This window comes from Mustelus asterias, unplaced genomic scaffold (genome assembly GCF_964213995.1).
Source record: "Mustelus asterias unplaced genomic scaffold, sMusAst1.hap1.1 HAP1_SCAFFOLD_1374, whole genome shotgun sequence".
Classification (NCBI taxonomy): domain Eukaryota; kingdom Metazoa; phylum Chordata; class Chondrichthyes; order Carcharhiniformes; family Triakidae; genus Mustelus; species Mustelus asterias.
Window position 1 is genome coordinate 29,694 of NW_027591319.1, and position 65,836 is coordinate 95,529.

The 65,836-nt window shown below is 49.8% G+C and overlaps 1 protein-coding gene across 1 annotated transcript; it reads right to left on the bottom strand.

The window, feature by feature from the left end:
• Positions 1-33,953: 33,953 nt before the first annotated feature.
• LOC144488209 (U6 snRNA-associated Sm-like protein LSm1) lies at positions 33,954-46,032 on the bottom strand. Its single transcript, XM_078206235.1, has 5 exons — positions 45,987-46,032; positions 41,967-42,035; positions 41,113-41,228; positions 35,948-36,146; positions 33,954-34,073 (listed from the first exon to the last, which is right to left on the bottom strand). Exons 1-4 carry the CDS (start codon positions 46,030-46,032, stop codon positions 35,976-35,978), a joined length of 402 nt encoding a protein of 133 aa, XP_078062361.1. The 3' UTR covers positions 33,954-34,073; positions 35,948-35,975.
• Positions 46,033-65,836: the final 19,804 nt, after the last annotated feature.

Sequence of the window (65,836 nt, forward strand, 5' to 3'; positions counted from 1 at the left end):
CCTTCTGCACTGTAGGGATTCTACGATTCTGATTAAAAGGGGTTGGGATGGATGACCGCCCACTGCCTGGATCTTTTAATGGCCAGATGGGTAAGCGCCAGCCCACAAGGCAGTCCTCCTTGCTCCCCCTCCCCACCAGGTACCGAGCTGTGCGTGTGCGCTCAGTTCAAAGCAACATTGAAACCAAGACTCGATCGCACTTCCCTTCTCCTGTGCGGGTATCCCTTATTGGCAGATTACAGCAGGACCATCTGAGTGGCCATGCCACATGCGTTGGACCAATGGAGGACATCCAGGTTAAAAGCAGCCCTGTTCCCACCAATAGCCCCAGCCACAAAGGTGGCCAAGTGCCTGGAGACACTGGGTAATGAAGGAACTCACACCTCATCCTCAACTGCTTAATGAACGGGCTTGAAAGTGAATTCCGATGTGCCGATGAAATTGCTGCCTCTGTTTGCATGGAACGATAATGGATTCCATCAGAGGAGGAACTGGTTGAGCGAGTTTTCCCGTAGATGATCTGTCAGCAGTGGGAATTGTGCAATGCATTCATTGTATATTCACCGTCACAGCAGGAACTCCACGAAGGAACCACTGAGATTCCTGTCACCCTATAGGCTCTGGAGTCAAAATGCGGGCAATTGGAACTAGCTGGGAGGGCACCAGGGTTGGCATAGACTGGTTGGGCCGAAGGGCCTGTGTCCACGCCTCTACTTTCTCAGGAGACTAAGGAAATTTGGCATGTCAGCTACGACTCTCACCAACTTTTACAGATGCACCATAGAAAGCATTCTTTCTGGTTGTATCACATCTTGGAATGGCTCCTGCTCTGCCCAAGACCACAAGGAACTACAAAAGGTTGTGAATGTAGCCCAATCCATCTCGCAAACCAGCCTCCCATCCATTTGTCTACACTTCCCACTGCCTCGGCAAAGCAGCCAGCATAATTACAGACCCCACGCACCCCAGACATTCTCTCTTCCACCTTCTTCCCTCAGGAAAAAGATACAAAACTCTGAGGTCACGTACCAACCGACTCAAGAACAGCTTCTTCCCTGCTGCCATCAGACTTTTGAATGGACCTACCTCGCATTAAGTTGATCTTTCTCTCCACCCTAGCTATGACTGTAACACTACATTCTGCACTCTCTCCTTTCCTTCTCTATGAACGGTATGCTTTGTCTGTATAGCCCGCAAGAAACAATACTTTTCACTGTATACTAATACATGTGACAATAATAAATCAAGTCAAAATCCATTTCAGTGCTTGGTATGTGCCAGAAGAGGAATAAAATAGAAATATATATCAAGCAAAAGGCTAAACCCTCAGACAGAGGCCTTCACAATGGGGAAGATTAGCTTCCGATAGATATGACTGAGTGGAACACTACCACCAAGAAAGAAATCTGGAATTAAGAATCTACTGATGACCATGAAACCATTGCTGATTGTCAGAAAAACCCATCTGGTTCCCTTTCGGGAAGGAAATCTGCCGTCCTTACCCGGTCTGGCCTACATGTGACTCCAGAGCCACAGCAATGTGGTTGACTCTCAACTGCCCTCCAAGGGAAACCAGGGATGGGCAATAAATGGTGGCCCAGCCAGCGATGCCCATGTCCCTCGAATGAATTTTTAAAATGTGAATAACTCTGGAATAGAATCCAGGAAACAATAATGGTGAATGGTCAGATTGGCGGGAAGATCCGTCAGTCTGGTCGGTGCCCTTTGGCGGGAGAATATCTGTCATCCTTACCCGGCCTGGATAATGTGAGACTCCTACTCTCCGACGTGGTCCACATAGCATCATACAGTGCAGAGAAGGCCCTTCAGCCCATCGATTCTGCACCGCCAATAACTGCCACTGAAGGCGCACTAATCCCGTTTTCCAGCACTGGGCCCATAGTGTTGAATATTCTGGTGTTTCAAGAGCTCATTGAGGGTGGCACAGTGGTTAGCACTGCTGCCTCACAGCTCCAGGGACCCGGGTTCGATTCCCGGCCTTGGGGTCACTGTCAGTGTGGAGTTTGCACATTCTCCGCGTGTCTGCATGGGTTTCCTCCGGGGGCTCTGGTTTCCTCCCACAGTCTGAAAGACGTGCTGGTTAGGTGCTAAATTCTCCCTCAGTGTAACCCGAACAGGCACCGGAGTGTGGCGACTGGGGGATTTTCACAGTAACTTCATTGCAGTGTTAATGTAAGCCTACTTGTGACTAATAAATAAACTTTAACTTTATTTATTGCCCATCCCGAGTTGCCCTTGGAGGGCAGTTGAGCGAAAACCACATTGCTGTGGTTTTGGAGACACATGTAGGCCAGACCGGGTAAGGACGGCAGATTTCCTTCCCTAAAGGGAACCAGGTGGGTTTTTCCGACAATGGGTCATCAGTAGATTCTTAATTCCAGATATTTTTTATTGAATTCAAATTCCCACCATCTGCCGTGGCGGGATTCGAACCCGGGTCCCCAGAACGTGGGCTGAGTTTAAGAGTTTAGTGATAATACCACTCGGCCTCCCCCGAAGATGGCGATCGATGGGGGAAGAGGCGGGGGGATCATTGCGAGGTGGCAGATCAGGTGGACAGGACGGAGAGAGTCTAAGGGCGGTCGCTGCGGGAATTGGAGGTAGCCAGCGAGTCTCGTGAGCTTTCTGAATCAAGCCGGTCTAACAGTCATCAAGCAAGTCCTTCACAGCAGACGGGGAGATCAAAAGCATTTGAAGGCCAGCTGTGGTGTGAGCAGGAAGCAAATGTCCCGAGGAGTTGGGAAATTATTGGCGCTAAATTGGGCCAGAAGTGTCTTTCTTCCAAGAAAGGGCCTTCATTGCCCTCCGAGTCACAGCGAGTGGAAAGGAATGACACGATGCTCAAACGATCCAGCATTGGAACTTGTAAAAAGACGCAGTTCAAAGAAAAAAAATTCAAGCTTTGGAACAGCAGCCAGAAGCAGACAGCCGAGTGCCAAAACAACTTGGGAATCTGCAACTGTGTCCAAATCAAATAACGGCCCACATATTCAACAACAAATAAAAGCAGGAGACGCAGCAACACGTTAACGACAAAGGTCAAGGGTCGCCTCCTCCCATGTGGCAGCCTCACTTACCCGAAGATGAATCACTTGGCCATTCCCAGCTCGCAAAAATCATCCCAACCCGGACACCATTTCTCACCGAGGTTCCCGGCAAACAGCTGAGCTCCCGCTTGCCCCGCAGCCTCACGTCTTCCTGTACGTGTTTATAGGATTCCTGCAGTGCAGAAAAGGCCATTGTGCCCATCGAGTCTGCCCTGACTCTCTGAAAGAGCATCTGACCCACGCCCCACTCCCCAACTAATTTACGCATCCTTGGACACCAAGGGACAATTTAGCATGGCCAATCCACCTAACCCACACATCCCGTGGGAGGAGACCCACACAGACACGGGGAGAATGTGCAAACCTCACATAGACAGTGACCCGGGGCCGGAATTGAACCCAGGTCCTTGGCGCTGTGAGGCAGTTAACCAATGTGCCGCCCCCACATATTGTATGAAAATGGGAGCAAAGGTGGGGGTGAATGGGCCCTCCCAAAACCATCAAGGGGTATTGTGATGTCGATTTGATTTATTATTGTCACATGTATTGGGATGCAAAGAAAAGTATTGTTTCTTGCGGACTATACCAACAAAGCATACCATTCAGAGAGTACATAGGGGAGACGGAAACGAGAGAGAGTGTTACAGTCATAGCTAGGGTGCAGAGAAAGATCAACTTAATGCGAGGTAGGTCCATTCAAAAGTCTGACAGCAGCAGGGAAGAAGCTGTTCTTGAGTCGGTTGGTACGTGACCTCAGACTTTTGTATCTTTTTCCCCGACGGAAGGTGGTGGAAGAGAGAATGTCTGGGGTGCGAGGGGCCCTTGATTATGCTGCTGCTTTTCTACTGATGACCATGAAACCATTGTCGAAAAACCCCATCTGGTTCACTAATATCCTTTAGGGAAGGAAATCTGCCGTCCTTACCCGGTCTGGCCTACATGTGACTCCAGAGCCACAGCAATGTGGTTGACTCTCAACTGCCCTCGGGCAACTAGGGATGGGCAATAAATGCTGGGCCAGCCAGCGACGCCCGTGTCCCAGGAATGAATTAAAACAATACTCTGGAAATGTCATCATGCCTTTCCCATGCACTCTCCTCATCAAAGCTTTTCATATCATCATCTCCACAAAGATAAACAGCGGAGGTTTTGAGACTTCCAGGGAACTAAGATTTATAAGTCAGGGTATTTCAGTAAATTAAATTAACCCCTCACTGTCCGTGTCCTGGCAAATCCAAAAGCTCTGAGAGTTAGCTTTCTGTCTGAGCGATACCCAGAGGGGTCTTACAGAGGCTGGGAGTGATAGCGACACCTTCTGTCTCTCTCTGCCCTTTTTACTCGGAGGTTATGTCAGCTGAACGGAGGGAGAGGTTAAGAATGTGTTAAGTGTCACCAAGAATTTCAGATCTCATTTTCCCGCAGCACTTCATGACTCAACTATGTACCCCCGAGAGAATTTCTTTCTCTCTCGCTCTCTCTCTCTCCTCCTCCCTCCCCCCTGGGGCCATTCTTCATGGGAACGAGAGCATCACACTGATGGGCCAAATGATCAGAGACACCAGGGCCAATGCTCCAGAGGCCACGGGTTCAAATCTCACCACTTCAATTTAACTTCAAGCAGTTACTAAATCAGGAGTCGGAAAAATAGAAACTCGAGTCGCAATGATTGGCAAAAAAAAAACCCCCAACGAGTTCACTCGCATCCCTTTTAGGGAAGAAAATCTGCCGCCCTTACCCCGGTCTGGCCTCCATGTGACTCCAGGATCCACTCAGCAATGTGCTGTAACCGCCCTGGGAAGAGGGTGAGCGTGCCTCTTCACCCCCAAGACAAAAAGAGGTACCACCTTCCCCAGGTCCATTCAAAAGTCTGACAGCAGCAGGGAAGAAGCTGTTCTCGAGTCGGTTGGTACGTGACCTCAGACTTTTGTATCTTTTTCCCGATGGAAGAAGGTGGAAGAGAGAATGTCCGGGGTGTGTGGGGTCCTTGATTATAGATATAGAATCCCTACAGTGCAGGAGGTGGTCATTCGGCCCATCGAGTCTGCACCGACCACAATCCTACCAAGACCCTAATCCCGTAACCCCATGTATTTACCCTGCTAATCCCCTGACACTGGAGGGGCATTTTAGCACGGCCAATCCGCCTAAACCGCATGTCTTTAGACTGTGGGAGGAAACTGGAGCACCCGGAGGAAACCCACGCAGACATGGGGAGAATGTGCAAACTCCACACAGAGAGTGACCCGAGGTCGGTTTTGAACCCGGGTCCCTGGCGCTGTGAGGCAGCAGTGCCAACCACTGTCGCCCCATTATGCTGGCTGCTTTTCTACTGATGACCGTTAAACCTTCGTCGATTGTGGGAAAAACCCATCTGGTTCACGAATGTCCTTTAGGGAAGGAAATCTGCCGTCCTTACCCGGTCTGGCCTACATGTGACTCCAGAGCCACAGCAATGTGGTTGACACTCAACTGCCCTCGGGCAACTAGGGATGGGCAATAAATGCTGGCCCAGCCAGCGACGCCCGTGTCCCTCGAATGAATAAAATAATTGCCAGTGATGCCCAGGTCCTGTGACGTGGGGGGCGGCTCGGTGGCACAGTGGTTAGCACTGCTGCCTCACGGCGCCAGGGACCCGGGTTCGATTCCCGGCTTGGGGTCACTGTCTGTGTGGAGTCTGCACGTTCTCCCCGTGTCTGCGTGGGTTTCCTCCCACAGTCTGACAGACGTGCTGGTTAGGGTGCATTGACCCGAACAGGAGTGTGGGTGACTGGGGGAATTTTATAGTAACTTCATTGCAGTGTTAATGTAAGCCTTACTTGTGACAAATAAACTTTTGCACGTGGGCATGTGTAGCAGGAGTTGGGAGGGAGGGGGTGGAAATTGCGAGGGGGAGGGTGGGGGGGGCGGGGGGTGTGAAGTCTACCTCCGGGTGTTCACACTCAAACACGTACTGGCAAGAACGAACAGGCAGTAGCCAAGCTTGACTCTGCTTCCTGGAGGGTTAGGGAGAAGGCAGCTGAATCTCCTCACTTTGGATAAACCAGTTTCCAAGCCTGAAGGCAGTGTCGCGCTGCACAGGACAAACTGAAACTCTGGAATTCCAATCACAACCCGGTGGAGAGTTCTATCTGATGGGAGCTCCGGCGAATGCAGAACCGCAGAAGCGAGGCATTTTGCCCCATTTTTACACCCCACTCGAATTCATCCCACTTGACCCGTATCATCCTCAAAATGCTTCCGAAGCTGCAGCCACAGTTGGCGGATTGGTGAACAATTTCGAGACGGAGTACAGCAAAGAGATAGAGAATCTGGTGAACTGGTGCAGCAACAATAATCTCTCCCTCAATGTCAACAAAATGAAGGAGATCGTCATCGACTTCAGGAAGCGTAAAGGAGAACATGCCCCTGTCTACATCAACGGGGACGAAGTAGAAATGGTCGAGAGCTTCAAGTTTTTAGGTGTCCAGATCACCAACAACCTGTCCTGGTCCCCCCCATGCCGACACTATAGTTAAGAAAGCCCACCAACGCCTCTACTTTCTCAGAAGACTAAGGAAATTTGGCATGTCAGCTACGACTCTCACCAACCTTTACAGATGCACCATAGAAAGCATCCTTTCTGGTTGTATCACAGCTTGGTCTGGCTCCTGCTCTGCCCAAGACCGCAAGGAACTACAAAGTGTTGTGAATGTAGCCCAGTCCATCACGCAAACCATTCATTGACTCTGTCTACACTTCCCGCTGCCTCAGCAAAGCAGCCAACATTATCAAGGACCCCACACACTCCGGACATTCTCTCTTCCACCTTCTTCACTCAGGGAAAAAGATACAAAAGTCTGAGGTCACGTACCAACCGACTCAAGAACAGCTTCTTCCCTGCTGCTGTCAGACTTTTGAATGGACCCTACCATGTATTAAGTTGGTCTTTCTCTGCACCCTAGCTATGAGGGTAACACTACAATCTGCACTCTCTCTTTTCCTTAACCCCTGTGTATTCTCCGAACGGTATGCTTTGTCTGTATAGCGCGCAAGAAACAATACTTTTCACTGCATCCCAAAACATGTGACAATAATAAATCAATGATGGATTGCTTCTCCCCTGAATCTTGTATTTAATTGTGATTGTGGATCACCTCGTACTTTAGGGGGAGGTGGTAGCCCAGTGGTATTGTCACTGGACTCGCAATCCAGAGCCCCAGGGTGATGTTCTGGGGACCCGGGTTCGAATCCCGCCACGGCAGACCCTGGAATTGGAATTCAAAAAACAAATATGCGGAATTAAGAATCTACTGATGACCATGAAACCATTGCCGGAAAAACCCATCTGGTTCACTTCAGGGAAGGAAATCTGCCGTCCTTACCCGGTCTGGCCTACATGTGACTCCAGAGCCACAGCAATGTGGTTGACTCTCAACTGCCTTCCAGGGATGGGCAATAAAGGCTGGTCCAGCCAGCGACACCAACAAATAAAATAAACCTTTCCTCAGCCAGTCAGCCTCCCTCCGAGGCCTAACAGCTAGGCCCGGATCCAAGCACAACAGGTGAATAGGCCCAATAGCAGCAGCTAAAGCTCAAATATCACACAAGGGACAGACGTCACAGGATTCTATTGTGTCTCAAACTCAGGCTTCCCTGAAAGAGCTCGCACACGTTCCCAGCTGAGCGATTGCCAGCAGCTAATCAAAACAAACAGGCCGCATTCTTGGTGGGAAAGACGATCCGAGATCAAATGGAACAGCCAGCCTGTGGAAAAAATTCCTTCTCGATCCCGTTTCCACAGACTCTGGGTGGAACAAGGCTCCATCGACACCTCGAGGCTGACGCTCAAACGGTGAGAAACTGCCTCAGGTGCCGTGACGAGCTTAATGTTTGAAGAGTGTGGACACCCTCACCAAGCACAGCCTTCAGAGAGACAAGGCCCTCGCCCGGCCTGGGCCTGGGCCCTATCCACCCAGCCGGGCCCGGCCCCCATCCTCCCAGCCGGGTCTGACCTGGAGGCATCCCCCTCCCCACCCACCAAGCCGGGCCCGACCTGGAGGCAGCCCCTACCCCCCCCAACCAAGCCAGGCCTGACCCACAGCCCCCCCAACAAGCCAAGCTCGACCTGAGGGTCCCCCCCCACCGTCAAGCTCGACCCAGGGACCCCCCACCAAGCCGGGCCTGACCTGGGGCGCCTCCCCCACCAAGCCAGGCCGACTGGGCCCCGCAAGTTTTAAATCCCAATCTAGTCAGGGGAAGATCTCAGACAGATTAGCAGTCAAGACACATTTGCTGCAGGATAGGCCTACGGACAGGAAAATCAGCCAGGATTCTTGCTCCTTGTTCCTCACTCAGAAGGAAATTTGGCATGTCCGTTACGACTCTCACCAACTTTTACAGACACACCATAGAAAACATTCTTTCTGGCTGTATCACAGCTTGGTATGGCTCCTGCTCTGCCCAAGACCGCAAGGAACTATAAAAGGTAGTGAATGTAGCCCAATCCATCACGCAAACCAGCCTCCCATCCATTGACTCTGTCTACACTTCCCGCTGCCTCGGCAAAGCAGCCAGCATAATTAATGACCCCACACACCCCAGACATTCTCTCTTCCACCTTCTCCCGTCGGGAAAAAGATACAAAGTCTGAGCTCACGTACCAACCGACTCAAGAACAGCTTCTTCCCTGCTGCTGTCAGACTTTTGAATGGACCGACCTCGCATTAAGCTGATCTTTCTCTACACCCTAGTTATGACTGTAACACTACATTCTGCACTCTCTCCTTTCCTTCTCTATGAATGGTATGCTTTGTCTGTGGAACGTGCAAGAAACAATACTTTTCACTGTATGTTAATACATTTGACAATAATAAATCAAATCAAAATCACTGCTCATTTCCGCTTTGTGCTGTTCCAACACTCAGCCGAATGCAGTCACCGTCTCCCAGCATCTCTGGGACCTCAGTCCCGGATAATCAGCCAGTTCTCAGGAGGAAGGTATAGCCGAGAGAGGACGGCAAGTGTTGGCGATGGAAATCCACTGGGAGCACGCCCTGGCGGCAGCCAGCTATGCCGGAGACATTGACGTACAGGATGGGGGCATTACTGAATCCCGAAAGTGCAGAAGGAGGCCAGTCAGCCCATTGAGTCTGCACTGACTACAATCTCACCCTGGTGCTATTCCCATAACCCTATGCAATTACCCTAGCTAATCCCCCTGACACTAAGGGCGATTTAGCATGGCCAATCCACCTAACCCGCACATCTTTCAGACTGTGGGAGGAAACCCACGCAGACACGGGGAGAATGTGCAGACTCCACACAGACAGTGACCCAAGCCGGGAATCGAACCCGGGTCCCTGGCGCTGTGAGGCAGCAGCGCTAACCACTGTGCCACCGTGCCTGCATGATTGACGATTGGCATCGAGGTCCATTGGAAACTATCCAAGCTCTTCACCTCTAGAACTTGGGGAAGAGTTGGGAAGCAACGAGGCTGGCTGGGTAACAACAAGCAAATGGGAATGCAGGCCCCTCTTGGTACGCCGTGGGATCGGAACCCGAGTACAGGCCAGTGATGCCCATTCATCACGACCGTCTGAAGATGTGCAGGTTTGGTGGATTGGCCAGGCTAAATTGCCCCTTAGTGTCCAAAGATGTGTAGGTTGGAGAGATTGGCGGGGTTGTGGGGATAAGATCTGGGACAGGATTGCGGTCGGGGCAGACTCGATGGGCTGAATGGCCTCCTTCTGCACTGTGGGGATTCTATGACCTGTCCGGGCATCGGTACAAGTGCTCACTCCTCGGATAGAGAAACAGGGCCTCGCAGCCTCAGTGAGTCGGTCTCGATATGCTTCCATATTGAGCGGGTTAATGAGGGGGATGGTGGGTTAGTCCAGGCTGGGGGTGAAGGAGGTACACGCCAGGTTCTCTTTTTTTTGGCAAGGTGGGCACTGCAGACACTTGGACACAGGTGGGCAATGGGGGGAGGTGGCAGCCTCTGGTCTTGGCAAGGTGGGCCCTGGGTCAAAAAGGATTCAAACAGGAAGCAGAGGGAAGCGGAACCAAGGGCTGGGAAGGGAGCGGCCTGTCCGCAATGTGATGTCAAGACAGTCACAACATAGTTGGGAGGAGGGGGGGTGGGGGGGGTTAGTGTGGAATGACATTGTGGGGTCTTTTAGCGTACATTTTGATTGATCACTGTCACGCATATAGGGATAGAGTGAAAAGTATTGTTTCTTGCGCGCTATACAGACAAAGCATACCATTCATAGAGAAGGAAAGGAGAGGGTGCAGAATGTAGTGTTACAGCCACAGTTAGGGTGTAGAGAAAGATCTTAGTGCAAGGTAGGTCCCCCATTCAAAAGTCTGACAACAGCAGGGGAAAAGCTGTTCTTGAGTCGGTTGGTACACGACCTCAGACTTTTGTATCGTTTTCCCGACGGAAGGTGGTGGAAGAGAGAATGTCCGGGGTGCGTGGGGTCCTTAATCATCAGCCATGATCAAAATGAATGGCTGAGCAGGTTCGAAGGGCTGAATGGCCTCCTCCTGCTTCTAGTTTGTGTGTTTCTAAAGGGGCGGGGTTGGTAACATCCCACCAAGAACAGAAAAACATCCCCTCAGTTCAGATGCTCGTTACCCCTCGTAACAACTGTCAGTAGGTTGAGAATCATGACGCTTCCTGAATGGGTGCGGCAGCTGAGATTCCCAGCGACTCTCCCAGTGACTGACACTCGGCCAACCCCGCAACCGCAAGCACTGGCTGAGCGGGAAACACACTCAAACGGGAACATTGGTATCCCAGTCAATAGAGTGGTACCCGTGTGTGCTTCTGTACGCACTGCAGGGCAGCACGGTGGCACAGTGGTTAGCACTGCCGCCTCACAGCACCAGGGACTCGATTCCCGGCTTGGGTCACTGTCTGTGCAGAGTCTGCACATTCTCCCCGTGTCTGCGTGGGTTTCCTGCGGGTGCCCCGGTTTCCTCCCACAGTCCGAAAGACGTGCTGGTTAGGTGCTAAATTCTCCCTCAGTGTCACCCGAACAGGCGCCGGAGTGTGGCGACTAGGGGATTTTCACAGTAACATCATTGCAGCGTTAACGTAAGCCTACTTGTCACACTAGTAAATAGAATCATACAATCCGACAGTGCAGAAGGAGGCCATTCGGCCCATCGAGTCTGCACCGATCACAATCCCACCCAGGCCCTATCCCCATAACCCCATGCATTTACCCGAGCTAATCCCCCTGACACTAAGGGGCAATTTAGCACAGCCAATCAACCTAACCTGCACATCTTTGGACTGTGGGAGGAAACCGGAGCACCCGGAGGAAACCCACGCAGACACGGGGAGAATGTGCAGACTCCAGACAGACAGTGACCCAAGCCGGGAATCGAACCTGGGTCCCTGGTGCTGTGAGGCAGCAGTGCTAACCGCTGCGCCACCCACTAAAATAAACTTTTAACTGTTGAAATGCATTCAACCGGATCCCCACAAGGTCACGGCACAGGATTGGAAGCAACAGTCTGAAGTTTTTTTTAAAATTCATTTACTATTGTCAGAAGTAGGCTTACATTAACACTGCAATGAAGTTACTGTGAAAATCCCCCAGTCGCCACACTCCGGCGCCTGTTCGGGTACACGGATGGAGAATTTAGTACCTAACCAGCACGTCTTTCGGACTGTGGGAGGAAACCGGAGCACCCGGAGGAAACCCACGCAGACACGGGGAGAATGTGCAAACTCCACACAGGCAGTGACCCAAGCCGGGAATCGAACCTGGGTCCCTGGCGCTGTGAGGCAGCAGTGCCAACCACTGCGAAATGTATGAGATTCTGAGGGGGCCAGATGTGGTACATGCAAGCAAATAAACAGGAGGCATACGAGGTGGAGGGGTGTAGAGAGTTATCGGGGTTGGAGAGATAAGAGGGGCAATGGGTGGGTCCCTGCTGTGAGGCAGCAGTGCAAAGCCACTGTGCCACCCCTGTCTGAAGGCACCCAGGAATCTATTGCAAAATGGGGCACACACAGTAGGGTATGAGGGGAATGTTCGAGAATGGCAATTGGTGTTCCCGCAGAGAGCCAAACTGGTCTCTTCACCATCAGTGATGGGTGAAGGGATTGTGTTTGTCGATACAAGGAACAGGGGTGAGGGGCACAATAGACTGGATTGCTGGGTAAGTGGGAATGACAGAGGGGGATAGACAAATGCAGAGAGAAAGACTACAGCAGATCCACGTGGCAAGTCATGCACTCATGCAACAGGGACATGTTAGGGCGGCACAGTGGTTAGCGCTGCTGCCTCACAGGGACCCGGGTTCGATTCCCGGCTTGGGTCACTGTCTGTGTGGATTCTGCACGTTCTCCCCGTGTCTGCGTGGGTTTCCTCCGAGTACTGGCTCCGTTCTCTTTCCAGCAAAGGTGGTTCAGAGGAGATTGGACAGAGATTCAGAAAGAATGTTCCTGATGGTTGGGGAGTCCAGAGCTCGGGGGCCATAGCTTGAGGATAAGGGGTAAACCCTTTAGAACCTACTCCTGCTTCTAGTTTCGAACAAGGAAAATTACAGCACAGGAACAGGCCCTTCGGCCCTCCAAGCCTGCACCAACCATGCTGTTACTACGCTGTGCAAATGCCAAGAGATTTGGACAAAGGGAAGCCAGGAGGTTTGGGAGTGAGGGGTTACTGATGGACAGTAATCTCTAAAAGAACCGGGGGTTAGATGGAAGAGAGAAGAACGTACGGAGATCTGTTTCCTGGTCAATAATAACTTCAGAGAGCTAGGAGGAAAGCACTGGGCAGTATAGCCCCCTGACTGTACTGGTGGAGACAGCGTGGACAATGGGGCACATTTCAACACTCACCCCTGAGAACACTGCCATTTTATTCAGGTGCCACACGCAAGTTCATCCGCACCTGCGTTTGCAGAGACTTACTTCCCTTTTACACCAAGACTGTAAAAGGGGAAATGGGGGAAAGACTGGCCATATAGATATTTTTAATCACATACTTTGCCCTTTCCTGACGCGTGTTAACAGCCCATGAAGCAGTGACGAACACAAGAAACAGAAGTAGGACTAGGCCACCAGGCCTTTCAAGCCTGCCCCAGAAGACACAGGAGCAGAATTAGGCCACTCGGCCCATCGAGTCTGCTCCGCCATTCAATCACGGCTGATATTTTTCCCATCCCCATTCTCCTGCCTTTTTCCCATAGCCCCTGATCCCCTTATTAATCAAAAACCGATCTATCTCGATCTTAAAGACACTCAATGACCCGGCCTCCACAGCCTTCTGCGGCAAAGAGTTCCACAGATTCACCAAACCCTCTGGCTGAAGAAATTCCTCCTCATCTCTGTTTTAAAGGATCGTCCCTTTGGTCTGAGGTTGTGCCCTCTGGTTCTCGTCATCCAACACAATCATGGCTGACCTTTCCCGGCCTCAGCTTCTTTTCTGTGATATTTTCCCTCTATTCCCCGATCTGTCAAGTATTTTATCCACCTCCACTTTAAATACTTCCAATGATCCAGCCTCTGAGGGGCAGAGAATTCCAGAGGTTCACCATCCTCTGCGAGGGGAAATTTCTACACAGCTCAGTTTTAAATGATCGGCCCTTTATCATGTAGATACGTCCCCTTGTTCGAGATTCTCCCACTGGTGGAAACATCTCACCATCTACCCTGTCAAGCCCCCTCAGGATCTTATATTTTTAAATAAGGTCACCCCTCACTCTTCTAAACTCCAAGGAGTACAGACCCAGGCTGATAGGACAACCCTCTCATCCCAGGAATTAGCCTGATGATTCTCCTTTGGACTACCTCCAATGTGAATATATCCTTTATTAGGTAAAGGGACCAAAACTGTACGCAGTATTCAAGGAGAGGCCTCACCAACACCCTACACAATTGTAACAAAACTGCCCCATTTTTAAACTCCAACCCCTCCACAATAAAGGACAAAATGCCATTTGCCTTCGTAACTACTTGTTCGCCCAGTTACCTAATCTATCCTGTTACAGGGTCACAATGTCCTCATCACAACACGCCCTTCCACCTATCTTGGTATCATCGGTAAATCTGGAAACCTGTTCCTTCCTCCAGGTCATTAATATAAACAGTGAACAATTGTGCGCCCGGACCTGATCCCTGCGGTATTCCACTAGTTACATCTTTCCACTCTGAAAAGAACCCATTTATTCCAACTCTGTTTTCTATGCGACAGCCAGTTTTCAATCCATGCTAACACACTTCTTTCAATTCCATGGGCTTTTACTTTGAGCATCAGCCTCTAATGCGCCACCTTGTCAAATGCCTTTTAGAAATCTAAATACACCACATCACCAGGTTCCCCTCTATCTCCTCTCCCTGTTACATCCTCAAAGAATTCAAGCAAATTTGTTAAACAGGATTTACCTTTCATATAACCATGTTGACTATTTATTAGTGCCACAAGTCGACTAACATTAACACTGCAGTGAAGTTTTTGAAAAATCGCCACACCCGACGCCTGTTCGGGTACGCAGAGAGAATTTAGCACTTAATTAGCACATCTTTCAGATTGCGGGAGGAAACTGGAACACCCAATGGAAACCCACGCAGACATGAGGGGAATGTGCAGACTCCGCACAGACAGTGACCCAAGCCGGGAATCGAACCCGGGTCCCTGGCGCTGTGAGGCAGCAGTGCTAACCACTGTGCCACCCGAGGTGCTGACTAGGTTTGATTACATTCAGCTTTCCTGAATGATGATTAGCTATTTCCTCTTTGATTGTTGTCTCCTGCGCCTCGTCAATAATAGATGTTAAACTAACTGGCCTATTGTTCTCTGCCTTTCTCCCTTTTTGAGCACGGGAGTCAGACTGGATGCTTTCCAATCTTCTGGTACCCTCCCAGAATCGAGTGAGTTACAACAATGAGTTCACTTTCTCTGTGGCCACTTCCACTAAAACCCTCGCGTGCAGTTCATCGGGTCCTGGTGACTTGTCCACCTTGAGCTCGGAGTTTCTCTCATACAATAATCCCAATCACAAGAGATAGAGTATAAGTTCTGCCAAAGTTATTCGACATCAGTCCATCTGATATCTTAGGGATATTTGTAATGTCTGCCACAGTGAAGACTGATGCAAAAAAATCTACCTCCTCACCTCAGTTCTAAAAGGTTTACCCCTTATCCTCAACCTATGACCCCTAGTTCTGGACTCCCCCCACCATCGGGAACATTCCCCTCACTCTGCACAGATACTGCTTCACCAGCTATGCATTTGGCACAATGTTTTGAGGGTTGGCGGGGGGGAGACAGAGACGCTTTATATACTTGTCCCACAATAGAGTTTGGTTGCAGAGCAGTCAGGGTCGATCTTATTGGAGGGACGACCCAGGCTCGAGATTCTGAATGGACACCACCACCTCCTCAGAGGGAGCCTCATCTGAAAGGCAGCAGCTCTGACAGCGCAGCACTCCCTCGGCGTGGGTTCATTTTGATTACAAAACCTGTTCCTGGAAGGCTGAACGCAAAACTGGAGTGCCAATCGAGGTTGGACCACATCAATGGCCGAGACTCAAAACTCCAAGTCGCCAAAGTATATTCCAACTCGACAGAACAGGGAATGAAAAGATTCCAGAACAAATACACCACAGGCAGGCAGAAAGGGAACAAAACCGCCTCCAGCCACACTGGCTAGGGTAGCACAGTGGTTAGCACTGCTGCCTCACAGGGGCCCAGGTTCGATTCCCGGCTCGGGTCACTGTCTGTGTGGAGTCTGCACGTTCTCCCCATGTCTGCGTGGGTTTCCTCAGAGTGCTCCGGTTTCCTCCCACAGTCCGAAAGACAAAGAACAAAGAAAACTACAGCACAGGAATATGCCCTTCAGCCCTCCAAGCCTGCACCGACCATGCTGTCCGACTGAACTAAAACCCCCTACCCTTCCGGGGACTGTATCCCTCTATTCCCATCCTATTCATGTATTTGTCCAGACGCCCCTTAAAAGTCACTATCGTATCTGCTTCCACTCCCTCCCCCGGCAGCGAGTTCCAGGCACCCACCACCCCATGTAAAAAACTTGCCTAGTGCATCTCCTTTAAACCTTGCCCCTCGCACCTTAAACTTGTGCCCCCTAGTAATTGAACAGAAATAAACTTTAAAAAGTGCTGGGTAACGGGATTAGAATATTCTTTCACAGTAAAGTTTTAAAGTTTCAAGTTTCTTTATTAGTCACAAGTAGGCTTACATTAACACTGCAATGAAGTTACTGTGAAAATCCCCTCGTCGCCACACTCCGGCGCCTGTTCGGGTACACAGAGGGAGAATTTAGCACCTAACCAACATGTCTTTCGAACTGTGGGAGGAAACCGGAGCACCCGGAGGAAACCCACGCAGACACGGGGAGAAGGTGCAGACTCCGCACAGAATACAGGCCTTGCCAGCATCCATCATAGAATCCCGAGAGTGCAGAAGGAGACCATTCGGCCCATCGTGCCTGCACCGACAACAATCCCACCCAATCCCTGTAGGTGCATCGGCCGCGCCAAATTCTCCCTCCGTGTCCCCGAACAGGTGCCGGAGTGTGGCGACTCGGGGGATTTTCACAGTAACTTCATTGCAGCGTTAGTGTAAAGCTACTTGCGACATTCATAAATAAACTTCGATCAAAGCAAGATACTGCGGATGCTGGAATCGGAAACTAAAACAGAATGTGCTGGAAAATCTCAACAGGTCTGACAGCATCCGTGGGGAGAGAATAGAGCCAACGTTTCTGGATGACCCTTCGTCAGGGCTGAGAGCAAATAAATAGACTTAAACCGCCTGGGTCAGAGTGGCTGAATATTTGACAGGCTCAGAGGTTACACCTTAATTATGAGTTCACTGGAGAGATCCCAGAAAGTTCCGAACTCCTGCTGACTTTAATCCCAATGCTTTTGACCCAACCTAGCAACAGGAGTCAAAAGTAAAGTTCATTCGTCACAAGTGGGCTTGCATTAACACTGCAATGAAGTTGTGAAAATCGCCACACTCCGGCGCCTGTTCGGGTGACACCGAGGGAGAATTTAGCACCTAACCAGCACGTCTTTCGGACTGTGGGAGGAAACCGGAGCACCCGGAGGAAACCCACGCAGACACGGGGAGAATGTGCAGACTCCACACAGACAGTGACCCAAGCCGGGAATCGAACCCGGGTCCCTGGCGCTGTGAGGCAGCAGTGCTAACCCACTGTGACACCCCTAATGCATGCACACACACGTTTCCAGAAGAGAAAAAAAAACAGCATTGGCAATTTAGCAACACAGGACAAGAACTTGAAACTATCCAAGTGGCGACATATATTTCTGGCGAGGCTTACTGACTCCCACTAGCACTCTCTCTCTCTGAATGTCACTCCTGCAGGAACCACAGTGTGAAGGAGCCCTTCGCACACATACACACACACTCCCCACACAAAAAAAATCCAAGAGCGACATGACAAAACAGGAAAGAAGAGCTGTCAGTGACACAAACCACAGCAACGTCTTGTCACACTCACACACAGCTGTATTTCCGGCTTCACAGGGCTGCTTTCACAGTGTGGGGAAGTGGCTATCTCCCACCACCCCCCCCCCCATGCCAAATACAGCGGGGGGGGGGGGGGGTCCCTGAGAGAGGTGGAGAGGACCTCTTGGCCTCTCTCTCTTTTCCCCCAAATCCCCCTTTTTAGCTAAAACTTTAATGGGGTTTTAAAAAATAAAAAAAAGAGGTTGGGGGGGGTGCAAAGTAAGTAGTGTCTTTTCTTACCTTCTCTCGCCTTCAGCAACACGGTGTTGGCGACAATGTTCTCAAGTTCCATTTGGGGCGGTTGCTGTTAGCACTGGGGGAGGAAGTGGGGTGGTGGGGGGGGGGGGGGGAGTTGGCAGTGTCTGGCGGGGAGGGGGTGAAAGGGGAGGGGGTGAGGGAGGGAGGGGAGGGAGGTGGGGTGGGTAGAAGTTGCCCAGATGCAGGGTGAGAACCCAGCAGCACTCACACACACACACAGACAGTGAGTAAGTCAGGGGGAGCCCAATGTGTCAATTTCCGCAGGGAATCCCCAGGCTGCGAACACAATGTATCCACTCCGCGTTCCAATTGTCATTTCCCCCTTGTTGGATACACAACGTTCCACACTGGGAGGGGGGGCGGGGCCTCCACCCTGCTGACGTCAATCCCTCTTGCGTCATTCCCGCCCCCACAGACATTCCGCCCATTCATAAGACTTCACTCACTCACTCAATGCAGAGTTGCATTTCCATAGCGCCTCTCACTTCTCCTGCAACCCTCCCAAATCACCCAGATGAAACTTGCAAATGGATTGGTTGCAGACTTTATTCCTTCCTCCTCCCTCCACCCACACATTAGGCCATTCAGCCCATCCATTATGCTGTTGCTGCCTCGCAGCGCCAGGGACCCCGGTTAGATTCCCAGCCTCAGGTCACTGTCCGTGCGGAGTCTGCACGTTCTCCCCCCCCGCCCCTGTCTGTAAGGGTTTCCTCCGGGTGCTCTGGTTTTCTCCCACGCTCCAAAGATGCGCGTGTTTGGCCTCTTTTAGGGCAAACCAAATAAACCAACTCAAATTAGCTCAGGGATCAAGTAACAAGGGGCAGCTCCCCAAAAGGAGGGGGGGCGGGGGGGGGGGGGGGGAAGACACAGCCCAAAGTACAAAGGAAACTTAAAACATCAAATCAAAATGTGATTATCGGGGTTTATAACGCACTCCAGCCCCTGTGGTGCCCAGCGGGCACGGAAGGCGTCAACCGCACCCGTGGACACCGCATGCTCCCTCTCCAGGGACACCTGGCCACGAACGTGGCCATGGTAGAGGGGCAGACAGTCAGGATGGACGGCCCCCTCGATCGCCCGCTGCCTGGACCTGTTAATGGCGAGTTTCGCCAGGCTCAGGTTCATTAGGAGGTCGCCATCCCAACCCGCCCCTCTCCGCACCAGGTGTCCGTAGATCAGGAGCGTGGGACTGAAGTGCAAACAGAACATCAATAAAAAGGTTCTTCAGGAAAACAAAAAGGGAGTGCAGCCTAAAACACAAAACGTAGACATGGTCCACGGACTCCACAAGGCCACAGAAGGGGCAATCTTGGGAATGTGTGGGTTAGGTGCATTGGCCATGCTAAATTGCCCCTCCCGAATCGGTGCCAGAGTGTGGCGACTAGCGGATTTTCACAGTAACCTTATTGCAATGTTAATGTAAGCTTACTTGTGACACAAACAAATAATAACATCAAAAGGCATTGTTTGGTGCCATACAAGTGCTCCGACATTTTACAAACTCGACATTTCTCCACACATCTCTCGGTTCCCCGAGTACAAGCTTCTCCTCGTGACAGACTCTCTCTCTCGGAGGGGTCTCGTATGCCCAAGAGAATTCTATCTTTAACTCAGACATCTTTTAGCTGCACGAATTCATGTGATTCTGAAAGCTGTTACAGATCAATGGTTTCCTGTTCACCTTGAGCTCTAGAGCTGGATACATAGCATTCATACGTAACATTCAGTCAGGGTTCTAAGGTGTTCAGAATCTCTGCTGTTTGATTTCTTTGCTTGTCCCTGCCAGCAGTGTTAGAACTGTGGCTACTCTCAATTGTTCCAGCCTCTTCATCAAGTCTGTTGCAAGCTCGTAATTTTGCTGTTGCAAGTGGAAAATACTGCCTACTCTGCCACACATCACCTTTCACCTCCACTGGAGCTGGGATTGGGAAGATTAGTTGCAAGAGTACGTACCGTGTACCTGGTGGATGGGGATGCATCGACACAGATGCCATCATCTCACGTGAGAACACCATCCACCAGGTACACGGTACATACTCTTGCAACTCGGCCAACGTTGTCTACCTGATACGCTGCAGGAAAGGATGTCCCGAGGCATGGTACATTGGGGAAACTATGCAGATGCTGCGACAACGGATGAATGAACACCGCTCGACAATCACCAGGCAAGACTGTTCTCTTCCTGTTGGGGAGCACTTCAGCGGTCACGGGCATTCGGCCTCTGATATTCGGGTAAGCGTTCTCCAAGGCGGCCTTCGCGACACACGACAGCGCAGAGTTGCTGAGCAGAAACTGATAGCCAAGTTCCGCACACACGAGGACGGCCTCAACCGGGATATTGGGTTTATGTCACACTATTTGTAACTCCCACAGTTGCGTGGACCTGCAGAGTTTCACTGGCTGTCTTGTCTGGAGACAATACACATCTTTTTAGCCTGTCTTGATGCGCTCTCCACTCACATTGTTTTGTTTCTTAAAGACTTGATTAGTTGTAAGTATTCGCATTCCAACCATTATTCATGTAAATTGAGTCTGTGTCTTTATAAGCTCTGTTTGTGAACAGAATTCCCACTCACCTGAAGAAGGGGCTTAGAGCTTCGAAAGCTTGTGTGGCTTTTGCTACCAAATAAACCTGTTGGACTTTAACCTGGTGTTGTTAAACTTCTTACTGTTTCAAAACCCAAACAGATCTTGGTCTTGGGCAGCACAGAAAAGATGTGGAAAAAGATTAATCCACTCTGCATAACTGCATTCCTTCAGCCCTGCGAGCCTCAAAAGAGGTTGTTACTATTTATTAATTAATTAGTGTCACAAGTAGGCTAACATTAACACTGCAATGAAGTTACTGTGAAAATCCCCGTCACCTGCTCAAGTACACTGAGGGACAATTTAGCATGGCCAATCCACCTAACCTGCACATCTTTGGACACTAAGGGACAATTTAGCATGGCCAATCCACCTAACCTGCACATCTTTGGACACTAAGGGACAATTTAGCATAGCCAATCCACCTAACCTGCACATCTTTGGACACTAAGGGACAATTTAGCATAGCCTTATTCTTTCAGAAGGAACTCTTCAAATGCAGATAATGAAAATACAACAAAACGTACTCCAACTTATAAATCAAAGAAAGGGTTTAACAAAGAAACTTCATAACTCCAAACTTGGGGACCTCGCCCTGGGGCACTCCAAGCTCCCCACAATTCGACATAGTTCCTTATTTATTACATCACTCTCTGATTGGTTCCATGGTTTACTGGGTCAGCTGACCCTTACATCTTGTTCCCATTGGTCACATTACATCCAATACAAAGTTGTCACCGGTGACATTCTAATACGCCTAACCTATACATCTTTGGACCCCAAGAGGCAATTCAGCATGGCCAATCCACCTAACCTGCACATCTTTGGAGTGTGGGAGGAAACCAGAGCCCCCGGGGGGAAACCCACGCAGACACGGGGAGAACGTGCAAACTCTGCACAGTTAGTGACCCGAGCCGGGAATTGAACCCGGGTCCCTGGCGCTGTGAGGCAGCAGTGCTAACCACTGTGCCACCGTGCCGCCCATGGCTGTCATTACCATACTGACTATTCCCGTACCCCACCCCACAGAAAAGGGATTGCCCAAGATCGGCGAGGGAATAAATGATCTCAGGACTGCTTCCAGCTCCTCCCAGTTTTGTACAGAATACTCAGTGTAATTTTATACAAGGATAGTATCTTTCTTGATACAAGGTCTCGGAATTTTTTAACAGGATGGTAGTCACGGATAAATCTTCAGCACATCCCCCCCTCCTTCCATTCTGCCCTGCATTTCGCAATGGTTATATCAGAGCCCAGTGTGCGTGACCCTGAAGGAAGTGGAGGCCTTCAGGGAAGGATAGACCAAGGGAGGTGAACAGTTCCTGTCCGGAGGTCCTGGGAAAGAATGCGAGGCTGTGACAAGTTGATTTGAACACAGTGGGCCTCGCTGTCAGGGCGAGAGTTACCCTGCCAACACAAGCTGAAAAGCAGCACCGATCAAATAAAAATCGGAAAAAAAGGACCGAACTGGTGTCTGCCGGGGCACTTCCTCAGGGGAGATCAAAACATTCCCCACTTAGAGAGGAATTCTGATTTGGAACAGAGGGCAAACGCAGAAAGGCTTCATCTTGAGAGGGGGGAGGGGGGCAACAGGAACAAGTTTTTCCTCACATTCTGCAGAAGTAACATAGAAACATAGAAGATAGGAGCGGGAGGGGGCCATTCGGCCCTTCGCGTCTGCTCCCCCATTCATCACCATCATGGCTGATCGTCCAACTCAATAGCCTAATCCTGCTTTCTCCCCATAACCTTTGATCCCGTTCACCCCAAGTGCTATATCCAGCCGCCTCTTGAATACATTCAATGTTTTGGCATCAACTACTTCCTGTGGTAATGAATTCCACAGGCTCACCACTCTTTGGGTGAAGAAATGTCTCCTCATCTCCGTCCTAAATGGTCTACCCCGAATCCTCAGACTGTGACCCCTGGTTCTGGACTCCCCCACCATCGGGAACATCCTCCCTGTATCTACCCTGTCTAGTCCTGTTAGAATTTTATAAGTCTCTATGAGATTTCCCCTCATTCATCAGAGCTCCAGCAAAAACAATCCTAACCTAGTCAATTTCTCCTCGTACATCAGTCCCGCCATCCTCGGGTACAAGGGCTCAAAGGAAGAAGCGGACAGGGGAATGTATTAAAGACTCACCCAGATTTTCAGAGTCAGGGGAGATGCGAGGCCGATTTGAACAATGGATAATGCAGAGTGTTTGCTTCTCGAGATCAGGGACGTACAGACAAGAACGTCCAGGGATGAGGAGTCACGATGTTTGAAGACAAGATAAATCTGCACCAGAAATCCCACCACGGCAGATGGCCGAATTTGAATTCAATAAAAAATATCTGGAATTAAGAATCTACTGATGACCATGAAACCATTGTCGGAAAAACCCATCTGGTTCCTTTCGGGAAGGAAATCTGCCGTCCTTACCCGGTCTGGCCTACATGTGACTCCAGAGCCACAGCAATGTGGTTGACTCTCAACTGCCCTCCAAGGACAACTAGGGATGGGCAATAAATGTTTTTGATTTGATTTATTATTGTCACATGTATTGGGATACAGTGAAAAGTGTTGCTTCCTGCGCACTATACAAAGCATACCGTTCATAGAGAAGGAAAGGAGAGTGCAGAATGTAGTGTTACGGTCAAAGCTAGGGTGTAGAGAAAGATCAACTTAATGCAAGGTCATTCCAAAGTCTGATGACAGCAGGGAAGAAGTTGTTCTTGAGTCGGTTGGTACGTGTCCTCAGACTTTTGTATCTTTTTCCCGACGGAAGAAGTTGGGAGAGAGAATGTCCGGGGTGTGTGTGGGGTCCTTGATTATGCTGGCTGCTTTGCCGAGGCAGCGGGAAGTGTAGACAGAGTCAATGGATGGGAGGCTGGTTTGCCAGTCAGTGACACGCATGTCCCACGAATGGCTTAGACAAAACAAACAGACATGCAAAGGCTTGTTATTTAGGAACAGGAGATGGCCATTCGGCCCATCAAGTCTGTTCCATCATTGAATGAGGCCTTGTCTAGTCCAGATCTCAACCTCATTTATTTGTCTTGGAGCCACATTCCTCATTATTCTAACCCCAGCAAATATCTCTCCACCTCTCGACGTTTTTTCAACTGGCCAGCGTTCTTTTAATAAAAGGGAGAGTGTTCCACATTTGCAGACATCTGTATGCATGGTGAACACGGTAGGATTTTATTGCTAAATGAAGCCTAGTCCATCACTCAAACCAGCCTCCCATCCATTGACTCTGTCTCCACTTCCTGCTGCCTCGGATAAGCAGCCAGCACAATTCAGTACCCCACCCACCCCGGACATTCTCTCTTCCACCTTCTTCCTTCGGGAAAAAGATACAAAAGTCTGAGGTCACGCACCAACCGACTCAAGAACAGCTTCTTCCCTGCTGCCGTCAGACTTTGGAATGGACCCACCTCGCATTGAGTTGATCTTTCCCTACACCTTAGCTTTGACTGTAACACTACATTCTGCACCCTCTCATAGAATCCCTACTGTGCAGAAGGAGGCCGTTCTGCCCATCGAATCTGCACCGAGCACAATCCCACCAAGACCCCACTCCCTTAATCCTACATAATTACCCCGCTAATGCCCTAATATGAGGGGCAATTTAGCATGGCCAATCAACCTAACCTGTGCATCTTTGGATTGTGGAAGGAAACTGGAGCACCCGGAGGAAACCCACGCAGACACGGGAAGAACATGTAGCCTCCGCACAGACAGTGACCCAAGTCGGGAATCGAACCCAGGTCCCTGGCGCTGTGAGGCAGCAGTGATATTCACTGTGCCACCCTCCTTTCCTTCTCCTCTATGTACTCTATGAACAGTATGCTTTGTCTGTATAGCATGCAAGAAATAATGCTTGTCACTGCATCCCAAAACATGCGACAATAATAAATCAACTGTTAAGTTGATCTTTCTCTACACCCTGGCTATGACTGTAAAACTACATTCGGCACTCTCTTCTTTCCTTCTCTATGAATGGTATGCTTTGTCTGTATAGTGCACAAGAAACAAGACTTTTCACTGTATCCCAATACGTGAGACAATAATAAATCAAATCAAATTAGAATGGGCTTGCTTCAGAACTGTCTTTGTAACACATTGTAAGCAGTTGTTCTGGGTTCGCCCACCTCAATGGGACAGATAGAGGAAATTATTTCTCTGTATCTGTTCCATTAAGGACCCGAGACATTTTAAACCTCCTGAACACCAGTCGAAATGGCTGGTCTTGGAAAACCTGACATCTTCTGGGGACAAAGGCAAGGGCAGGATTGGAATAAAAATGATGAATTCTGGATCGATTCCCTTATTCCCTACAGAATCGTCGGTTGGCCCTGTTCATGGATCCATTGACCCATCTGGAACATGACAACCAAATTCAATTGGATGTCCCGGTTTGTGGTTACATACCATCGACAGGATGCACTGCAGCAACTCTCTAAAGTTCCTTCGACAGCACCTTCCGCGATCTCGAGGGACTAGTCTCAGTAACTGTGCCCGTGATCACCATTATTGACATTGAAACCCATCTGGTTCACTAATGTCCTTTAGGGAAGGAAATCTGCCATACTTACCCGGTCTGGCCTACTTGTGACTCCAGAGCCACAGCAATGTGGTGGACTCTTAGCTGCCCCTCTGAAATGGACGAGTAAGCCAAACCATTTAAGGACAATTAGGGATGGGCGATGTTATATATTTAAATAGTTGTCTGATTGCTTTAAGAGCCAGTCACATGATTAGATGGTGATGTCACTGGGGTGTTTCACAGGCTCTTGTTCAATTTCATTTTCTACTCTTGAAGGACGACAGCACCTCAATAAACTTCGATGTTATTTTGAATCTACACGTGCAAACCACGTATATAAAACCCACAACCCGTCACATACACAGGACATTACATGCGCAGTGGCAACAGTGTGTACCATCTACAAGATGCACTGCAGCAACTCATCCTTAGGCAGCACCTTCCAAACGACCTCCACCATCTAGAAGGACAAGGGCAGCAGACACATGGGGAACACCACCACCTGCAAGTTCCCCTCCGAGCCACTCACCATCCTGACTTGGAAATATATCGGCCGTTCCTTCGCAGTCGCTGGGTCAAAATCCTGGAACTCCCTCCCTAACAGCACTGTGGGTGTACCTACACCACAGGGACTGACTGATGTCCAATAACAATCCTGGAACTCCCTCCCTAACAGCACTGTGGGTGTACCTACACCACAGGGACTGACTGATGTTCAATAACAATCCTGGAACTCCCTCCCTAACAAGCACTGTGGGTGTACCTACACCACAGGGACTGGAGCTGGTTCGAAGCGGCAGCTCACCACCACCTTCTCAAGGGGCAATTAGGGATGGGCAATAAATGCTGGGCCCGGCCAGCGACCCCCACATCCAGTCAGTGAATAAAAACGTTAGCGCCCTTCAAAATAATTTCATTCGCAAAACCTCATTCGGCTCCATGTTCTGAGTGCATGATGACGCACTGTGACAGTGAATTATTCCCGAATGCATGACCAGTTGGGGTTGTCATGTGGAAGGGAACACGTACGTTCCTCTGGCACTCTCCAGACTCTCCATCACCTCAGCACATCCCAATCAAACACAGGGGATGTCATTGTTATGTGGGAGACATTGCAGTTAACCTGTAACACGGTAACTCCCCACAAGCAGCACAGGGATAAATGACTAGATCCATGTCTTCTTAGAATCATCGAGTTCCTACAGTGCAGAAGGAGGCCATCCAGCCCATCGAGTCTGCACCAACTCTCTGACAGAGCATCTTACCCAGCCCCTCTCCCCATAACCCTCACACTGACCATCGCCAATCCACCTAACCTCCGTGTATTGAGATACTAAGGGGCAGTTTAGCATGGCCAATCCACTTCACCTACACATCTTTGGACACAAAGGGGCAATTTAGCATGGCCAATCCACCTAACCCGCACATCGAGTGTGGGAGAAAACCGGATTCTTTCAGAGGATGTGGCTATCACTGGCTTAGGCAGCACTAATGCCCATCTCTAATTGCCCTTAAACTGAGTCTCACATGGCCATTGGAGTGGAGAGTCAACCACGTTGCCGTGGCTCTGGAGTCACATGTAGGCCAGACTGGGTAAGGACGGCAGATTTCCTTCCCGAAAAGACACAATTTGATTTATTATCACATGTATTGGGATACAGTGAAAAGTATCGTCTCTTGCGCACTATACAGATAAAGCATACCGTTCATAGAGAAGGAAAGGAGAGGGTGCAGAATGTAGTGTTACAGTCATAGCTAGAGAAAGATCAACTTAATGCAAGGTAGGTCCATTCAAACGCCTGACAGCAGCAGGGAAGAAGCTGTTCTTGAGTCGGTCGGTGCGTGACCTCAGACTTTTGTATCTTTGCCCCGACGGAAGAAGGTGGAAGAGAGAATGCCCGGGGTGCGTGGGGTCCTTGATTATGCCGGCTGCTTTGCTGAGGCAGTGGGAAGTGTAGACAGAGTCAATGGATGGGAGGCTGGTTTGTGTGATGGATTGGGCTACATTCACGACCTTTCGTAGTTCCTTGTGGTCTTGGGCAGAGCAGTGAACCAGATGGGCGTATTTTTAACAACAACAATCTTAATTACTGTTACTGAGACTGGCTTTATATCCCCGATGCGGTAATTTAATTTAAACTTCACCGACACTGGGGTTTGAATCCCCCCTCCCTCCACGGACAAACACGGAGTATCGAGACTGCAGTGTTAATACAATTCCACACCCGGGCCCAAAACACCAACAGTCAGGTCTATCCCCTGAGGTTAATTATTATCTACACACCACATTGGAGACGGTTTCGACTGCCCCACTGAACGAAGATCAAACACTCAGCCCTGGCTTAATGAGACAATCAGGAGAGAGGTGGATGGAAAACAAACAGATCCCGGGACCGCCGGGACTGAGGAGTGATTCTTGACTCCTGCAGGGAGTAGGGAGGGATTCAAACAGCTTGTTCAGGCAGTGCAGTCTCCCACACGTGCTTACGCACAGCCCAGCTTACCAGGGACAAGTTGAACAGATCAGAGATTACAATTTCCCAATAACACAACAGTCAAACCACAGATCCCCCAGGCCGCACTCCAGCGAGAGGCAGCAGTGTGGGACGGAGATCTTCAGTCGAGGTTTGGTGAGCCACAGCGCTGGGAGAATGCGGGGAGGGAGGTGACAGGATCTCCCAATCACAACCACCACCTCCCACTTCAGTGAAGCCAGGCCTTTCCCTTCCCTGCTGTGTGAGGAAAGCTTGGTTCGGGGTTGAATCGATCACCCTGGTTTCAATTCGATTCCCTCTCGGCCCCGCAGTCAGCACAATTCACTTTCTAATCTGACAAAGCCAAGGCATTGGACCTCTTTTCCGAATGCCCACCACCACCACTAGGTAAGCAGGCCAAAGGCCCTGTTCCTGGCCTCAGGCCCAAGATGCAGGCCTCGGTCACCAATCCCCCTTCCAGGCCTCAGGCCCCAATCCTCTGTCCAAGGCCCAGGCCTCAGTCACCAGGCCTCGGGCCCTGGTCCAAACCCTGTGCCAGTCCAGGCCCCAGGCCCCGTTCCAGGCCTCAGGCCCCAATCCTCAGTTCCAGGTCCCAGGCCTCGGGCCCTAGTCCAGGCTCTGTGCCAGTCCAGACCTCAGACACCTGGCTCCATTCCAGGCTTCAATCCTCAGTCCAAGACCCAGGCCTCGGGGCCCTGGTCCGGGCCTTGCATCAGTCCAGGCCTCAGGCACCAGAACCCTTTCAGGTCTCAATCCTCAGTCCAAGACCCAGGCCTTAGGCCCTGATCCGAGCCCTTCGCCAGTCCAGGCCTGAGGCACCCGGCCCCGCTCCAGGCCTCAGGCCCCAATCCTCGGTCCAAGACCCAGGCCTTGGTTGCAAAACTCCAGAACTCGGTGTAGTCATCGGACTACACACGACTTGCTCCAACTTGGGGACTACTGAAAGCCCAGGGACACAACATTCCAGGAAAAACGGAAGGATCGAGTAACTGAAAACATGGACTGTACGATGCTCTTCTTCACAGTGAAGATGGCTGCCCTCACACAGCAGACTGTCCCTGTTCTCAAACCCAGTTAGTTGCCAGTTGGAGGGGTCGGGATAGAAGACAGGGCTTCAGGCAACTGCTGACAAGACCGTAAACACGAAACAGAAAAATAAATAATGTGCTAAAGACCTACCATGCGAGGGAATGAAAAAAAGATAGGCAGAGGGTGCAGAAAAGGAATGTGATAAGAGAGGGTGTTATCAGAGGCGTCAGTAACAGTAGCTGACATAATCTGCTGAGGGAACTTCTCACATCAGCCGTTAGTCACCAAGTGTTCTGAGCAGATAGAAACACAAGGGGAGAGAGGCGATGCTGTCACTGGGGGAAAACAACCTTGGATACAGCGTCCAAGACACACTCAATAAGATACTGAGAACGTCCACACAAAACTCACCCCTCTGCTCCCCGTACCCAAGTGGATAGATAGGCCAGATCCTGTATCCTTCCTCCCCCGGGGAGCAGGCCCAGAGAGGGTGCCGCCAACTACTGACCTCCATTGGATTGGTCCCCGCTTGCCAGAGGAACCCTGCGGTGGTTTCCTGTTGCCCTCTGTAGCCCCGGCTGACCAGGTAACTCTCCCACTCTTAGAGCCTGCCATTAGGCACACTGGGAAGAGTTACAGACTGATGGCCAACCTGTTTGGCCACACTCTGAACATACCTTCCACGGCCGCCAAGTCCTGAAGGGGGAACTCAGACCTGAAGCTTCTGCCCCAGAGGGAGGGAACATGAGCCACTGCGCCAAGGGACCTCCCCCCCACTATTCCTGTGTTCAGAGATTGGGAATGGTTGTCGGGGCTGGAGGAGGTTACAGAGATGGGGAGGGTTTTAGGGGCAGGAGGTGGTTACAGAGATGGGGAGGGTTGTCGGGGCTGGAGGAGGTTACAGAGATGGGGAGGGTTTTAGGGACTGGAGGAGGTTACAGAGATGGGGAGGGTTTTAGGGACTGGAGGAGGTTATAGAGATGGGAAGGGTTGTAGGGACTGGAGGAGGTTACAGAGATGGGGAGGGTTTTAGGGACTGGAGGAGGTTACAGAGATGGGGAGGATTTTGGGACTGGAGGAGGTTACAGAGATGGGGAGGGTTGTCAGGGCTGGAGGAGGTTACAGAGATGGGGAGGGTTGTCAGGGCTGGAGGAGGTTACAGAGATGGGGAGGGTTGTAGGGGCAGGAGGTTGTTAGAGATGGGGAGGGTTGTCGGGGCTGGAGGAGGTTACAGAGATGGGGAGGGCTTTTGGGGCTGGAGGAGGTTACAGAGATGGGGAGGGTTTTTGGGGGCTGGAGGAAGTTACAGAGATGGGGAGGGTTTTAGGGGCTGGAGGAGGTTACAGAGATGGGGAGGGTTTTAGGGGCTGGAGGAGGTTACAGAGATGGGGAGGGTTGTCGGGGCTGGAGGGGGTTACAGAGATGGGGAGGGTTGTCGGGGCTGGAGGAGGTGACAGAGATGGGGAGGGTTGTCGGGGCTGGAGGAGGTGACAGGGATGGGGAGGGTTGTCAGGGCTGGAGGAGGTTACAGAGATGGGGAGGGTTGTCAGGGCTGGAGGAGGTGACAGGGATGGGGAGGGTTGTCAGGGCTGGATTACCCCTCCCTTGTTTGGGGCAGTTGGAGAGAGGGGGCTGGCTGGGGGAATGGGGGGGGTCTGTCGCTGTGGTTCAGGTTTATCTCACTGATAAAACCAGAGAGAGTACCTCAGCCTCAGTCTCTTGCACAGACCCAGTGGATGGATCTACACACAGCCTCCCTGATAGTCAGTCCCAGGGAATGGACAGGAATTCCTGCTGGACACAGCATTCCCTCGGCTTAGCTGCAGGGTGTTCAAATATTCCAACTTGCTCAATGTTAAACTTCTGACCTGCCTCTTCCAGCCCATCTGTGGCTTCAGCCCTAACCATCTGTCACACTCCCCCACCCCCCCCTCCCCCCGTGGCAACCCTCCCAATCTCTGTCGTGCCCCCCCTCCCCCCCGGCGACCCTACCCAATCTCTGTCGTGCCCCCCTCCCCCCCCCCCCCAAGCAACCATCCCCAATCTCTGCAACCCCCCCAGCGACCCTTACCAGTCTCTGCAACCTCCTCCAGCCCCAACAACCCTCCCCGTCTCTGAACTCCTCCAGCCCCAACAACCTGCCCCATCACTAACCTCCTCCAGTCTCTTCAACCTGCCCAGCTCTGTAACCTCCTCCAGCCCGACATCCCTCCCGAACTCGGTAACCTCCTCCAGCCCCCTACGCAATGGTACAGACACACCAATCTGTTCAGTGGGAAGTCAGGGCCTGGAAAGGCCTTGCTGAAAGATGTTGGGGACAGAAATCAATTCCTCTCCCAGAGTGGAATGTTAAGAAAGGGGAAAGATTTCCTCAAGGATAACCCTCAGGTAGGAAGGACTCAAGTCATTAATAGAACAAAGAACAGGACAGGAACAGGCCCTTTGTCCCTCCGAGCCTGCGGAGGTGACGATCACGAGGGGTCATGGGCTCAAGCTGAGAGGGGCGAAGTATAACTCAGACATCAGAGGGACGTTTTTTACACAGAGGGTGGTGGGGGCCTGGAATGCGCTGCCAAGTAGGGTGGTGGAGGCAGGCAGGCTGACATCGTTTAAGACTTACCTGGATAGTCACATGAGCAGCCTGGGAATGGAGGGATACAAACGATTGGTCTAGTTGGACCAAGGAGCGGCACAGGCTTGGAGGGCCGAAGGGCCTGTTTCCTGTGCTGTACTGTTCTTTGTTCTTTGATCACATTGTCCTATCTAGACCCACCCCCTGTACCCCTCTATTCCCCACCTGTTCATGTGTCCATCCAGATAAGTCTTAAATGTCACTATTGTAACTGCCTCAACCACCTCACTTGGCAGCGCATTCCAGGCCCCCACCACCCTCTGTGTAAAAAAACATCCCCCGCACATCTCCACTGAACTTTCCCCCCTTATCCTGAACTTGTGCCCCCTTGTAATTGTCATTTCTGCCCTGGGAAAAAGCTTCCAACTGTCCACCCTATCCATACCCCTCATAATTTTATAAACTTCTATCAGGTCGCTCCCTCGGCCTCCGTCTTTCCCGGGAGAACAATCCCAGTTTATTCAATCTCTCCTCATAGCTAATCCCCTCCATACCAGGCAACATCCTGGTAAACCTTTTCTGTACTCCCTCCAAAGCCCCCACATCCTTCTGGCAGTGCGGTGACCAGAATTGGACGCAGTATTCCAAATGTGGCCCAACCAACGTTTGATACAACTGTAACATAATTTGCCAACTTTTATACTCGATGCCCCGTCCAATGAAGGCGAGCACGCCACATGCTTTCCTCACCACCTTTACCACCTGTGCTGCCACTTTTAAGGATCTGTGGACCTGTACTCCCAGATCTCTCTGTGTGTCTCTGCTCCTGATGGTTCTGCCATTTATTTTATAGCTCCCACCCGAATTGGATCCACCAAAATGCATCACTCGCATTTCACAGAATCCTACAGTGCAGAAGGAGGTCATTCGGCCCATCGAGTCTACACCAACCACAGTCCCACCCAGGCCCTATCCCATAACCCCATGCATTCACCCTAGCTAGAGCCCCTGACAACTAAGGGGCAATTTAGCGTGGCCAATCCACCTAACCCGCCCATCTTTGGACTGTGGGAGGAAATCGGAGCACCCGGAGGAAACCCACGCAGACACGGAGAGAATGTGCAGACTACTCTGTGGAAAAGATTGAAAGGGTGCAGAGGAGATTTACAAGGATGTTGCCTGGATTGAGTGGCATGCCTTATGAGGATAGGCTGAGGGAGCTCGGTCTTTTCTCCTTGGAGAGACATTGGATGAGAGGAGACCTAATAGAGGTATACAAGATGTTGAGAGGCATAGATCGGGTGGACTCTCAGAGGCTTTTTCCCAGGGTGGAAATGGCTGCTACGAGAGGACACAGGTTTAAGGTGTTGGGGGGTAGGTACAGGGGAAATGTTAGGGGGAAGTTTTTCCACACAGAGGGTGGTGGGCGAGTGGAATCGGCTGCCGTCAGTGGTGGTGGAGGCTAACTCAATGGGGTCTTTTAAGAGACTCCTGGATGAGTACATGGGACTTAATAGGAGGGAGGGTTATAGGTAGGCCTAAAAAAGTAGGGATATGTTCGGCACAACTTGTGGGGCCGAAGGGCCTGTTTTGTGCTGTAGTTTTCTATGTTTCTACGCAGACAGTGACCCAAACTAGGAATCGAACCCAGGTCGCTGGCGCTGTGAGGCAGCAGTGCTAACCACTGAGCCACCATTGCTGTCCAGATTAAATTCCATCTGCCATTTCTCCACCCAATTTTCCAGCCCATCGAAATCCTGCTGTATTCTCTGACAATCTTCGTCACTATCCACAACTCCGCCAATCTCAGTATCATCCGCAGACTTGCTAATCAGACCAGTTACGTTTTCTGGCCCCGTCCATCTGTGGATGACAGGACAGTACAATACAGAGCTCGCCAATGTCTCAACAGGACTCGGAATACCCGAATCCCCTTTAACAAGGCGAATATAATTCGACAGAGCGCCATTCCAATCCGCAACAACTCATTATCTGACAAGCTCACTGCGTTCTGAATATATTGCGTGCAGTGTTGGTCTCAATTCCCCGTTGCCTGCTAAAACCTTCTTCAACGTGGAACTCCTTCATTAAAAAGATTGGATGTGGGAGAAGGGGGGGGATTTGTGTGGGGAATTGAAGTTTTCCAATGTTTCGGAACAAGTCCAACTCCCTCAGCGAGATCCCCAGGAGAACAGATGACAAAACCCTCAGGCTGGCTTCACTTGCCCAGAATAAACACTTTAATCGGAGACTCACAACCCAAACGAGTAAACACAGACGACGACGCCAGGGCCCAGTTCAATTAAGACCACAAGCAGACCTTCTCGGGGGAAGGACGACATTCCGGTGAGGCTTGAAACAAAGAAACAACACAAAATAAACAGGATTGCAAATCTGATGGCTCTGCAAGTCCGCAGAGCTTGACTCTACTCGGGGGCCTGGTCCGGTAACTCTCTGATGTGGAGATGCCGGCGTTGGATTGGGGTAATCAAGCTGACCCCAACAAGTCCAACGCCGGCATCTCCACATCATGGCTACCATCGACACCGCAAACTGCCGGCTCCAAGTGGAGAGGATCTCCAAGAAGATCACGCATATCGACACAGACATCAAGTTTCTGGTTTACCCCGGTAACTCTCTGCCACCCGCCTAGAGAAATAATGGAGGGGGGGGGGGAAAACAGCAATCCAACATGGCGGCCCATCTGACCAATACCACGTGGGAGCCAGAGCATCAACCGGACACAAAAAAAAAGGAAAGGTGGTATTGGAATCAAAGGAGGGACTCGCGCACAATCTCCCAGTCAGATCGAGAGGGAAGAATCCCTTTACAAAGTCATCCACGGAGGTCTCCATGACCGCCCCCCCCCTTTCGTCACAAGGGCCCCCCCGGGAAAGGCCCACTCTCGGCTCCACACGTCCTGGAGAGGCCCACGAGGCAGGTCCATTCGGGGGGGGCCTTCTCCACAATCGATTACCCCATCGTCAAATAAAAAAACAAGTACGCTCGTCCAAAGAGTAAGCATTTCCTTTCTGTGAGGGAGAGAGAGAGAGAGAGAAAACACATCAGACTACAGGCCCCAAGCCAGTCGCAACTGATACTTCGAACTTGCCAATATCTGGATAGGGAATAAAAGATGACCAACAAGATTTCAAAGTCCATCCCCTATCGGATAAATCAAAAGGCCCACGTATTGTTGGTGAGCTAATCCTCCCCACGTTGACAGTGAACGCCAGCGTACCAGCGTCCATCTTTATTTTATTCATTCATGGGATGTGGGAGTCGCTGGCTGGACCAGGATTTATTGCCCATCCCCGAGGGCATTTAAGAGTCAACCCCATTGCTGTGGCTCTGGAGTCACATGTAGGCCAGACCGGGTAAGGACGGCAGATTTCCTTCCCCATAGGACATTAGTGAACCAGATGGGTTTTTCCGACAATGGTTTCATGGTCAACATTAGATCCCAAATTCCACATTTTTTTTATTGAATTCACATTTCGCCAAGGTGGGATTCGAACCTGGGTCCCCAGAGCAAAACCCAGAGTCTCTGGATTATCAAAGCGCCAATACCACTAGGCCATCGCCTCCCCACCATATCTGCCAGCACTGGGGCTTCTGCCTTTGCGGAACCTCTTCATACGAGAGGCCATTCGGTCCATCAGGTCTGCACTGACTCTCTGATAGAGAGTCTTACCCAGGACCTCACTCTATCCCCATAACCCCATACATTCACCATGGCCAATCCATCTAACCTACACATCTTTGGAGTCTGGGAGGAAACTGGAGCGCCCGGAGGGAACCCACGCAGACACGGGGAAAATGTTTATTGGGATCTTGATCAATTGGGCCAGTGAGCTGACGAATGGCAGATGGAGTTTAATTTAGACAAATGCGAGGTGATGCATTTTGGTAGATTGAACCAGGGCAGGACTTACTCAGTTAATGGTAGGGCATTGGGGAGAGTTACAGAACAAAGAGATCTCGGGGTACATATTCATAGCTCCTTGAAAGTGGAGTCACAGGTGGACAGAGTGGTGAAGAAGGCATTCAGCATGCTTGGTTTCATGGGTCAGAACATTGAATACAGGAGTTGCGACGTCTTGTTGAAGTTGTACAAGACATTGGTAAGACCACACTTGGAATACTGTGTACAGTTCTGGTCACCCGATTATAGAAAGGATATTATTAAACTAGAAAGAATGCAGAAAAGATTTACTGGGATGCTACCGGGACTTGAGGGATTGAGTTATAAGGAGAGGCTGGATAGACTGGGACTTTTTTCTCTGGAGCGTCGGAGGCTTAGGGGTGATCTTGTAGAGGTCTATAAAATAATGAGGGGCATAGATCAGCTAGATAGTCAATATATTTTCCCAAAGGTAGGGGAGTCTAAAACTAGAGGGCCTAGGTTTACGGTGAGAGGGGAGAGATACAAAAGGGTTCAGAGGGGCAATTTTTTCACACAGAGGGTGGCGAGTGTCTGGAACGAGCTGCCAGAGGTAGTAGTAGTACAATTTTGTCTTTTAAAAAGCATTTAGACAGTTACATGGGTAAGATGGGTATAGAGGAATATGGGCCAAATGCAGGTAATTGGGACTAGCTTAGTGGTTTAAAAAAGTTTTAACAAGTTGGGCCGAAGGTCCCGTTTCCGTGCTGTAAACTTCTATGACTCTGAGGTTGCTGTGGCTGTGGACATGTCGACCTGACCGGTATAGATTGGGTGGATTGGCCATGATAAATTGCCCCTTAGTATCAGGGGGACTAGCTATGGTAAATGCATGGGTTTATGAGGATAGGGCCTGGGTGGGACTGTGGTCGGTGCAGGCTCGATGGGCTGAATGGCCTCCTTCTGCACTGTAGGGATTCTATGATTCTAAGTCAGGAAAGAGTTGCAAAGTTACAAACTCACTTCACTCCCAGGATGGTCGAGACTCCTGCTAATAATCATCCAGGGTGTCCACGTGGGGAAGTACCAGCCCACGCTGCTTAAAGACCCGAATCTTCAGCCTCTCGGCCTTGTTCCTGACCTCCTGCTCTGCCCGCAGCTCTTCCAGAATCTTCTCAATGGTCACCTGCTGTAAGGAGGACATGCTCTCCTTATCCAGATCCTGCAGAAAGGACAGTTCAGTTCAGCGTCACTCCCCTGTGTCTTCAACTCCCGATATTCCCAAGGGGAAAGGAAGCCTTGGAATCTCCCGGAATCCACGCCCCACAGATCGGAAGCCCCGAAGCTTCCTTCTCCCTGGAATTCCCAACAGATTAGACCATTCCAAAAGCAAGGCTGTAATCTCTTCCAGATAAAGTCCAATAACTCCTTGATACAAGTTCCACTCCAAGCCACTCACTTGGATTGGAGTTATTATTGTCACGTGTTTTGGGTGAAAAGTATTGTTTCTTGCATGCTATACAGACAAAACATACCATTCATAGAGTACATAGGGGAGAAGAATCATAGAATCCTACAGTGCAGGAGGCCATTCGGCCCATTGAGCCTGCACTGACCACAATCCCACCCTGGTCCTATCCCCATAACCCCACTTATCTACCCTACAAATCTCCCTGACACTAAAGGGCAATTTAGCATGGCCAATCCCCCTAACCCGCACATGTTTGGGCACTGGAGGCAATTTAGCACTGGCCAATGCACCTAACCTGCACATCTTTGGAGTGTGGGAGGGAACCGGAGCACCCGGAGGAAACCCGCGCAGACACGGGGGAGAACGTGCAGACTCCGCACAGACAGTGACCCAAGCCGGGAATCGAACCCGGGTCCCTGGCGCTGTGAGGCAGCAGTGCTAACCACTGTGCCAGAAGGGAGAGGTTGCAGAATGTCGTGTACATGAAATCATAGAAACCCTACAGTACAGAAAGAGGCCCTTCGGCCCATCGAGTCTGCACCAACCACAATCCCACCCAGGCCCCACCCCCATATCCCTACATATTTACCTACACATCTCAGGACACCAAGGGCAATTTTAGCATGGCCAATCAACCTAACCCGCACATCTTTGGACTGTGGGAGGAAACCGGAGCACCCAGAGGAAACCCACGCAGACACGAGGAGAATGTGCAAACTGCACAGACAGCAACCCAAGCCGGGAATCGAACCCAGGTCCCTGGAGCTGTGAAGCAGCAGTGCTAACCACTGTGCCACCGTGCCGCCCCAGTGTACAGTCACAGCGAGAGAGAGATCAGCTTAATATAGAGTGCAGTTGGTCCATCATGCCTTGGAAATATATCGGCTGTTCCTTCACTGTCACTGGGTCAAAAATCCTGGAACTCCCTCCCTTACAGCACAGTGGGTGTACCCACACCGCAGAGGTTCAAGATGGTGTTGTGAAGTTAGTGTCCGTAAAATTATTTTTAAAATTTGAAGATGCGAAGAGGAGAAGGCATTTCATGGTTCTGTTTAAAAAAAAAGTGTTTTTTTTGCGAGGCTTAGAAAGTTTAAAGAGACGCAGGTGCAAATGCAGTACACAGAGTGCAACATTATATCGAGAGGCTCGGCAGTAGTGTTACCAAGGCGGTTTTTAAGTTTGCCCTCGTTTAAACCGGGCATTTGAATAACAGCAGCCTATTAGATTTGATTTTGGCAACTTGTAAACCAATCCTATTGTGAGAATGTTATGATGTCATCAGGGAGTATAAGAGACAGCTCCCAGCTCCACAGAGCCAGACAGCAACTGCCTCAGCTCATTGAGGTCTTAAAAGAAAGCCTTATCTCAAATCATGAAGACAGAAGATTCCAGAGATAGAACCTGGTTGAAACTTTGAGAGTGGCTAAAAATTCTATTTTTTTCTTTACTAAGTGGGAATTGTTTTTATCTAATCAGCATTCCATTAGAATCGTGTTTTATTTGGTTTGTTAATAGTTTAGTTAACCTGTTCACTGTTAGATAAATAAAGGGTTACTTGTTCATTTTAAAGAGAGAGAGTCTCACTCAGATAGTTACTTTGATATAACCGCAAAAACTTGCTGAAACACAGATAATCCCCCTTCTCACACACACTTCAACAGATGATGAGGTGAGGTATTCCTCTTTGAATGGTTAAGTGTTAATTCTCACAGAGGGAATCAACCTCCCCTTTGATAACAATAGGGGAGAAGGAAAGAAGTACATAGTGAGAGAGAATAGAGTGTACGGTCACAGCGAGACAAAGATCAGCTTAATAGAGTGTAGTAGGTCCATCCAGCCTTCATAGAATCCCTACAGCGCAGAAGCCGCACATCTGTGGAAGGAAACCGGAGCACCCGGAATACGTCACCGTTCCTTCACTGTCGCTGGGGTCAAAATCCTGGAACTCCCTCCCTAACAGCACTGTGGGTGTACCTACACAGTAAGAAGTCTCACAACACCAGGTTAAAGTCCAACAGGTTTATTTGGTAGCAAATACCATAAGCTTTTGGAGCGCTGCCCCTTCGTCAGATGGAGTGAAAATCTGTTCTCCAACAGTGCACAGAGACACAACATCAAGTTACAGAATACTAATTAGAATGCAAATCTCTACAGCCAGCCAGGTCTTAAAGGTACAGATAATGTGGGTGGAGGGAACATTAAACACAGGTTAAAGAGATGTGTATTGTCTCCAGACAGGACAGCCAGTAAGATTCTGCAAGATCAGGGGGAAAGCTGTGGGGGTTACTGATAATGTGACATAAATCCAACATCCCGGTTTAGGCCGTCCTACACCACAGAGACTGCAGTGGGTTCAAGATGGCGGCTCACCACCACCTTCTCATGGGGCAATTATGGATGGACAATAAATGCTGGACCCAGCCAGCGACGCCCACCTCAGTTTTTATAAAAATTCTCTCCCACTAAATACTTTGCAACATCTTGAAGCCTGCCCAACAGCGCAAGCAGTAACCTCAGGCAGATCGAGAGTTGCTTACACTCCCCCAGGTTTGATTCCACAAAGATCTCATCCCATCCACTGTCGAGGGCTGGATGGGGATGGGAGGTGGTTGGGAGACGCGCCAGGGTTTTAACAAGCTGGTTCCTCGGATGGCAGGTCCCTCCCCATGTGCTTTGTTGCAATTGTATAGGGCGTTGGTGAGGCCACACCTGGAGTATTGTGTGCAGTTTTGGTGTCCTTATCTGAGGAAGGATGTCCTTGCTATAGAGGGAGTACAGCAAAGGTTTACCAGGCTGATTCCTGGGATGGCAGGTCCGTCATATGAGGAGAGACTAAGTGGGTTAGGATTATATTCACTGGAGTTTAGAAGAGTGAGAGGGGATCTCATAGAAACTTATAAAATTCTAACAGGGTTAGACAGGGTAGATTCAGAAAGAATGTTCCCGATGGTGGGGGAGTCCAGAACTAGGGGGTCATAGTTTGAGGATAAGGGGTAAACCTTTTAGAACTGAGGTGAGGAGAAATTTCTTCACCCAGAGGGTGGTGAATGTGTGGAACTCACTCCCACAGAAAGTTGTTGAGGCCACGTGCTTTCAAGAAGAAATTAGATGGAATTCAGACAAATGAGGGGGGGGGATAAAATTCTAACAGGACTAGACAGGGTGGATGCAGGGAGGATGTTCCCGATGGTGGGGGGAGTCCAGAACCAGGGGTCACAGTCTGAGGATTCGGGGTAGACCATTTAGGACGGAGGTGAGGAGACATTTCTTCACCCAAAGAGTGGTGAGTCTGTGGAATTCATTACCACAGGAAGTAGTTGATGCCAAAACATTGAATGTCTTCAAGAGGCGGCTGGAGCACTTGGGGTGAACGGGATCAAAGGTTATGGGGAGAAAGCAGGATTAGGCTATTGAGTTGGATGATCAGCCATGATGGTGATGAATGGCGGAGCAGGCTCGAAGGGCCGAATGGCCTCCTCCTGATTCTATCTTCTATGTTTCCTCTGGAGGTGCGGAGGGGGAGGGAGGGAGGGGGAAAGTTGGGGAAGAAAGGGGTTCAGCTTCACCCACACAGTTGAACACGGTTAGGTGGATTGGCCGTGCTAAATTGACCCTAGTGTCAGGGGGATTAGCAGGGTAAATATGAGGGGTTACGGGAATAGGGTCTGGGTGGGATCGTGGTCGGTGCAGACTCGATGGGTTGAATGGCCTCCTTCTGCACTGTAGGATTCTATGAACCCAGTTTGCGGGAGACCATGGGAGCGAGAGCAGACAATTCAGCACCTTATAGAGCAGTGTTCATCCTGATTCCCCCCCCCCGCCACTCCACCACCGCCGCCCCCCCCCCCCCATATCCCTCAATCCCTTTAGCCCCAAGAGCTGTATCTAATTTCTTCTTGGCCCTCAGCTACTTTCTGTGGGAGTGAATTCCACACATTCACCACCCTCTGGGTGAAGAAATTTCTCCTCCCCTCAGTCCTAGTTTAATCACACAGCGATAAAAGATTCCTGGTGTCAGATTGGGAAAAGGAGCCAGCATAATCAAGGACCCCACGCACCTCGGACATTCTCTCTTCCACCTTCTTCCGTCGGGAAAAAGATACAGAAGTCTGAGGTCACGCACCAACCGACTCAAGAACAGCTTCTTCCCTGCTGCTGTCAGACTTTTGAATGGACCAACCTCGCATTAAGTTGATCTTTCTCTACACCCCAGCTATGACTGTAACACTACATTCTGCACTCTCTCCTTTCCTTCTCCCCTTATGTATTTATTAGTGTCACAAGTAAGGCTTACATTAACACTGCAATGAAGTTACTGCGAAAATCCTCTAGTCGCCACACTCCGGCGCCTGTTCAGGTGACACTAGGGTCGATTTATCACGGCCAATGCACCTAACCAGCACGTCTTTTGGACTGTGGGAGGAAACGGGAGCACCCGGAGGAAACCCACACAGACACAGGGGAAGAATGTGCAAACTCCACACAGACAGTGACCCAAGCTGGGAATCGAACCCGGGTCCCTGGTGCTGTGAGGCAGCAGTGCTAACCACTGTGCCACCGTGTGAACAGTATGCTTTGTGTGTATAGCGCGCAAGAAACAATACTTTTCACTGTATCCCAATACACGTGACAATAATAAATTAAATCCAATAAGGAGAGGTTTTACTCTCTGCTTCTAACCCTGTGCGTCCAGTCCGAACACAACCTGCAAACTTACAATCTCTCCGAGCAGAACCACATTCTCTCCCCGCACCACAAATATTCCGCGTGGGATATCTCCGTACTTCTTCCCCACGTGGATCCGTTCCAGCGTCTGATGGAGCACCAGATTGGCTACAAGTAAATAAACACAAACAGCAGTTTAAACCGTGCCAAAGAACGCAGTCTCATTGTCACATCCCTCAGCGACGCAGAGGTAACTCTCCCACAGGGTCCGAACCATTGTAGAACCCGTAGCCTTCACAGTCAGACAGTCCTGTTTTTAATAGAAATTATCCCCTCCGATATTCCTGCACCACATCCTGAAGAGGTCCCCACCTTTCAGCGAGATTCCCACTAATCTGAAGGGGCTGAATGGCCTCCTGAACACACGGGATTGCCCGTGTCCGCCGCAGTATCATTCTGGTGAATCTACATCTGTGCAATGGTGACATTTTGGCTTTGTACATCTCTGAGCAATGCCAAGTGATGCCAAAGATGGCGCCACATGTCTTTGGAAATATCTCTGCAATCGCAAAATATCCGAACTCTTACCTCAAGCTTCTCGCAGCTTCTCTGGTATCCTTTTATTTTGCCTGATGTCTACACTCAGGCTTAACCAAGCACAGATCAGTTACCAGACTCTCATGATCCAACACAGAGCAATTAAACCATTGATCACCGCATTGAGCAAGCACAGTGAGCACAGATCAGTTATCAGGCTCTCGTGATGCAACGCAGAACAATTAAACCCTTGAGTACCACATTGAGCAAGCACAGTGAGCAGACATCAGTCATCAGACTCACATGATCCAACACGGATCAAACAAGGATTTTTTGTATTTACTGTGTTGACGGCCAACTATTACTCACCAAATTGATCGATACTTCTCAAATATCCAATTAATGTCCGCCCATCGCGCAGGATAACGAGGTGTTTCTCTGTAATGTTAAACAGATTAGATGAATTATTTGCCCCTTGTTTCCCTCACCTCCCATTTCCCTTGGACCCTGTCTCACCTGAGTTGGTCCCCTAGTTAATGGCCACCCTGAGGGAGTGACCACTCCGCACGAGAGGGGAGACAATAAATGGTGGGCAGACTATCTTACCGGGTTTTGGGAGGGAGGGGGGGGGGGTTCATTCACACCTCCCTACCCACACATGGCACAATCCCCCTCACAGATTGAGCCGCACTGTCTTGGGAGGAACGAAACACCCCTGTGCAGGGGAGATGGAAACACCTAACACCCAACAGGCAATGACACACTGTGTTACAGCACAAAACAAAGTGTGGGGGCAGGGAAGGTGGAGGACTGAGCGTGACTGGGCCAGCACAGGACACGAAGGGCTGAATGGCCTCCTTCCGAGCTGTACCTTTTTGTTAAATCAAATGATAACCACCAGTTGTTTTGTTTTTTATTATTAATTCCTGGGACATGGGTGTCGCTGGCTGGGCCAGCATTTATTGCCCATCCCTAGTTGCCCTTGGAGGGCAGTTGAGAGTCAACCACATTGCTGTGGCTCTGGAGTCACATGTAGGCCAGACCGGGTAAGGACGGCAGATTTCCTTCCCTAAAGGAACCAGATGGGTTTTTCCGACAATGGTTTCATGGTCATCAGTAGATTCTTAATTCTTTTTATTGAATTCAAATTCCACCATCTGCCGTGGCGGGATTCGAACCCGGGTCCCCAGAGCATTAGCTGAGTTTCTGGATTAATAGCCTAGCGATAATACCACTAGGCCATCGCTTCCCGGTGTGATGGGACATTGAAAGGATGTTTCCTCTTGTGGGGGAGTCCAGAACGAAGGGGAATTGTTTTAAAAATCAGGCGCGCCTTTATAGACCAGAGATGAGTCGATTTTTCTGAGGGTTGTGAGACTTTGGGACTCAGCCTCAGGAGGCGGTGGAAGCAGGGTCACTGAGTATCTTTAAAATCGGAGGTGGGTTCTCGTTGGGCAAAGGAATCAAAGCTTATCAGGGAATGTGGAACTGAACACATACAGATCAGCTGTGACCTTATTGAATGGCGCAGCAGGCTCGAGGGGCTGAATGGCCTACTCCTGCTCCTAGGCCAATACCAGGAGATGCTTCACCATGTTAAGCTGTCTCATCGACCAATCGGTAATTGCAATAGCTCAGGAAAGAGTCTGCAGAAATTGAGGCAGCGACTTAACGTCCTCCCAGATTCAAAATGCAGAGGGATCTGGGCGTCTTTGTCCCTGGATAGCAGAAAGTCGACGTGCAGATGCAGCACGTAATAACAAAGACAAATGGGATGTTGGCATTTATTGCAAAGGGACTGGAGTATAAAAGTGTTGTTGCAATTGTATAGGGTGTTGGTGAGACCACATCTGGAGTGTTGTGTCCAGTTTTGGTCTCCTTATTTGAGGGAGGCATTGGAGGCAGTTTAGAGGAGGTTCACCAGATTGATTCCGGGGATGAAAGGGTTGACATATGAGGATTGATTAAACAGTTTGGGATTGTACTCACTGGAGTTTAGAAGGATGAGGGGGGATCTGATCGAGGGATATAAAACTTTAAAAAGGGATTGATTTGAATAAATGTAGACCCAATGTTTCCCCTTATGGGGCGATCTTGAACAAGAGGTCACAGGTATAGGTTGAGAGGCGATAGATTTAAAACGGAGATGAGGAGGAACTACTTCTCGCAGAGGGTGGTGAATTTGTGGAACTCGCTGCCCCACAGCGCGGTGGAGTCTGATTCATTGAATGGTTTCAAGAAGGAGATAGATATATTTCTGATATAAAATGGGTTAAAGGAATATGGGGAACAGGTGGGGAGGTGGATTTGAGACCACGGGGAGATCAGCTATGCTCTGATTGAATGGGGGAGCAGGCTCGAAGGCCTGAATTTGCCCACTTCTGCTCCCAAGTGGCAGCACAGTGGGTTAGCGCTGCTGCCTCACAGCGCCAGGGACCCGGGTTCGATTCCCGGCTTGGGTCACTGTCTGTGTGGAGTCTGCACGTTCTCCCCGTGTCTGCGTGGGTTTCCTCCGGTTTCCTCCCACAGTCTGAAAGACGTGCTGGTTAGGGGCTAAATTCTCCCTCAGTGTGACCCGAACAGGCACCGGAGTGTGGGGGGCTAGGGGATTCTCACAGTAACTTCATTGCAATGTTAATGTAAGCCTACTTGAGACACCAATAAATAAACTTGATTTAAACTATGGTCCTAAGTTCCAGCTGCCACTTTTGTAATTTTGGGATGAAGGAATCCTTGCTCATTCCTCTGAAGGTACAGAGAACCCCCCCCCCCCCGCCGGGCACTGTGTGGTTCAGATCAGTCACGGTGCTCACTCAGTTTTGCGGGTACATCATTCTCAATGAGCAGCTTCGACCACTATGTGGCAGCACAGAGCACTCCTCAGCTTGTGGTACAGTAGCACCCTCTGGTGCCCACTCCTGAGGAGTGCAGGAACAAAGGGAGGCCATTCAGCCCCTTCAACACCCACCAATCCATGGCCGCTCTGCTTCTTAAAAACTCCAGTTGCTCACCCTCCTGCACAACTGGAACTCACCAACTTTTACACCATAAAAAGCACCCTTTCCGGATGTATCACAGCTTGTTATGGGCTCCTGATCTGTCCAAGACCGCAAGAAACTACAAAGGGTTGTGGACATAGCCCAGTCCATCACTCAAACCAGCCTCCCATCCATTGACTCTGTCTACACTTCCCACTGCCTCAGAAAAGCAGCCAGCATAATCAAGGACCCCACGCACCCCGGACATTCTCTCTTCCACCTTCTTCTGTCAGGAAGAAGATACAAAAGTCTCAGGTCACGTACCACCTGACTCAAGAACAGCTTCTTCCCTGCTGCTGTCAGACTTTTGAATGGACTTACCTTGCATTAAGTTGATCTTTCTCTACACCTTAGCTATGACTGTAACACTACATTCTGCACCCTCTCCTTTCCTTCTCTATGAACGGTATGCTTTGTCTGTATAGCGCGCAAGAAACAATACGTTTCACTGTATCCCAATACACATAACAATAATAAACCAAATCAAATCAGGGATATAACTTGCAGCCATTTGGAAATGTGTGGCGACTAGGGGATTTTTACAGAAACATCATTGTTAATATTAGCCCACTTGTGACACTGATAACGACACACCTCCATTCCAGTTGTATTTAAACTCTTTAAATCTCTCTGCCTAAGCTGCTCTCAACATTTAGGAAATGCTGCCATCTCTCTTACCCGAATATTACTCTCATTTGCGCTCCTTCCCAAACCCTGTACCCCGTCTCAGGTTTGTTCCTTGGCAACCTGGAGTTATGATGTGGAGATGCCGGCGTCGGACTGGGGTGACCCTTCCTGTGCGTTTGGGTACACTTTCCCCAAACACACATCCCATTCCCAGAGCTTTAAAACACAAAGGGTTTGACTTAAACGCAACTTGTCCACTGCTGACTGGTGTAGTTCAGTCAGTGGTCTACATGTTGCCTGAGTTCAGTCGCTGATATCAAAGAGGAAACGGGATACATTTTAAAATATATATATTTTTAAATAAGTGAGAATCAGCCTGTCTCCCCGAAAGCAAATCAAGCCACATAAGTTGGGGTGGGGCCCCCCTCGACACACACACAAACGCTAGCGGGAGTTTGAGAATCAACCCTGCACAAGTTTGTGAACAGTTCAAAACTTTTGGCGAAGTTTGAGACAGAGAGACTGAACTTGGCGTGAGCAGCCCTCCCACTCTCACTCAGAAAGACTTGTCTGCAGCTACAAGTGTCAAATCAGTCTCAGCTGAACTCCAGTGTTAAATTAAACTGGAACAACCCCTCCCTCACACTGCTGCCTCCTGGGTTGGATTTAAAAAAAGAGTTCAAAGCCTGAGAAAGCGCCTCCAGAAAAAAATTATCGCACTCACTGTCAATGTCCTCAATCAGACTGGCTGTCCCAGGCATGTAATTCATTGCTGCGACCTTGCACACCCTCCTCTAGCCGAATAGCAGGATTCTTCCCCCCGCCCCCATGGAGATTTAAACTTTTCCCCCCACCTTCTCCACTCCCCTTAAAGGGACAGTGCGCCTGTCCCTCGGGTTGCAGGATCTTACAGCACAGATCGAGGCCATTGGACCCGTTCTGATTGTGCAAGCTCTCTGGTCTCATAGATTCCCTGCAGTGCAGATGGAGGCCATTCAGCCCATCAACCACAACATCCCACCCAGGTCCTATCCCCTTAACCCCACATAGTTACCACCGCTAAGCTACCTAACCTTCACATCTTTGGACACTAAGGAACAATTTAGCATGGCCAATCCACCTAACCTGCACATCTTTGGTCCCTAAGGGGCAATTTAGCATGGCCAATCCGCCTAACCTGCACATCTTTGGACACTAAGGGGCAATTTAGCATGGCCAGTGCACCTAATCAGCACATCTTTCGGACTGTGGGAGGAAACCGGAGCACCCGGAGGAAACCCACGCAGACACGGGGAGAACGTGCAAACTCCACACAGTCACCCAAGTCGGGGAATCGAACCCGGGTCACTGGTGTTGTGAGGCAGCAGTGCTAACCCACTGTGCCACCGCATGCTGCCCTCTCTATCTATGTCTCAAATGCATGCCGAACCCTCACACTTGCCCCCACAGTTCTGCAGTCTCTTTTCAATGCCCTCTTGCATGCCACTCTTCAATTCGAATAACTTGCCACGCAAAAAAACAAATTCTCCTCATCCCTCCTTCAGGCACCCCTCTTCAACCTCACATCCCCCTCCCACCACCAGAACCATCCAGTTCCATTGCTGGAATATTACTGGAAAGAGCGAACGCATTGCTGCAACTTTGCAGGACAAATAGGAGAATATCAAATTTCAAACCCTCACAACTATTTCTACTGCAGGAGAAAAGGGGGGAGGGGCGGGGTGGGTGCTGATTTATTGGCAAGTTGACTCTGATTGGTCGTGGCTTTGCCATGGAGAAAGTAACACAGCCTCACCAAGCCCCAGGTAATTCGAAACAGATGCAAGGCTTGGACAGATTCCTTTTGTTTGCCCAGAATGGGTGTCTTTCTAAATGGGTGTCAGATTACGATGATCAACTGATGATCTTGAATTACTGTAGCTATTGGCGCACTCAGGATTGTTTAGTAAGTGCTGCCCAATCACATTTAATGGTGGGCATTTTGTTTTAGGTTTCTCAAGTGTGGGTTAGTTGCGTGTGGGTCTATACCTCACCCGTTACAAACAACCAAAGTGACATGCTGATTGATTCTGTAAGCCCATCGTTGGAAACTCCATAGCTGGCTTCACATTGGCATTGAAATTCACACATAACGTTATTCAACACTGCTGTGGGCAGATCTTTTCTTTTATTCATTGGTGGGACAATGCTGGCCAGCATTTATTGCCCATCCCGAGTTGCCCCTTGAGAAGGTGGTGGTGAGCCGCCATCTTGAATCGCTGCAGTCCACGTGCTGTGGGTCGACCCACAATGCCGTTAGGGAGGGAATTCCAGGATTTTGACCCAGCGACTGCGAAGGAACAGCCGATATATTTCCAAGTCAGGATGGTGAGTGGCTCGGAGGGGAACTTGCAGGTGGTGGTGTTCCCATTTATCTGCTGCCCTTGTCCTTCTAGATAGAAACAGAAACATAGAAAAACTACAGCACAATACAGGCCCTTCAGCCCACAAAGTTGTGCCGAACATGTCCCTACCTTAGCGATTACTCGGCTTACCTATAACCCTCTATCTTACTAAGTTCCATGTACTTATCTAAAAGTCTCTTAAAAGACCCTATCGAATCCGCCTCCACCACCGTTGCTGGCAGCCCATTCCACGCACCCACCACCCTCTGAATGAAAAACTTACCCCTGACATCTCCTCTGTACCTACTCCCCAGCACCTTAAACCTGTGTCCTCTTGTGGCAGCCATTTCAGCCCTTGGAAAAAGCCTCTGACTGTCCACTCGATCAATACCTCTCAACATCTTATACACCTCTATCAGGTCACCCCTCATCCTTCGTCTCTCCAAGGAGAAAAGGCCAAGCTCACTCAACCTATCCTCATAAGGCATGCTCCCCAACCCAGGCAACATCCTTGTAAATCTCATCTGCACCCTTTCTGTGGCTTCCACATCCTTCCTGTAATGAGGTGACCAGAACTGCGCACAGTACTCCAGGTGGGGTCTGACCAGGGTCTTATAAAGCTGCAACATTATCTCACGACTCCTAAACTCAATTCCTCGATTGATGAAGACCAGTACACCATACGCCTTCTTAACCACAGCCTCAACCTGCACAGCTGCTTTGAGTGTCCTATGAACTCGGACCCCAAGATCCTTCTGATCTTCCACACTGCCAAGAGTCCTACCATTGATATTATATGGTAGAGGTCGTGTGTTTGGAAGGTGCTGTCTAAGGATGAGTTGCTGCAGTGCATCTTGTAGATGGTACACACTGCTGCTCCTGAGCGTCGGTGGTGGAGGGAGTGAGTGTTTGTGGATGGGGTGCCAATCAAGCGGGGCTGCTTTGTCCTGGATGGTGTCGAGCTTCTTGAGTGTTGTTGGAGCTGCACCCATCCAGGCAAGTGGGGAGTATTCCATCACACTCCTGACTTGTGCCTTGTAGATGGTGGACAGGCTTTGGGGAGTCAGGAGGTGAGTTACTCTCCGCAGGATTCCCAGCCTCTGACCTGCTCTGGTAGCCACTGTGTTTATGTGGTGAGTCCAGTTGAGTTTCTGGTCAATGGTAACCCCAAGGATGTTGACAGTGGGGGATTCAGTGATGGTGACACCATTGACTGCCAAGGGGCAGGGGTTAGAGTGTCTCTTATTGGTGATGGTCACTGCCTGGCATTTGCGTGGCGCGAATGTTATTTGACAGCAGAACCCCACGGGTGGAAAATATCACTCATGCAGCTAGCCACTAACAGGTGTTGACATGTTTTGTAGATATTTTGCCTTTCCAGGGTAGACTGGGCAAGTTTGATTTCCGAATGTGGTCAGTGTAATACACAGTGAATTCCCTGTTGCTATGGCCAAGACAATGCCTCAGCCAATGAGAGTTGGCTTGCCAGCCAATCTTTTCTCTGGTGCAGTCTGAATTGTTGTAGTAATTGGAAATTTGATACTCTTGTGTTTGTCCTGATGAACGCGGGACAAAAAGTGTCAGCAACGCGACCCTCCCTTCAGCAATTTTGTCTTTGCAATGTCACCCGTCTGCCCCGTATTTATCCCAAACTCTTCCCACTCCCCCCCCCACTCCAACCCCAGACAATTCCAATATTGTCCCAGCCTGACTCTCAATAAAAACAAAATACTGCTAACCCTAACCCTAGCCCGAACCCTCACCCTAATCATTTCAGAGGGACATCAGTGAAGCAGATGGGTTTTTAAAAAATGTCGATGATAGTGGCCACAGTAACTGAGACTCAAATTCAATTCCCGATTTTATGATTTGGATTGAAATTCTACCAGCTGCCGTGGTGAGATTTGAACCCATGTCCCCCAGTAACATTACCACCATCTCCCCTATCTATGATTCATGGACAAGGATGCCCAGATCCCTCTGTACCGCAGAGTCGTGCACTGTCTCTTTATTGGGATCATACTCAGCCTTTCTCCCTGTTAATGTGGACCAGCCTCACCTTTTCCCACTCCATCTGCCTAACCATTTGCCCACTCACCCTGATCTATATCCCTTTGCATTCTCTTTGTATCCTCCTCATTACTTGCTTTCCCACCTATCTTTGTATCACCAACAAATCTGACTGCAACACCCTGAGTCCCTTCACCCAAACCATTAACACCGTATATAGTTCAGACCACAGCACTGACCCCTACGGCATTCCATGAGTTTGCCCATCTGTAAAAGATGCATTGATTCCCAACTCTGTTCTTGTTGGTTAGTTAGCCAGTCCTCTATCTGTTGCTAGTATGTTCCGCACGCATGAGGACGGCCTCAACCGGGATCTTGGGTTCATGTCACATTACGTGTAACCCACACCATTTGGCCTGGGCTTGCAAAATCCTACTAACTATCCTTGCTTGAGGCAATTCACACCTCCTTAACCTCTGCTTATCCCTCTCTCCACTCACATTGTCTGTACCTGTAAAGACTTGATTACCCGTAAAGACTCACATTCCAACCATATCTTGCAATTGTGTCTCTGTCTGTATATGCCGTGTTTGTGAACCGACCTCTCCACTCACCTGATGAAGGAGCGGTGTTCCGAAAGCTCGTGATTCCAAATAAACCTGTTGGACTTTAACCTGGTGTTGTGAGACTTCTTACTGTTGCTAATATACCACCCTACCACTCTTACCTTATGCATTAAACAAACACATGACATCCACAGGCTCCCCTTTAATCACCCTGTTTGTTTCTTCCCTATAAGTGTGCTCATAAATCTGTCAAACATAATTACCCTTTCACAAAACCATGTTGACTCTGCCTGATTGAATTTTTTTGAAAAGCCCTGCTACTGCCTCCTCAGTAATGGAGTCCAGCACTTTCCCCAATGACAGACGCTAAGCCACCTGGCCTGGAGTTTCCTGCTTTCTGTCTCCCTCCGTTCTTGAACAGAGGAGTTGCATTTGCGGTTTCCAGCCAGCTGGGGCCTAGCCGGAATCTGGGAAAGATTACAATGAATGCATCCTCTAGCTCCGCATGGGTTTTCCCATTGCTTTTTTCCCAAACCATAGTGATTGCCTTAGTTCCTCCCCTGGATTTTGCCTCGACTATGTTTGGGTGCTTTTTACATATTCTGTGAAGACAGATACTTGTCCAGAGCCTTGTTCAAAATGTACTGATCTACTTGCCTATTTCCATTATCAATTCCCTAGTCTCGCCCTCTAAGGGATCAATCTCACTTTAGCTACTCTCCTTCTTTTACTGTCCGCTTTTATCGTTCTTATGAGTTTTCTTTGATACTCCAATTCTCCCTCTTTATTTGTTTTTGGTGTTCCTTTGTCAGTTTCTAAAATTCTCCCAATCTTTAGGCCGACCACAAATCTTTGCAACATCTTTTGCAAAATCTTTTCCTTCAATTTAAAGGTGATACCACCCTTAGCTTCCTTCGTGGGCCATGGATGGTGCATCCTTCTGGCACGGTCTTTCCTCAGTACAATGAATCTTTGTTGACAGTTATGGAATATCTGCCACTGCGTCTCCGCCATCTTACCTTTTTACCCAGTCCATGTTAGCCAGCTCTGTCCTCATACCCTTAGAATTGACTTTATTTTAGTTTTTTCTCACTCTCAAACTGAATGTGAAATTCCATCATGTTATGATCGCTCTTGCCGAGAGGATCCTTTACAATCAAGGTGGCACAGTGGTTGGCACTGCTGCCTCACACGCACCAGGGACCCGGGTTTGATTCCCGGCTTGGGTCACTGTCCGTGTGGAGTCTGCATGTTCTCCCCGTGTCTGCGTGGGTTTCCTCCGGGTGCGCGTGTTTCCTCCAAAGATGTGTGGGTTAGGTTGATTGGCTATGCTAAATTGCCGCTTAGTGTCAGGGGGACTAGCTAGGGTAAATGCATGGGGTTATGGGGATAGGGTCTGGGTGGGATTGTGATCAGTGCAGACTCGATGGGCCGAATGGCCTCCTTCTGCACTGTAGGGATTCTATGATTCTCATGAGATCTTGAGGTATTCCTGTCTCATTGCACATTATCCAAGGTGGCTTGGTGCCTTGGAAGGTTCCAGAACATACTGTTCATAAGAGCTGTCCCAAATACACTCAATGATCTCATCTTCCAATCTACCGATCCCAATTTGCTTTGTCCAATCAATAGGGAGGTTAAAATCACCCATGATTATTGCAGCTTCTTGCAAGCCCAGATTATTTCTTGCTGTATCCTCTGTCCTCCAGAGTCCTGCTGTCCTGGAGTGGATGTGGGGAAGATGTTTCCATTAGTAGGGGAGACTAGGATCAGGGGACCTGGGTTCAATTCCCGTCCTTGGCTCACTGTCTGTGTGGAGTTTGCACATTCTCCCCGTGTCTGCGTGGGTTTCCTCCAGGTTCTCCGGTTTCCTCCCACAGTCCAAAGATGTGCGGGTTAGGGTTGACTGGCCGTGCTAAATTGCCCCTTAGTGTCAGGGAGATTATCAGGGTAAATATGTGGGGGATACGGGGATAGGGTCTGGGTGGGATTGTGGTTGGTGCAGACTCGATGGGCCGAATGGCCTCTTTCTGCACTGTAGGGATTCTATGAACTGTTGAAATGCAAAAGACAAAATTGTACCCGCCTCGACTACTGCCTCTGGCAGCTTGTTCCAGACACTCACCACTCTCTGTGTGAAAGAATTGCCCCTCTGGACCCTTTTGTGTCTCTCCCCTCTCACCATAAACCTATCCCCTCTAGTTTTAGACTCCCCTACCTTTGGGAAACGATATTGACTATCTCGCTGATCTATACCCCTCATTATTTTGTAGATCTCTATAAGATCACCCCTCAGCCTTCTATGCTCCAGGGAAAAATGTCCCAGTCTATCCAGCTCTCCTTATAACTCAAACTATCAAGTCCTGATAGCATTCAAGTAAATTTTTTCTGCACTCTTTCTAGTTTAATAATATCCTTCCTATAACAGAGTGACCAGAATTGTACACAGTATTCCAAATGTGGCCTTACCAATGTCTTGTACAACTTTAACAAGACGTCTCAACTCCTGTATTCAATGTTCTGACCGATGAAACCAGGCATGCCAAATGCCTTCTTCACCACTCTGTCCACCTGTGACTCCACTTTCAAGGAGCTATGAACATGTACCCCGAGATCTCTTTGTTCTGTAACTCTCCCCAATGCCCGACCATTAACTGAGTAAGTCGTGCCCTGGTTCAATCTACCAAAATGCATCACCTCGCATTTATCTAAATTAAACTCCATCTGCCATTCGTCAGCCCACTGGCCCAATTGATCAAGATCCTGTTGCAATCCTAGATAACCTTCTTCACTGTCCATTATGCCACCAATCTTTTTCTGCAAACTTACTAACCATGCCTCCTAAATTCTCATCCAAATCATTAATATAAATGACAAATAACAGTGGACCCAGCACTGATCCCTGAGGCACACCGCTGGTCACAGGCCTCCAGTTTGAAAAACAACTCTCTACAACCACCCTCTGGCTTCTGTCAAGAAGCCAATTTTGCATCCATTTAGATACCTCACCCTGGATCCCGTGAGATTTAACCTTATGTAACCATGCGGTACCTTGTCAAAGGCCTTGCTAAAGTCCATGTAGACAACATCAACTGCACTGCCCTCATCTACCTTCTTGGTTACCCCTTCAAAACACTTAATCAAATTCATGAGACATGATTTTCCACTCACAAAGCCATGCTGACTGTCCCTAATCAGTCCTTGCCTCTGTAAATGCCTGTAGATCCTGTCTCTCAGAATACCTTCTGACAACCCCAGACTTCTACAGACGTAAGGTTCACTGGCCTGTAGTTCCCAGGCTTTTCCTTGCAGCCCTTTTTAAACAAAGGTACAACATTTGCCACCCTCCAATCTTCAGGCATCTCATTCCTGGCTGTCGAAGATTCAAATATCTCTGCTTGGGGACCCGCAGTTTCCTCCCTAGCCTCCCACAACGTCCTGGGATACACTTCATTAAGTCCCGGGGATTTATCTACCTTGATACACCTCAAGATTTCCAACACTTCCTTCTCTGTGATATGTACACTCCTCAAGACATCACTATTTATTTCCCCAAGTTCCCCAACATCCAAGATTTTCTCAACAGTAAATACTGATGAGAAATATTCATTTAGGATCTCACCCATTGCTTGTGAATCCACACATAGATGATCTTGTTGATCCTTAAGAGGCCCTACTCTCTCCCTAGTTACTCTTTTGCCCTTTATGTATTTGTAGAAGCTCTTTGGATTCTCCTTTGCCTTATCTGCCAAAACAATCTCATGTCCCCTTTTTGCCCTCCTGATTTCTTTCAACTCGACTCCTACACCCTCCCTACTCTTCAAGGAATCCACTTGATCCCAGCTGCCTATGCAAGTCATGTGCCTCCTCCTTCTTCTTGACCAGGCCTCAATAGCCTGTGTCATCCAGGGTTTCCTACTGCCTTGCCCTTCACCCTAAGAGGAATGTGCTTACCCTGAACCCTGGTTAGCACACTTTTGAAAGCCTCCCACTTACCAGACGTCCCTTTGCCTGCCAACAGACTCCCGCAATTAACTTTTGAAAGTTCCTGCCGAATACCATCAAAATTGGCCTTGTCCCAATTTAGAATGTTAACTTTTGGGCCAGACCTATCATTCTCCATAGCTATCTTAAAACTATTAGAATTATTGAGTCACTGGTCGCAAAGTGATCCCTCACTAACACTTCTATCATGATGTGGAGTTGCCAGCGTTGGACTGGGGTGGGCACGGTAAGTAGTCTCACAACGCTAGGTTAAAACCCAACAGGTTAATTTGGTAGCATGAGCTTTCGGAGCACCGCTCCTTCATCAGGTGAGTGGGAGTTAGGTCCACAAACAGGGCATATATAGACACAAACTCAATTACAAGATAATGGTTGGAATGCGAGTCTTTACAGGTAATCAAGTCTTTACAGGTACGGACAATGTGAGTGGAGAGAGGGATAAGCACAGGTTAAAGAGGTGTGAGGATGGTCATGATGAGATGTTCGTCTTCACCATCCACCAGGTACACGGTACATAATCTTGCAACTCGGCCAATGTTGTCTACCTGATACGCTGCAGGAAAGGATGTCCCGAGGCATGGTACATTGCGGGGACCATGCAGACGCTACGACAACGGATGAATGAACACCGCTCGATAATCACCAGGCAAGACTGTTCTCTTCCTGTTGGGGAACACTTCAGCAGTCACGGGCATTCCGCCTCTGATCTTCGGGTAAGTGTTCTCCAAGGCGGCCTTCACGACACATGACAGCGCAGAGTCGCTGAGCAGAAACTGATAGCCAAGTTCCGCACACATGAGGACAGCCTCAACCGGGACCTTGGGTTCATGTCACACTATCTGTAACCCCCACGACTTGCCTGGGCTTGCAAAATCTCACTAACTGTCCTGACTGGAGACAATATACATCTCTTTAACCTGTGCTTAACCCTCTCTCCACTCACATTGTCTGTACCTGTAAAGACTTGATTACCTGTAAAGACTTGCATTCCAACCATTATCTTGTAATTGAGTTTGTGTCTATATAATGCCCTGTTTGTGAACCCAACTCCCACTCACCTGATGAAGGGGCAGTGCTCCGAAATCTCGTGCTACCAAATAAACCTGTTGGACTTTAACCTGGATTGTGAGACTACTTACTATCACACTTCTATCACCTGCCCTTCCTTATTTCCCAAGAGGTCAAGTTTTACGCCCTCTCTGGTCGGGCCATCCACATACTGAATGAGAAATTCCCCCTGGACCTACCATATCTTAAGCCGATCTTTCTCCACACCCTGTGACTGTAACACTACACTCTGAACCCTTTCCTTTCCTTCTCCCCTATGTACTCTATGAAGGGTATGCTTTGTCTGCATAGCGCACAAGAAACAATACCTTTCACTGTATCCCAATACATGTGATAATAATAAATCAAATCAAAACAGTCGCCCAGGATGAAGAGCTTGCTGCTCGGAGTTCAGCTAAACCCACTCCCACCCCCGGCAGAGCACGGGCAAGCCTCTTCCCGTGGGGCACCAGCGGCAGTATAACTCCCTTCTCCCGACGACCAGGAACAGCTCCAGCAGACGAATAGGCAAACACAGGAAGAGACGTTGAGAAGATTCTCGGGTCAAATCAGAGGAATGCAAGCGGCGAAGAGTTTAATCGTTTTCTCAGGGAGAGGAGGAAGGCGAGGTTGGGACTTTTATTTTCCAAACTTTTAATTGCGCGCAAAGTCGATTTGACAGATTTTTTTTTTTTAAAAAGAGGCGTTGGAATATTGCACGAGAGAGAGAGAGAGAGAGAAAAGTTAATTCAGGGGCCAAGTCTTAAAAATGGCAAAATATCAGCAGTTTTACTATAAAACAATGTCCCCGAGAGGTGGAGGATTTAAAGCACCAGGCGTGAGCCAGATTCCCGATCGTATCTGGAGTTGCGAAACCTGTCACTCCCAGCGATTCCCAGCGATCCGAAAGTAGCAGCAAATTAATTCCGTTGTGGAGAAGTGTCTGTGAAATGAGTCCGTGGAATGAGGAGAAAGTCAGGGTGGCGAGAGCTTTTGGCAATGTGCGCCAGTCAGTCAGATGGGCAAGCACCCCCCTGCCCCAGCACTGTTGTGGAGAGTGATCGCTCCATTATAAGGCAGGAAGTTTGAAATGTGACAACCACCCCCCCCCCCCCTCCCCATGGGGGGTACGTGTCCCTTGCAGCGAGTGGGTGGCTCAGCTAATTGGCATCCATATCGCTCCACGAAGATGTCCTGGCCTCTTCAGATTCCGTCCTGAGAGTGCGGGCTGGCTGAAGATCAGTGTCCCACTCCTGATCGCTGCCCTGAGCCTGGGGTTCGGGGTTGCTGGCAGGGGTGCGCACACGGGACGGGGGCTGCCGCGCGGACGCCCACCTGGACAGCCTGCCCGGCGCCCTCAACTTGCGGCCGCGCTTGCCGGCGCCGTGCGTGTCCGGGCGGCGGACGGGCGGCGGGCCGTCCTGGCGGGGAAGCCGGGCATGGGGTGGCGGTTTGCCCCGCTCGCCGGGTCGCAGTTCGAAAGCGTTGGCGCCCACCTGAGTCATGACGAACCTCTCCGCGCCGGCTGAGCCGTGCTCGGCCAGGGACGAGGAGGAGGAGGAGGAGGGGGAGGAGGAGGGGGGGGAGGGGAAGGAGGAAGAGGAGGTGCTGGAATACAGGAACTGATCGTCCACGTCCGAGCTCTGGCAGGTGCTGCAGGCGGAACTGCCTCGCGCCAGGAAGGGCCAGAAGTCGTTGTCGCGGGTGAACAGGCTGACGCGCTCGGGGAAGGCCTGCTCGCCCAGTGTCGGCAGGTAGATGGAGAACATTTGGTCCCTGGCCCTCTGCTGATCGACGCGGTAGAGGATCTCTTCCTCGGTGCACTCCACCAGACCAGAGTCCAGCGTGATGGAAACCGTGGACGTCTCCGGAAGCTCGGCCGACACCTCAATCAGGTTCCTGTAAAAAAAAACAGGCGGAAAGCCCTGTGAAGACGCACTTGGGATATCACCAGTAACTTCATTGCGGCGTTAATGCAAGCCGACTTGTGATAATAATCAATAAACTTTAGAAACACCGTCAATCATAGAATTCTACAGTGCAGAAGGAGGCCATTCCCACAACACAATACAACCCAGGCCCTATCCCTCTGACCCCACACATTTACCCTGCTAATCCCCCTGACACTAAGGGGCAATTTAGCATGACCAATCCACCTAACCCGCACATCTTTAGATTCAAGATGGCACCAGAGTGAGGCAACTTCTTGCAAGCTGTGCCCAGCATACCTTCTAATTCTATCTTTTACTCTCGGTCTATGCTTCTAAAACTTTATTCTGACTCTTTTAAATTCTCTAACAATGCTACACCCTCGCTATGACTGTAACACTATATTCTGCACTCTCTCATTTCCTTCTCTATGAACGGTATGCTTTGTCTGTATAGCGTGCAAGAAACAATACTTTTCACTGTATGTTAATACATGTGAAAATAATAAATCAAATCAAATCAAATCTTTGGATGCTAAGGGGCAATTTAGCATGGCCAATCCACCTAACCTACACATCTTTGGACACTAAGGGGCAATTTAGCATGGCCAATCCACCCAACCTACACATCTTTGGACACTAAGGGGCAATTTAGCATGGCCAATCCACCTAACCTACACATCTTTGGATACTAATGAGCAATTTAGCATGGCCAATCCACCTAACCTACACATCTTTGGACACTAAGGGGCAATTTAGCATGGCCAATCCACCTAACCTACACATCTTTGGACACTAAGGGGCAATTTAGCATGGCCAATCCACCTAACCTACACATCTTTGGACACTAAGGGGCAATTTAGCATGGCCATTCCACCTAACCTACACATCTTTGGACACTAAAGGGCAATTTAGCATGGCCAATCCACCTAACCTACACATCTTTGGACACTAAGGGACAATTTACCATGGCCAATTCATCTAACCCGCACATCTTGGGACTCTAAGGGACAATTTAGCATGGCCAATCCACCTAACCTACACATCTTTGGACACTAAGGGGCAATTTAGCATGGCCAATCCACCTAACCTGCACATCTTTGGACACTAAGGGGCAATTTACCATGGCCAATTCATCTAACCCGCACATCTTGGGACTCTAAGGGACAATTTAGCATGGCCAAAGAGACTTGGATCCTTCCTATTAAGAACACGACGCGTCAGTCAAACATCCTCTATAATGGCACCTCTGGCATCCCACTTCAGCTCAGTATGATATCCCTGCCTGAGGAGCCACTTCCCAGAGACGCGACTGGAAGGTGGGTGAGGGGTGACCCGCTCACACCGGCGGAGGTTGGCGCGGCTGCTGAGATACCTGTTCTTCAGGAGACCATGTTGGCACGCTTTAATGATGGACTGAACAATGGCGGTGAGGAATTCCACACAGGACACCAACAGAGCCCATAGTCGCTCCAAAATCTGGGACCTGCGGGGCGGGGGAGGGGGAGGAAGACAAGACATCAACTCAACACTGCTAACTCCACCATGGCAAGGCCATTCCGAGAACAGAGCTCCTCCTCACCCACGCAACTCCCAGAGATCCTTGCCTGCCGTCAGACAAACCATTCTTTTCCTTTTTATTCATTCATGGGACATGGGCGTCGCTGGCTGGGCCAGCATTTATTGCCCATCCCTAGCTGCCCGAGGGCAGTTGAGAGTCAACCACATTGCTGTGGCTCTGGAGTCACACGTAGGCCAGACCAGGTAAGGACGGCAGATTTCCTTCCCTAAAGGGACATTAGTGAACCAGATGAGTTTTTCCGACAATCGACAATGGTTTCATGGTCACCAGCGGATTCTTAATTCCCAATATTCCTTGCTCCTTTACCCACCATCTCGGTCATTCCCACTGGCCAATTTGCGGTGGGTGAGATTGGCTCCGGGAGGTCAGAGGTGAAAGGGCAGCATTGTTAGCACACTGGGCCAAACAATCGCCATGTTTGAGAAGAACGTGGGGGATATCTCGATGCTCGCCGACAGCCCCACTCCCACCATCTCCCCAAATGCTTCCCGGACATGGGTGGGAGTCACGGACTCTCCGACCAGATGCTTTACCCTTAGGGACTCACCGACACTGATCGTCAAATCGGATTGCAAGACCAACACCTGTGGCATCCCTCTTAGCCTTCAGTACAGTATTCGCTATTAACTGCAGGGTTTCTGAAAGAGAGACAGTAATCGCACTTACTCCCTCTCCAAACAGACAGCATAATAGAGCAAATAAGCATGTAACAGGGACAGCAATTACTGGGAGACAGTGATTACAGAGAGAGAGAGTGAGGGGAACGTTACAGAGAGCGAGGGGAACGTTACGGAGAGCGAGGGGAACGTTACGGAGAGTGAGGGGAACGTTACGGAGAGTGAGAGGAACGTTACGGAGAGTGAGGGGAACGTTACGGAGAGTGAGGGGAACGTTACGGAGAGTGAGAGGAACGTTACAGAGAGCGAGGGGAACGTTACGGAGAGCGAGGGGAACGTTACGGAGAGTGAGAGGAACGTTACGGAGAGTGAGGGGAACGTTACGGAGAGCGAGGGGAACGTTACGGAGAGCGAGGGGAACGTTACGGAGAGCGAGGGGAACGTTACGGAGAGTGAGAGGAACGTTGCAGAGAGTGAGGGGAACGTTACAGAGAGCGAGGGGAACGTTACGGAGAGTGAGGGGAACGTTACGGAGAGTGAGGGGAACGCGACGGAGTGAGTATTATAATTGAGAGTGGGATGGAACAGAGAAAGAGTTATAATTGGGAATGGGATGTAATGGAGAGGGTCTTGTAATTGAGGGTGGAATGTAACCGAAGGAGTGTTGTAATTGGGAGTGGGATGTAATGGAGGGAGTGTTGCAATTGAGAGTGGGATGTAACGGAGAGGGTTATAATTGCGAGTGGGATGTAACGGAGAGGGTTATAATTGCGAGTGGGATGTAACGGAGAGAGTGTCACAATTGATAGGAGCAGAGCTGTAAGGATCATGGTCTGTACCTCTGCTGTTGTCTCGCTGACATTGCAGGCTGGTTTGTAATGTGAACTGGTTGCCTTTCTTCCCTTCTTCGCTGTAATGCAATCGCATATGAAAAGCCTGGGAACCTTGCATCGCGGTGGGTTGCTGACCTTGTGAAAGAATTCATGGTGAGGTCTACATGCTCAGTACGCAATCTATCTTTCCCCATTTACCCTGAATGGGGAAGGTACAGGTGCCACTCCGCGTATAAGTGACAGCAAATATCTGCCCTTTGGAGAAATCATCTCACCATTTCTATATTCAGTCAATTATTTCTGTGCACTATGTCTCTTCAATAGTCAAGGAACAAGACTAAGATATGCCTTTTGGGTATTAACTCACTGGATATGGGCCTCACTGGCTCGGCCAGCATTGGGTTGGGCCTCAGACACCAACCCTGAAGGACTCCTGCAGAGATGTCTTGGAGCCGAGGTGATTAACCTCCAACCACCACAACCATCCTCCTTTGTGCCAAGTATGACTCCAACCAGCGGAGACTTTGCCCCCTGATACCCATTGATTCCAGCTTTGCTAGGGCTCCTTGATGCCACACTTGGTCGAATGCGGCCTTGATGTCAAGGGCTGTCACTCTCAAATCTTTTGTCCATGTTTGAACCAAGACTGTAATGAGGTCAGGAGCTGAGAGACCCTGGCGAAACCCAAACTGGGCGTCACTGAGTAGTTATTGCTGAGCAGGTGCTGCTTGATAGAACTGTCGATGACCCCTTCCATCACTTTACTGATGATCAAGAGTAGACTGGGCGGTAATTGGCCGGGTTGGATTTGTCCTGTTTTTTGTGTACAGGACATACCTGGGAATTTTCCACATTGTCGGGTAGATGCCAGTGTTGTGACTGTTCGGGAAGAGCTTGGCTCAGGGAGCGGCAAGTTCTGGAGCACAAGTCTTCAATACTATTGCCGGAATGTTATCAGTGACCTTTGCCTTTGCAGCATCCAGTGTCTCCAACTGTTTCTTGATATCACATGGAGTGAATCGAATTGGCTGGAGACTGGCATCTGAGATGCTGGGGACCACTGGAGGAGGCCGAGATGGATCATCCACTCGACACGTCAGGCTGAAGGTGGATGAAACATCTCAGCCTTGACTTTTTGCACAGATGCGCAGGCGGACAGCTGACAATTTGTGAGTTGTGGTTCTAACAGGAACAGACTGACAGACACAGAGCGGCAGCATTCTTTACCAATTTCAATCTTGTCTATGTCCTCCAAACCTATCCGAGTGTGATGGGTGATCTCAGATTCTTTGTCAATGCTGTGAAGGAGACAAAGGAACCCAGATGTCACCAAGCAAAATAACATCTTCAGACATACGTCAAGTCAACAATTTTAGGAGTGCATTTAGCTTCCTAGCAGCGACCAAGGCCATTGGGCCCATGTACCTGTGATGGCCCTTTCCAAACAGCCACCAATTAATCCCCCATTTCCACACCCCCCATCCCGCATCAATGTCTACATCAATGGGGACGAAGTGGAAATGGTCAAGAGTTTCATAAGACCATAAGACATAGGAGCAGAATTAGGCCACTTGGCCCATTGAGTCTGCTCCGCCATTCAATCATGGCTGATATGTTTCGCATCCCCATTCTCCTGCCTTTTCCCCATAACCCCCGATCCCCTTATTAATCAAGAACCTACCTATCTGTCTGAAAGCTTCAGGTTTTTAGGTGTCCAGATCACCAACAACCTGTCCTGGTCCCTCCCCATGCCGACGCTCTATTTTCAAAACCTCACCAACGCCTCTACTTTCCCAAGAGGCCAAGGGAATTTGCCACGTCCAGTACAAGTCTCACCAACTTTTACAGATGCACCATAGAAAGCATTCTTTCTGGTTGTATCACAGCTTGGTATGGGCTCCTGCTCTGCCCAAGACCGCAAGGAACTACAAAGGGTCGTGAATGTAGCCCAATCCATCACGCAAACCAGCCTCCCATCCATTGACTCTGTCTACACTTCCCGCTGCCTCGGCAAAGCAGCCAGCATAATCAAGGACCCCACGCACCCCGGACATTCTCTCTTCCACCTTCTTCCGTCGGGAAAAAGATACAAAAGTCTGAGGTCACGTACCAACCGACTCAAGAACAGCTTCTTCCCTGCTGCTGTCAGACTTTTGAATGGACCCACCTCGCATTAAGTTTATCTTTCTCTACACCCTAGCTATGACTGTAACACTACATTCTGCACTCTCTCCTTTCCTTCTCTATGAACGGTATGCTTTGTCTGTGCAAGAAACAATACTTTTCACTGTATATGAATATATGTGACAAAAATAAATCAAATTAAAATCGTAGTGGGACAAAAGTGCGAGACATTCGAATACTTACTGGGCAAAGTAGCAAGCGTGATTGGACAGGAGAAACATGACGTCCAAAGCCTGAACTGACACATCTACCAAACTGGGTCAAGAGACAAAGGGAAGAGAACAGTTAAGAGTTTGTTGGAGTTGGTGCGGTTTACTTGATGCATCAATATCTTCTTCAGACACCAGGAAGGTGTTTCTGCTGAGAATGTATCACCACCAAAGTTATTCCCAAAATTTCCCAGCCCACAGTTTGAACCAAAACCAAGGGACAAGCACTCCCTCATCAGCAGCAGGCAGGGAAAGGTTTTTTACTCTGTATAAAGCTCCGTCACCAACAAGGCTATCCATTTGACTCCTGAGATAGGCTAGAACATTGTTGTCAGTGCAGACTCGATGGGCCAAATGGCCTCCTTCTGCCCTGTAGAGGTCCTAGGATTCTACGAACATGAATAAAACCCTCTCTCTGGCCAGCTCTTCATTTCCTCAGCCACGTTTTGGGGAGATGTACAAGGACACTTGTTAATGACTGGTGTGTTCACTCTGCTTCCTGTTCATCCTACTGGTTTGGAGCTCTCCTGAAATTCAGCCTCAGTACTCGGGTTTCAATTGCTCAGCCTCCCTGTTAGCTCTGTTACCTCGTAACAGGGGTGGCACGGTGGTTAGCACTGCTGCCTCACAGCGCCAGGAACCCGGGTTCGATTCCCGGCTTGGGTCACTGTCTGTGTGGAGTCTGTACGTTCTCCCCGTGTCTGCGTGGGTTTCCTCCGGGTGCTCCGGTTTCCTCCAACACTCCAAAGATGTGCGGGTTAGGTGGATTGGCCATGCTAAATTGTCCCTTCGTGTCCAAAGATGTGCAGGTTTGGTGGATTGGCCATGCTAAATTGCCCCTTAGTGTCCAAAGATGTGTAGGTTATTTGGATTGGCCATGCTAAATTGCCCCTTAGTGTCCAAAGATGTGCAGGTTAGGTGGATTGGCCATGCTAAATTGCCCCTTAGTGTCCAAAGATGTGCAGGTTATTTGGATTGGCCATGCTAAATTGCCCCTTAGTGTCCAAAGATGTGCGGGTTAGGTGGATTGGCCATGCTAAATTGCCGCTTATTGTCCAAAGATGTGTAGGTTAGGTCGATTGGCCATGCTAAATTGCCGCTTATTGTCCAAAGATGTGTGGGTTAGGTCGATTGGCCATGCTAAATTGCCCCTTAGTGTCCAAGGATATGCAGGTTAGGTGGATTAGCCATGCTAAATTGCCGCTTATTGTCCGAATATGTGTAGGGGGATGAGCAGGGGAAATACATGGGGATACGGGGATAGGGCCTGGTTGGGACTGTTCTCAGTGCAAGTTCAATGGGCTGAATGGCCTTCTTCTGCACTGTAGGGATTCTATGTTCTTAGGCCCCGACCCTACCCCTACAGGCGGGAAACAGACCTTGCTTCATTTTTGTGCTCAGATTGAATTTTTAACTCGCCTAAAAAAATGGTGGAATTCCTGCCTGTTTTCACGCTCGCACGTTTCTGGTCAGATCAACCCCCGGGTCTCAATTAGGATGGTTTTCTGTAGAACATACTCGGCTAGCTGACACTCCCAGCTAGATTTGGTCGAGGAAGAAGCCACTCGACCCTCAGTGCAAAGGTTACGTCACTCTCTCGGCATTGCACCCGTTACCCGGAACAGTAAACTGATCAGTTGGCCAATCTGGTTCAATAAAGCTCAAGGATAGACCTTGTCAGCTCATGGCGACAGCTTTCCCAGACAACCTACTTTCAATCTCCGCGTTTCCGGAAGCTCGCCGCCCCCAGCGAGTCCCCCAAGGAGCTCCGGAGGCCACACGAAGAACAAAGAAAATTACAGCACAGGAACAGGCCCTTCGGCCCTCCAAGCCTGCACCGACCATGCTGCCTGACTGAACTAAAGCCCCCTACCCTTCCGGGGACCATATCCCTCCATTCCCATCCTATTCATCGTATCTGCTTCCATTGCCTCTCCCGGCAGCGAGTTCCAGGCACCCACCACCCTCTGTGTAAAAAGCTTGCCTCGTACATCTCCTTTAAACCTTGCCCCTCGCACCTTAAACCTGTGCCCCCCTAGTAATTGGCTTTTCCGCCTGGGGAAAAAGCTCCTGACTGTCCACTCTGTCAGAAGGATGGGTTGTCCACACACCTTGGTCGGCAGTCAATGAAGAGCCATCCTCCCAGGAAATCCTCAGTGTCTGGTATCAGCAGCCCACTGCAGGTCTGCGTCAACGTTTCAGTCTCCTCCTTCTGCCGCCTCCGACTTTCCTTCTTCAGCAGGGCCTTCGCCGGCTTCTCCTTTCCGATCAGGGTCTGCAAGTCCGTCGTCACCAGGACCCCGTGCATCAGGTCTGGAAGCAAATCAGAAGGAGGGGGATCACTATCACCTTGCCCGCTTTCTGCCCCCGGGTACTTGGACATTGGCCACCCCACCGACACTATCGTTAAGAAAGCCCACCAACCACCTCTACTTTCTCAGGAGACGAAGGAAATTTACCATGTCCGCTACGACTCTCACCAACTTTTACAGATGCACCATAGAAAGCATCCTTTCTGGTTGTATCACAGCTTGGTATGGGCTCCTGCTCTGCCCAAGACTGCAAGGAACTACAAAAGGTCGTGAATGTAGCCCAATCCATCATACAAACCAGCCTCCCATCCATTGACTCTGTCTACACTTCCCGCTGCCTCGGGAAAAGCAGCCGGCATAATCAAGGACCCCACGCACCCCGGACATTCTCTCTTCCACCTTCTTCCGTCGGGAAAAAGATACAAAAGTCTGAGGTCACGTACCAACCGACTCAAGAACAGCTTCTTCCCTGCTGCTGTCAGACTTTTGAATGGACCTACCCTGCATTAAGTCAATCTTTCTCTAACCCCGAGCTATGACTGTAACACTACATTCTGCACTCTCTCCTTTCCTTCTCTATAAACGGTATGCTCTGTCTGTATAGCCCGCAAGAACAATACTTTTCACTGTATACTAATACATGTGACAATAATAAATCGAATACTTACCAATGACAGCCTGTCTGTATGCATGTCTAAAATGGTGTAGGTAATAGCGATTAGCGGAGCGGTAACTGTCCTTCATCACAGAAGAGAATTTGTGTTCTCCAGTGCGAGTGAAATCGCTCTGAAACCAGACACGTGGGAATAAAAGACACAAACCAAGTTCAGCTGCAGTGACAATCTATCGCTCCATTCCCGATGTCTCACCTCCCACCGCCACCCTCCCCAAGAAGGT

Bases quoted from the DNA above. Each gene is read 5' to 3' on its own strand.
- LOC144488209 (XM_078206235.1), bottom strand. From the start codon at position 46,032: ATGAATTACATGCCTGGGACAGCCAGTCTGATTGAGGACATTGACA. The intron at 42,036-45,986 runs GTGAGTGCGATA...TTAACATTACAG, and splicing joins TCTGATTGAGGACATTGACA to AGAAACACCTCGTTATCCTG. The intron at 36,147-41,112 runs GTAAGTTTGCAG...TCCTTTCTGCAG, and splicing joins TGGTTCTGCTCGGAGAGATT to GATCTGGATAAGGAGAGCAT.